The following is a 60,948-nucleotide window of genomic DNA, read 5'->3' on the forward strand; positions in this document are numbered from 1 at the left end:
CTTCAATTCCTATTTTGGTGAGAGTTTTTATCATGAATGGGTGTTGGACTTCGTCAAATGCCTTCTCTGCATCAATTGATAAGATCATGTGGTTTTTGTCTTTTGTTTTATTTATATGATTACATTAATAGTTTTTCTAATATTAAACCAACCTTGCATACCTGGTATAAATCCCACTTGGTCGTGGTGGATTATCTTTTTGATATGTTGTTGAATTCTCTTGGCTAGAATTTTGTTGAGGATTTTTACATCTATATTCATGAGGGATATAGGTCTGTAATTTTCTTTTTTTGTGGTGTCTTTACCTGGTTTTGGTATCAGGGATATAGTGGCTTCATAGAATGAGTTAGGTAGTATTCCATCATTTTCTATGCTTTGAAATACCTTTAGTGGTAGTGGTGTTAACTCTTCTCTGAAAGTTTGGTAGAACTCTGCAGTGAAGCCTTCCGGGCCAGGGCTCTTTTTTGTTGGGAGTTTTTTGATTACCTTTTCAATCTCTTTTTTTGTTATGGGTCCATTTAGTTGTTCTAATTCTGATTGTGTTAGTTTATTTAGATAGGTAGTGTTTTTCTAGGAATTCATCCATTTCTAGGTTTGCAAATTTGTTAGAGTACAATTTTTTGTAATAATCTGATATGATTCTTTTAATTTCAGTTGGGTCTGTTGTGATGTGGCCCATCTCGTTTCTTATTGGGGTTATTTGTTTCCTTTCCCGTATTTCTTTAGTCAGTCTGGCCAATGGTTTATCAATTTTGTTAATTTTTTCAAAGAACCAGCTTTTGGCTTTGTTAATTCTTTCAATTGTTTTTCTGTTCTCTAATTCATTTAGTTCAGCTCTAATTTTTATTATTTGTTTTCTTCTGGTGCCTGATGGATTCTTTTGTTGCTCGCTTTCTATTTGTTCAAGTTGTAGGGACAGTTCTCTGATTTTGGCTCTTTCTTCTTTATGTATGTGTGCATTTATGGATATAAATTGACCTCTGAACACTGCTTTTGCTGTGTCCCAGAGGTTTTGATAGGAAGTGTTTTCATTCTCGTTGCATCCTATGAATTTCTTTATTCCCTCCTTAATGTCTTCTATAACCCAGTCTTTTTTGAGCAGGGTATTGTTCAGTTTTCAAGTATTTGATTTCTTTTCCCTGATTTTTCTGTTATTGATTTCCACTTTTATTGCCTTGTGGTCTGAGAAGATGCTTTGTAATATTTTGATGTTTTGGATTCTGCAAAGGTTTGTTTTATGACCTAATATGTAGTCTATTCTAGAGAATGTTCCATGTGCACTGGAAAAAAAAAGTATACTTTGCAGCTGTTGGGTGGAGTGTTCTGTATAAGTCTATGAGGTCAAGTTGGTTGATTGTAGCAATTAGGTCTTCCATGTCTCTATTGAACTTCTTACTGGAAGTCCTATCCTTCTCCGAAAGTGGTGTGTTGAAGTCTCCTACTGTAATTGTGGAGGTGTCTATCTCACTTTTCAGTCTGTTAAAGTTTGTTTTATGTATCTTGCAGCCCTGTCATTGGGTGCATAAATATTTAATATGGTTATATCTTCCTGGTCAATTGTCCCTTTAATCATTATGTGGTGTCCTTCTTTATCCTTTGTGGTGGATTTAACTTTAAAGTCTATTTTGTCAGAAATTAATATTGCTACTCCTGCTCTTTTTTCCTTATTGTTTGCTTGATATATTTTTTTCCATCCTTTGAGTTTTAGTTTTTTTGTGTCTCTAAGTCTAAGGTGTGTCTCTTGTAGGCAGCATATAGACGGATCATGTTTCTTTATCCAGTCTGAGACTCTCTGTCTCTTTATTGGTGCCTTTAGTCCATTTACATTCAGCGTAATTATAGATAAGTATGTGTTTAGTGCTGTCATTTTGATGCCTTTTTTTGTGTGTTGTGACAATTTCATTTTTCCACTTACTTTTTTGTGCTGAGACGTTTTTCTTTGTAAATTGTGTGTTCCTCATTTTCATAGTAGTTGAATTTATGTTTGCTGAGTCATTATGTTTTTGTTGGTTTTTATTTTGAGTTATGGAATTGTTCGACCTCTTTATGGTTACCTTAATATTTACCCCTATTTTTCTAAGTAAAAACCTATCATTGTAAGTTTATATAACTTAATTTTTAATAATGGCTATGTTTAACCCAAATTCTCCTTTCTCTAAGGAGCCCTAGTGGTACAGCAGTTAAAGCACTTGGCTGCCAACCGAAGGTTTGGCAGTTCGAACTCACCAGCCGCTCCATGGGAGAAAAACCCTGGTGGTTTGCCTCCATAAAGATTTGCAGCCTTGGAAACCCTATGGAGCAGTTCTACTTTGTCCTATAGGGTTGTTATAAGTAGGAATCAATCGACGGCTGTGGGTTTGGTTTTTTGGGTATATTTAACCACTATTTCTCAAATTTCTGGAAAATTTCACAAGTGGCTCTTGAGAACCATGCTGCTGTTAGAAAATGTCTGGAATGATTCCCATGAAACTGTTAGCAGTAGCTACCTCTGGAAAATGAGGTGCAGGCTAGGGGAACTTTTCTTTTCTCCTTTAGTCCTTTTTTTTTAGTCCACTCTATACTGTTTGTTTTAATAAACGAATATGTATTACTCTCAGAATATAATTTTAAATGGTTAAGAACACTTATTGGTTAGAAAGATAGCTTATGATACCAGTTGGCAAGAAAGAGGAGGGGAGATAAAAATATATATTTGTTTTTGCATGAATATTGGAGGCTAAACGAGAAACTAATAAAAAAGGTTACTAAAGAGGGTAAAGAGGAAACCAGGTGAATGAGAATAGACTTTTCATATCATTTGCTGTTTAAACCATATAAATATATCATGTGTTCAAAAAAATTTTAATGATAAAAAACTTTTAAAAGGACAACTGCTACTTCTCCTCCCCCCGCACCCGTCCACACACACACGCACACACACACACAAACAGAAGAAAGTCTTTATTATTATTATTATGTTTTGGATAATCTGCCTCCTTTAAGGACATGCCCCATTGAAATCATAGACTTTGTCCTGGTTTCCATTAGCAAACACATGGCCAGGGTGGCTTTCAAATGACTTTGGGCATGAGTCATTTTTCAGCTATGTGGCTGTGTTAGGACTAGCCTCAGTAGGATAGGGCACAATTGTTATAAGCAAACACCAGCACTTAGGTAATGAAATTTTTTCCGGGTCAAAAATGGAAGCCGGCCAGACATCCTTGAAGCGCTTGACCTTTTTATTTCTCCCTCGTGCTACTGTGGGGAAGGGGAGTGTTTGAACAGAAGAACAGGTGACGTTTGCCAAAGGCATGCTGAAAAGCAAGCGCCTGACCCAAGTCAAACTGGAAATTCCGAAGCCACGTCTTGGTTCTCAGAGAAAGAGCAGAGGCCTTTGCCCTGTGGTGCTGCTGCAGAAAGGACCGTGCTCCGATGGTATCCTTCCAGCCGGGCTTGGTTTTCCTTCACGAAGCACACATCTACGGACCAGTAGGAACTGGAAAACGATCTCCTTGATCCTCTACCATGCCCCTCACCCAAGTCTTTGCTGTAGGCCTACAGAACTATTGACCAGCAAAGTGTCTGCCAAATTCTGGGAACTCCCCGTAAGATTCTCCTGGAGATCGAAGTGAATGTTAAAGATGCAGGCTGAACTGAATGTGAATGCAATTTACACGTAGGCGTCTGTATTTTCTTTGTGAAAATCGCTGCCACAAAAGCTATAGGGACGGGGAAAGATCAGTGGTGGTCAGGGGCTCGAGGGAGGGAGGGCTGAATCGGAGCCCAGGGCAGTGATGCCATTCTGTATGCTACTGTAACGGTGGACACATGGCATTATGCAATTGTCAAAACCCATAGGACTGTACAACATAAAGAGTGAACCCTGATGTGCACTACGGACAGTAGTTAATATTAATGCATCAGTATTGGTTCATCACTGCTAACAGATGGATCACAGGGATGCAGGATGTTAATCGGAGAAACCGTGCAGGGGGCAGAGGAGGTATAGGGGAACGCTGTACTTTCTGCTCTAAAAAAAAGTCTATTAAAAAATAATAACTGCCATAAAAAAACCAAACCAAACCCGTTGCCATCGAGTTGATTCCAACTCATAGCAACACTACAAGACAGAGTAGAACTGCCCCATGGAGTTTCCAAGGAGCGCCTGGTGGTTTTGAACTGCTGAGCTTTTGGTTAGCAGCCATAGCACTTAACCACTCCGCCACAAGGGTTTCCAATAGCTGCCATAACATGTGAGAATGTTGGTTGCAAACAGGCCCTAAGCTAACTCTGAAAGGGTGAAACGAGAGTACAAACCTACAGCACCCACATGGTGAAAGGACTTTTGAAAATGGTCCTTGTAACGCGGCCCCTCTATAATGTTGGGTCAAGTCAAGCAGAACAGGACCAGGGTTCTACATGTATAAGCTGCTTTTATTTTTAATATTGTTAACATGTAAACTTTGAGATTGCATTTTTATTTGTTTATACCTCTAAAGTGGGACACAGACAAATAAGAAGTCACATTAGAAGGGACGATAGAGTTAGAAATTTGCTTTTTTTGCTGACACCGTAAAAATAATTGCTTTAGGCAAGAATCACCAATACGTGTCAAAACTATTTGGTGACTTTCATCTTAAACACAACAAAATGTTATTTTAAAAAATTAGCCAATTAACACCCTACGAATCACAACAGAATATTGTCTGATACAGTGCTGGAAGTTGACCCCCTAGGTTGGAAGGCACTGAAAATCCACAGTGGCCACAACAATGACTCGAGCGTACCAATCAATGGTAGTGAGGATGGCGTATGTCCAGGCAGCATTTCATTCTGTTGTCCATGGGGTCGCCATGAGTGAGAGTCGACTACGCAGCAATCAACAACATTAACAGTAGTCCCTTAATAAATGTTTAATGAATTAAAAAAAAAAACTATTGGTGAAAGTTTGGTGAGGAATAGGATATTTGAGTCTCAAGGTATCTCCCCACAGGTTACTTATTAATTAAAACCAGTTACCACTGAGTCTACTCGGACTCATGGCAACCCTGTGTGTGTCAGAGTGGAACTGTGCTCCATCAGTTTTTCAATGGCTGAGCTTTTGAAAGTAGATTGCCAGGCCTTTCTTCCAAGGCACCACTGGGTGGACTTGAACCTCCAACCCTTCAGTTAGCAGCCAAGCAAATCCAAATGTAGTACAGGATATGCAGGTCCAGGCTCATCAGCACAGTCGGGGCTGGAGCTAAAGGTCAGGGAATCAGCAAGTGGGAGGAGGTGATTGAAGATATGGAGTGGGTGAGTTCACCTAGGAGGAGTGAAAAGGGAGCAGGGAATCATGGCATTCATGGGGAAAGAAAGAAGAGGCAGTCAGAGAAGTTGACTGAAGAATAGTCAGAGAAAACAGTGAAGAACTAACAATGTCACCAGAGAGGAAAAGGATTCAGAAAGTAGAGTGTGGCCTGCGTTGTCAAAAGCTACCAAGAAGCCAAATAAAAGGAGAAAAAAAAAGTGTGCATTTACTTGCGAACTAAGAAACCATCGCTGTAAAAAACAAAAAACAACCTACCGTATATTGAACACTCATAATGTACTTGTTGCTGTTGCGCGCCATCGAGTCAATTCTGACTCATAGCCACCCTACAGGACAGAGAAGAGCTGCCCCATAGGGTTTCCAAGGCTATAATCCTTACAGAAGCAGACTGCCATGTCTTTTTTCTGCAAAGCAGCTGGGGGGGTCAAACCACTGACCTTTTGGTTAGCAGCCAAGCGCTTTAACCACTGCTTAAATCCACCTATTTCCTTCAAGTCTCACAGCCATCCCAGGTGTTATGAGCACCTTCCCATCCCACCCTTTAAAAAAGAAAATTAGCTTTTTTTAATTTAATCATGGTAAATATATGTATGTGACAAACATTTGCCATTTTGACATTTTTTTACATATGACAGTTATATTCATTATGTTATTCATCGTTGTTTCCAAATTTTTCTATCACTCTTAACAGAAGCTCAGTGCCCCCTAAGCAGTGACTCACCTTTCCCCCCGCTCCAGCCCACCCCAGTAACCACTAGTAAACTGGTCTCTATGCTTTGGTCTGTTCTAGGTATTTCATATGAGTGAGATCATACAATATTCGTCCCTTTTGTGTTGGGCTTATTTCACTCCGTATAATGTTTTCGAGGCCCATTCATGTTGTTACAAGACTTCATTTCTCTTTATATTCCATTGTATGGCTAGAACACATTTGGTCTATCCATTCATCTCCACCCCCTCTTGGCAGATGAGAAAATTGAAGCTCAACCCCTCTGCAAGGTCACACAGCTAATAAGTGCTGACCAGGAACAAGTGACAAGTTTAGTGGTAACAGCATGGAAAATTGTGTCATTTTATCTGTTAGCACTCGAGATCTGGGCAAAGGAATGGAAAACATAGACTTCTGGAGTGGAGTCAGGACAAAACTTGTGAAGGAAGACTTCAGCAGGGCATGGGGACCTGAGTGTTTCAGATCCATCTTGTGATAGGTTAGGAGTCTGAGCTGGGCGGGGACAGGAAAGGACAGACGGCTGAGGAGGTAAAAGGAGAGGTGAAAAATGAGGGTTTCAGGCTGGAAGTCTTGACATGTGTGGCTCCAACTCCCACTGAGAAAAAGATTTTACATCACAAGCCAGTAAACACTCACTCACTCACTCACTCACTCACTCACTCACTCACTCACTCACTCACTCACTCACTCACATAAATAACTGAAAAAGAAGTTTAATTAAACAATACTTACCCTTACTATGTGCTCCCTGGGGGGTGCAAAGGTTAAGTGCTCAACTGCTAACAGAAACGTTGGAGGTTCACATTCACCCAGAGACACCTCGAAAGAAATGCCAGGAGATCTGTTTCCCAAAACTCAGCCACTGAAAACCCTATAGAGCATAGTTCTACTCTGACACACATGGGGTCACCATGAGTCCGGGTCAATTCCACTGCAACTGGTCTGGTTTGGTTTGGTTTGGGACCCTTACCATGTAGGGGATTCTGATCATTTCTACTCTGTTTTTTTCTAGTCATTTGTTTTGTTTTGTGTATTTGCTTTTTTTCTTCTTCTTCTTTTAGTGCTGATTAAGAACCAACTAAATTGATTCCATGACACTCCAAGGGTTCAAGACTTGTATTTTGAAAACTGTACTCTACGGTGTGGCCAGAAGTGTGGTAGCAGAGGCGTGGGGGTGTAGAGGTTAGAATTGTAGTCAGCTGTCTACTTTGGATACAACTACCTCAACCTTCTTTCCTGAGCTAAGCCTAGGACCCTCACGCTTTTTGCTTTACAGGGCCTGTGACCTGAAGCCCTAGCTCACCCTCATACCCTAATGAGGCCCTAATTGGAAGCACCTGTGGCTTTGGTCCAACCAAAGGCCTAAGAAGTTCTGAATCTAAATAGACCTCAGCTTTCAGGAGAAGAGGAGAGAGAAAAGAACTTAGAGCTCTTTCAAAGGACTATGGTCACAAGTATGGAGTCACCTCCCTTGGGGCACATGGTTCTTAATGTCTGGATTAGATTCACTCTGACCTTCAGCTGTTTCCCAAGCTGAAGAATTCTTTCTATGAAACTTCGGTTGAGGACCTAGATGGACTTACTCTTTGGTATCTGACCTTCCTGCTCGAAAAATTCATGACCTATTTCAGAAAAGAAGCCTTGATTAAAAAAAAAAAAGGTTCAAAACATGAATTGCCCAAGTGTTTGTTCTTCATGCATGTGTATATTCATGTGTCTCTGTTACAACATGGAGCCTTTAAAGAGAAAGTCAGTGGAACTGTAGAGGAATCCCTTAGGCGCGTATGTATGACGTCAAGAATTTGTGTTTGATATATGAACTCGTGGGTGCTCTCACCTTCCTAGCTCGTTACCAATACTTTTTGAAATGACAAGTTCGGGGTTATATATTACAGACCTTTCTTTAAACAATCCAGTTTATATTCTTTTTTTATTTTGTTAATTTTGTTTTGTTTTGTTTTAACTCTCCGGACTGGTTTCTCCAACTCCTTATGATAGTACATTCACTTAGTTTCCAAGATGATATTTTTCACTTGCCTTGAGGACATTTCAAATGATTGTACCAGCACAATTGTTTCCTTCGATAACCAACCATGTTATTCATCTCTGTAATCACAGTAAACTCATAACCAGTTCCAAACTGTTGATTTCCCTTCCGTTCCCTGCCCATTTGTCTCCACTCACTTACCCAAAACCAAAAACTCAAACCCATTGCCGTTGTGTCGATTCTGACTCATAGTGACCCTACAGGATAGAGTAGAACTGCCCCATAGAGTTTCCAAGGAGTGCCTGGGATTCGAACTGCCAACCTTTTTGTTAGCAGCCAAGGTCTTAACCACTCACTTAAGGCTCCTAAAAGTGTTTTCAGATCAATCTTTATATCATGGAGCATCTTTCCAATTAATATGCAAAAACTTCAATCATCCTCTCTCCACCCATGAACCTACCTGACCAGTTCACCACTTCAGCCACCACAATGCTACTTGCATTCTGATCTGTAGTGGGTTAGATGATAGCCCCCTCAAAAGATATATCCACATAAAATCCCTGGAACCTGTGAATGTTAACTTATTTGGGAAAAGGGCCTTTGCAGATGCAAGCAAGCTAAGGATCTTGAGATGAGACCATCCCAAATTATCCAAAAAAAAAAAAAAAAACCTGTCGCCATTGAGTCGATTCTGACTCATAGCGACCCTATAGGACAGAATAGAACTGCCCCGTATGGTTTGGATTCAAACTGCCAACCTTTTGGTTAGCAGCCGAAGCTCTTAATCACTATGCCACCAGGGTTTCCCCTGAATTATACAGGTGGGCTCTAAATCCAACAACAAGTGTCCTTATAAGAGAAAAGCAGAAGGAGACTTGAGAGACAGAGGAGAAGGCCATGTGAAGACGGAGGCAGAGGTTGGAGTGATGCAGCCACAAGTCGAGGAATGCCTGGGGCCACCAGAAGCTGGAAGAGACAAGGGATGAACTCTCTCCTAGAGCCCCTGGAGGGAGAGCGATCCTGTCAACACTTTGATTTCCAACTTCTGGCCTCCAGCACTGTGAGAGAACAAATTTCTGCTGTTTTAAGCCACCCAGTGTGTAGTAATTTTTTACAGCAGCAAGAGGAAACTGATGCCTATAGTATAAGGCATTGCCCACTGCAGAGATCCTACAACCAAATATAATTTTAATCATTTCAAATCTGTTAAGCCCCTGTCCACACTGATATAAAAATTGGTAGCAAATGAACCTGAAAAGTATCTATAATGTTCGGTAAGACAGCCTGTCTTACCGAAATGTGGACTAAGAAATACCGAGAAAAATAAGGTTTATTACCTTGTCATACTAGTTTAATACAACACTGACAATCTTAATCTGCTCTCTCGGTGACAAGTATGGACAGTTTCTTCTTTGCCCTACTCCATAGAACTACATTTCCAATCAGAAATAGTCTCCAAGCTGCCTCAAGTAGGCAAAACAATTTTATTTCTGATACCACCTGTCTTAGTCATCTAGTGCTGCTATAACAGAATACCACAAGTGGATGGCTTTAACAAAGAGAAATTTATTCTCTCACAATTTAGTAGGCTAGAAGTCCAAATTCAGGACATCAGCTCCAGGGGAAGGCTTTCTATTACTGCTGGCTCTGGAGGAGGGTCCTTGTCATCAATGTCCCCCTCCCTGTCCTAGTTGCTTCTCAGCCCAGGGACCTCGGGTCCAAAGGATGCACTATTCTCTCAGCTCTTGTTTCTTGGTGGCATGAGGTCCCCCTATCTCTCTGCTCACTTCTCTCTTTTATATCTCAAAAGAGATTGACCAATACACAATCTAATCTTGTAGATTAAATCCTGACTCATTAACATAACAGTCCCTAATCCTACCTCATCAACCTCATAGAGATAGGATTTACAACACAAAGGAAAATCACATCAGACGACAAAATGGTGGACAATCACACAATATTGGAAATCATGGCCTAGGCAAGTTAATACACATATTTTGGGGGAACACAGTTGAATCCATGGCATTCCATCCTCTGGCCCTCCAAAATTCATGTCCTTGCCACATATAAAACACATTCACCCCATCATATCATAGCAAAAGTCTTAATTCAACTCGAAGTCCAAAATCCAAAAATTCCTCTTCATCTGTGAAATCTAGAATGCAAGCTGTCTGCTTCCAAACTACAATGGTGGAACAAGCACAAGGAAGATATTTCCATTACAAGTGGGAGAAATTGAAGGGAAAGAAGGGGTAACAGGCACGAAGCAAGTCAGCAGAATACATTATATTAGTCCTCAAAGCTTGAAAATAGTCCTCTGTTCTCTGAGACCATTTACACAATGGCCCTGCCCTCCAGACTCTGGGTGTTGGCCACACTCCCCGGATTTTGAGCAGAGGCCTCTCAGCCCTGGGCTTCAGCTCCACCTTCCAGGCCCAGTAGAAGGACAACTCTGCTCCCTTGAATTTGGGTGGCCCCATTCTCCTAGCCCATCTGAGTGGCAACTCTACCCTTTTGACCTGACAGGCCTCATTCTTCTGCACCTTGGGCATGGCAGCCCTGCCCTCTCAACTTCGGGCAGTGGATCTGGCCCCATCCCACTGGCACTCGTGAATGGCAGGCCCACATTCTGGAACCCCTAGATGGTGAAGATCTGACTCTTTGAAACCTAGCAGACTGTGGCTCCATCCTTTGACATCCCAGAGGTGGTGGTCCTACCCTTTGAGACTGAGGCAGCTCTGCTTCCTCTGTTCCTTGTCTCTTCAGCTTCTGCTTCCTGATTCCTTGGCCTCTCAGCCCCTCGGGCCTTTTATTTCTGATACCCCCTGTCTTAGTCATCTCGTGCTGCTATAACAGAAATACCACCAGTCGATGGCTTTAACAAAGAGAAATTTGTCCTCTCGCAGTTTAGGAGGCTAGAAGTCCAAATTCAGGGCATCAGCTCCAGGGAAAGGCTTTCTCTCTCTGTCAACTCTGGGGGAAAGTCCTTGTCATCAATCTTCCCCTGGTCTAGGAGCTTCTCAGGCGCAGAGACCTCAGGCCCAAAGGACGCACTATTCTCCTGGCTCTTGTTTCTTAGTGGTATGAGGTCCCCCTGTCTCTCTGCTCACTTCTCTCTTTTATATCAAAAGAGATTGATTTAAAACACAATCTAATCTCGAAGGTTAAGTCCTGACGCAGTAACACAACAGACTCTAATCCTGTCTCATTGACATCATAGAGATAGGATTTACAACCCATAGTTCTACTCTGACCTGTAGGGTCGCCATGAGTCAGAATCGACTAGACGGCAACGGGTTTTTTTTGGGTAGGGAAATCACATCAGATGACAAAATGGTGGACGATCACGCAATACTGGGAAGCATGGCCTAGGCAAGTTGGCACACATTTTTGGGGGACACAATTCAATCTATGACACTGAGCAATTGCCTAAAGACAATTTTCAAACTTCTTAGCCAGGCAGAACAATCTAATTCTAGTTTATCAAGTAGCTCAATGTCTTAGCTGGCAAAAATAGAAGCTCAATGAACAGTTGTTGGGTAAATGAACAGATTCATAGTTCAGGCTGTTGTTATTGTTGTTAGGTACCATCAAGTCAATTCTGACTCATAGCGACCCCATGTGACAGAGTAGAAATGCCCCCATAGGATTTTCTAAGCTATAACCTTTAGGATTTTGGCTGCTAACCAAAAGGTTGGCGGTTCGAATTCACCAGGTGCTCATTGGAAACCCTATGGGGCAGTTCTATTCTGTCCCATAGGGTCACTATGAGTCGGAATCGACTCGACGGCAACAGGTTTGGTTGGGTTTTTTTTTTTTTTTTTGTTAATCTTTATGGAAGCAGATCGCCAGGTCTTTCTTCCACAGAGTCATTGGTGGGTTTGAACCGCCAAACTTTCAGTCAGCAGCTGAACACTTAATTGTTGTGCCACCAGGGCTCTTTAGGCTATTGTTTATTATTATTATTGTTTGTATTATTATTATTGTGGTTATTAGCTCACACGCATTTGCCTCTTCCATTAAACTGAGACCCGGCCTGGTCTTATTCATCTTCCTATCCCCGAACAACTAGGAAAAAGCCTGGCACACATGTGCTCAATAAATGTTTGCTGAGTAAATAAAGAATGGCTCTTTCCACACTCCAAGCAAGCCATTATTTTAGGTCAAAATAACCAGATATTATTGGACTTTTTTTTTTTGAATCTTATGAAATGTTTTAGTTTCTAGATTTGGAAAACACTATCACAAAGTCATTGTGTAACCAAGGGATATCAGCCACTTACAGAGCTCAGTGTGGTAATGAAGAAAGGCATAGTTTCCGGTGCTTTGACAATAATGTGACAGGAATAGCTCCAACTACTTTGAATAGGTCATGAATGTAACTTGTCCCTCGCCATTGAAGCTCAAAGCTGTGGAATCCTACAAAACAAACGTGACCAAGCCATCCGCCAACCAGGTGCTATACTTAGTGACATTCTCATGTGGTCAGCACTGGGTTTTTTTGGGGGAGGGGATTTCAAAATCTGAGCGACCTCTTACAGTCCAATTGGAGAGAGAAGATTGACTAAAGAGGACTAAGGATTTAGCAGTGAGACACGCTTCTCTGGAAATTTGATATCTAAATCATAAAATTCTAGAAAAAGATGGATTTGAAGAGGATATCGATTCACTGCATTCCTAGATCTTGGACATTCCTCTGAAAGGATGATCAAAAGATAACAGGCAAGAGCTCTCATGCCTGACCTCTCTATGCAGATAAAATATTTCCTTGCCATACTGAGAATCAGTTGTTTTCCATCAAAGTTAACTCACCGTTGAACTTTTGGAAGGATTCGAATATAATTTTTATAGATACATTTGGAGGAAATGGCCACACTAAAGCAAAGAGCATGCCTTAAAACATTGAAAACTGTTAGGTTCATCCTTTACCCTAAAACTAAAAAAGTTTCTTAGCATTTTTCACTCAGATTTAGATGAAAAGGGCATTGTTTAACCAATGTAAGACACATGAGGAGTCCTTAGGTGGTGCAAACGGTTGAGTACTCGGCTGCTAAACGAAAAGTTAGCAGTTCTAGCCCACCTAAAGGCAATTCAGAAGAAAGGCGTGGCCATCTACTTCCAGAAAATCAGCCATTGAAAACCCTGTGGAGCACAGTTTCACTCTGACACATGGGGTCACCAGGAGTCATAATCATCTCCATGGCAACTGGTTTAAGCCACATGATGGCAGCGACTATATCTTATTTACAACCTCATGTCTGTGGCAAATAAAATACACATGCTGAGCAAGTCAGTAGATATTGGGGGAGTGAAGTAATGGTCCAGTGATGTGGCTTAATAATAATAAAAAAAGGTAGTGGCTAAGTATTGATTCAAATCAGCAAACTCAAGAACAGTGGCAGATTACAGTTTCAAAGCTCTTTATATTTTAAAAAATTACCTTAAAATTGTGTTATCAAGCATACCATTGACATGCTCAAAGGTACTCCAAAACAAGCCTGTTAAATGAAGTCTCCATCAATTAAGGGGGAAAAGCCCTCAGTGTGAACGACACTAGCACCGACACTGACTTCGACAATGTCAATGTTAAAGCCTTAATCTGCTCCCTTAACTATGCTAGGCAGCGTTGGGCCCATAAGGAAGAGTGTGCAAATACGAACCGTAGAAGGCATGGACCTGCCCACAGAAGTCTCAGAAGCCAAGAGTAGGGATGGTACCAGCACAACAGTGTGCCTGGAGAGATATAAGGCCATACAAGTGTCCAAGGGAAAAAGAAGTAAAGTAAAAACAGGTCTTTGCAATGTGTTTCCTGCTAAGCTTACTTCATTACAAATTTGTGTCTTAAAATTATAAATTAGCCCCTTCTCATTGTATGGAAATAAAATATCGTTGAACCCCAAATTGGTGTGTTTAGTGCTCTTAGATTGCAGTGTAAACCACTCGTGGAAATGTAATCTAAAAGTGAGGAAAAAATTGGGAGGGGGCAGAGGGAAGGAATTTTTCTCATTCTCTTGAGAGGCCAGTGAAGACTATCAGGGTAAATCAAACGTGCAATGCTTTCCACATTGTTGGGCGGCTCAATTTTCAGTGTACGTTTTTGCATTAAGGAAGGCTCAGGGTATTTTCTCTTTCTTTTTTGGCTGTAATGTTACTTCCAAAATGCACTGTTCGTTGTGGTAAGCCCAAAACTGACCTCTTAGGTTTAGAAATAATACAAACTATGTTATGCTTGCATCTGGAGGTGTTAGATGCATCTTTCAGGAAAGAAGCAGATCTTCCTCCTGCATTTAAAGGGGACAATATTTAACTCTCAAGGGGGTGCGGAGAAACCAATGATCCTGAGAGATGTCAGAGGCCCGGTCCAGAGGAGAAGCTCCAACGTTGGTTAAGACTTTGCATACAGCCCCCCACCCCCAGTCTGTGAACACAGGTCCCAAAGCCTATGTTATCCTCCTGAAAGAATCAAAGAACTTTCGAATTCCATCCATTAGAAGACTGGAGAGATACAGCTGCCATGGCTGAGACCATTCGTGAGATTTATAAGTGAATTCAGCTCGGTCCCGAACGGTCCTTTGCCAGCCTCTTTTATTTCCTCTATCTGTGCTTTATTCGCCCTGATCAATTCAAAATTTGCAGAAGTCCCAGACCAGACGGTGTGAACTTAGCTATCAGTTAAGCTCCCTTGGCCTGTTTCCTCCTTGGGGGAGAGGAGAGGGTCAAAGATGCCGGGGCTAGGGTCGCTTCCATTGGAACATTTCTCTTTTTAATTGTAAACCTGATGTCCCCTTTTTATCTATAAAAAGGACCGTGGACTCCTAAATAGCAAGAGTATGGATTCCCATACTGATTCATAAATACCCCCCAGGCCTTCCCGAAAGATCCTCTCTTGGGAAGAAAAAAGAATTCTCTTCCCACACCAGATAAAAAACGTAGCCTCTCTCGACCTCCCGCCCCTTCAGATGTGCATCACTTAAGTGTGCAAAGTGTGTGATTTGGGCAGAAGCTTCTGGATTCTGTCATCCCACATTCCAAGCAGCGAAAATTCAGTCATGACTACTCGAGTTTGCAATTTTCCCCCTGCATTTTAGCTTTGCCCTTCTCAGGATGGGGGGAAAAGGTCTTCTCTTAGATAGAGCCCTGACTTGTTCTTAAGAACCACCCCTTTCCCCCAATACTCATTTTCACTCTTCAACTTAGAATACTGGATTTGTGTTAATTTCTTACAGCCTCATTTCATCTTCTTGTTGGAAACATGCTCCCAGCAAAAACCTGCCTTGAGAGTGGTTTATCTGTGTGCCTGGGGACATTTTCATTTTTGCCCACACCCTTCCTTTCAGGAGAGAAAGGAACTGCGGGGCTGGAGGGCCCCGTCTCCATCTTGCGATGGTACGGAGGACCTTGTGCTGACTGATGTCATCTGCTGTTGATCGAACAGCTCAGGCTGTGCAGCAGGGAGCACAGATCCTCCCCTTTTAGGGCAGATAAAGCGCCTGGCTGATGCGCTGCTTGATGGTCGAAACCACAGGTAAATGGTTTCCTGTGCATTTCTCAAAATAAGTGTTGAGCAAAGGAAATGAAATGAACTGGCTTCATAATGACCAACAATTTGCCCCACCCTATCCCCTGACCTTCAAAATGGGTTTTTTCATAAATCAGTTTTGGGGGATGGGGAATTTAGCTCCTGGGACATTTGCATCGTAAATTTTAGCTTTGCTGCAATGTTGGGTAAACTACCCTTCGTAAATGTCGTTCTTTGTTTCCACTTAATGAAGTCGGTACTTTCATTTTTTTTAATCTGCGCCATTTCTTACAGAACACAGGAATTCTTCAGGGTCTGTTAAGATCTACTTTTTACTTAAAAAAAAAAATGAAATGATACCTCACTCCCGGCCACCCTGCACATAAAATGGTCAAAAGAAAGAACTATTTCCAAATCATGAGGATTCAGTGACTTTAAAATCATATTCATTAATGCTAAATGCATTATTTTGTAACAGTAATTTTAAATGTTGAATCGTAATTAGAAGCCAGCTATTGGACAACGCGAAAAGCACAAGTTCCAAATTCCTTTTAAGGCAGTTGTTTAAAAAAATTCCTTTCTCACCCAACTTTTTATCTGTCAAGACTGCTTAAATTGTGTTGATGCCAGTAATTGGTGAAATAACCAAGTTCAGTATACCTGAAATAAAATGCTGTGCTGTAAAAATTGTCACCATCTTCATCTTCTTGCTCATGTGAAATAAATTCAGTGTTTATCGCAACCTCGAAGTGTGAAGAACTGCTAATATCTTGTTAGATCTTTCATACAACTTGTACTAGGAATTTAATCAGCCCAAGTAAACGTTCTGCCAGAGACAAGGTACTGCACACACCTCGGTGAAAACCATTTCTAAGCGTAAGAGAATTTACCCAGCTCCCCAGATGGTTGTCATTTACTGCTCCCCTGTAAAGACCAAGAGCCAAGCCTGCAAAGGATTCACCCGCGAATCGACTGCCCCTTCCAAACACCAAACAGTCACATCAGCCAGGTTTTAAAACTTTTTATTTGCATATTAAAAAAATTGTGCATTCCAATAATTAAAATCATTTGAACAAAAAAAATGGCACTCTGATTAAACTGCATTTTATGCCTGCAGGACACCTTGGACCAGCTTTGCTTTTACTCAACATTATTTATTCACTGTCGTCCCACCCAGCTCCTTCCTTCACCAACATGCAAGTTCTTTTCCTTCCCTGCCAGCCAGACAGGCCAATGGGAGTGGCAGGCGCGGCCTTCGTTGTCAGTAGTTCTCGATTCTTTGATGTGAAAAGGGGCAGCACAGTCATTTAAACTTGATCCAACCTCTTTGCATCTTACAAAGTTAAACAGCTAAAAGAAGGAAAATAAGAAGGCAATGCTTGTGGAATGTACAGTGCATATTGGCGGCGCCGCCTCATTACGATTCGCCCGCTTGCTTCTCCTGTTCGATCGCTGTAACCGGGGACGGAGAAAAAAAAAAAAAAAAGACAAAAAGATGGAGGCCGATTAGCATTACTCCGTAGAGCCTAGCAATAGAAAGATAGCACTTAACCTTTAAAACATCTTTTCCTATCATTAAAAACTCTCCAAGTATAATTAGGCATCCAGTAAGAAAATATTTCTATTAAGTAGAATATTTAATACAAATAGATGTTCATTTTAACAAATTACGGGTATGGCTATATTAATATATTAGTTATTCCAGGATTAAACTACCAAAGCCTTGCGTTTGCTGGCTACAAAGCCATTTCTAATTAACCTTTCCAAGCACATTCATCATCAGGCTGCCGGCTCCTCCCTGGAATTCTTCTCCCTACCCCTCCCACCGGCCACCCTGGTCCCAAGATGGGGGGGGGGGTAGGGAGGGAGCTTACTTTCTTTTGAAGGCAGTGGATTTTTCTCTTGCGTTTCTGTCTTCTTCAATTTCGACTTATCGAATTTCTCAATCTCAGCCATATCGGGTTTGTCAGACATGGTTGCAGAGGAAGCTGCAGGTACAAAAAGTCAAGGAGGAGGGTAAGCCACCCACTCTCAGCTCTCTGAGCTTTGAAGCGCACGTCCCCCCTCCAATCTCGTGCCTGAACCCCCCCCACCTCCTCCTTCCGTTTTTATTCAGGGCTAAAGAACTTCCTCTTTCTCCAGAAAAAAAAAAAAAGACCCTCCCCAATATTTCAAAACGCTGGGGGCCCAGGGGCGGAAACCGCTTTTGCAGCTACAGACCAAATTCTTTCGAAGAATGAAATGGACCGGGGTGGCTTGCTGTTTAATTGCGGCGTTTAAAAAAGAAAATCTGGCTAGCACAACTAGAGAATAGTAAAGGTACCCCAAGATAAAAAAAAAAAAAAGAGTTTAAGGGGGGTAAAAAACGGGTAACAATTCTGAAAATGCAGCCAAGGCTGCACAAAGTCTCTCCCTTGTCTCTGCCTGGTCCCTCCCCCAAGCTGCGGCCGGGTCTCGCTTTCTCGTCTGCACAAAGGCGGCAGCTGCTGCCTGCGCCTCCGACCACCGCCCTGCCCGCTTCCTCCTCCCGCGCAACAAAGCCGCCCTCGGCACACAAAGCTCTCCCACACCCAGCCAGCAATCTCCGCCGCAGGCGGGGGCACCTCGGCGGCCTTGGCACACATTCCTTCGCAAGAAGGACTGCCACTTTTCCCCTGGGCCCAGGAGCCCCGAAGCCATAGGAGGCTAGGAAAAAAATGGAGCTGTTGAAGCTCGGGGCTGGGTGGGTGTGAGCGGGAACAAAGGAACTTTCTGTGCCTGCTCAATCCCTGCCTCGGTGGCAATGAAGAATGCCTTTGAGGGGGAAGAAGGAAAGAAAGGGACCTGTTCCCTCTAGGCTGGGGGGCAAAACGCCCGTGGTTTTGAGAAAAATTGCCCAGTCCCGACCCCGTTAGCGAGCATCTGGTGGGGCTCAGCCGCGCCACACTCTCCGAGCAGCCTGCCCAGGGAGGACCCTGGGGCTGGGCTTCAAGGGTGGCTTCAGAGGGATGCAGTGGTGAAGGGCCGGGCGGCGGGAGGGGACCGCAGGCAGGGGCAGGGGCCCGGGGCTCACCGAGCGAGGCGCGAGCAAGTCGAGTCGAGTCCGAGTGTGCAGTGGCCGCCGCCGAATGCCGGGCGGGGCGCGCGGCGCTGCTATATCCGCGCTCCTATGTAAATGAGGTGATGTCACCCGCCAGCCCGCTTAACTCCTTCGCGCCTCCTCAACGGCGCCCGCGGCCCCCCAATGCACCCAAACCGCCAGAAGGGCGGAAAAGCAAGCGACCGAAAGCCCACGCCCCGACACTGCCTGATATGTGCCCCCCCTTTGATGTTTATTGTCCTGGATTTTTGCAACAGCAGCGCAGACCTGCTCTTGGGGACCGTTTCATGATCACTATGGGCTTGGGTGGGACCTAGGGGGACCGGCATTCCTTTACTGCGCCACTGCCATTGTCTGAGGCAGACATCCCGGAGCGAAGGCGCGGGGCTCCCTCGCAGCAGGGCCTCGCCCACTGCCCGCGGTGCCTGTGACTCAGCTTGCAGACCGGTGGAGGGCCATCGCCCCACCCCGGTCCTTTGTCTTCCTCACTGGCTTTCTCAATTTGGGTGGGAGGTATGCACCCTGGGTGATTAAAAAAAAAAAGTTTCATTACTGTAACATCCATATTTTTTTCAACAACATAGTTTTGTGACCACTCAAGTCAAACAACGGTAATATTTGCTGGCGTAGAGCAATTTTTTCTGCCGTTTGTAGAGCACAACGCCTCCCCCTTAGAAAAATCAGTCGAGTTGGAGCTCTACTCTAGCCTTGCTGCTTGACAATCAGGAAGTTCTCTTACTTTTCTGTTCCTTATTTTCCTAAATTTTGAAAGTGGTCGCTAAGGAGGCCTGTGTTGGATCCCAAAGACGTGAGGTTCCCTTATCCAGAAAATCTGAAGATGGTATTAAAAATTCAAACCCTGTGTACGTTTTTCAGCCCTAGGGTTTTGAAACGCTCTTGTAAATTACATCGGAAATATTCACCGCGGAAGATGTGGGTGGAGAGAGGAGCAGTTTTCAAAATGGCACCTGATTTTCTGAGTACGAGTGACCCATTTGTGCTGAAAATTAGTTGCAAATACCATGCTAGTGCTTGCGAACTGCATGTGAAGGGAAAAAGACCTGCTGGTTCTAGAAAGGCCTAGTTGGGATTATTTCTAAGGGAGTGTTCGAAATAGTCCCCCTTTTCTGTGTCCCAGGGAAGTGCTGTCTGAAACCCCCTGGTAATCATGCATTGGGAAGAGGCCTTTGTCGCACTGGGGAGTAAACTGTCATATGCAGGCTGAAACAGCACTGCCAGCAGCTTGGACTTCCCCATTTCTGCACCTCCCTGACTTCCCTCTTCCTAGGGAGAAAGGGGGGGGGTGGGCAGGGGCAGGTGACCGTCTGGTTCCCCAGTTAATGCTCTGCTGGATGGCTGCCACCCTGCTGTCCAAATGGGGACACTGGGCCTTTTCCTGCACCAGATGTCACCTCTCTGGTGCCATGTCCCCTGAGCCTGCTCTCCGCTGACACGCCTGGGAGTCCACTTCACCATCCAAACGCAGACTAGATCTTGCAGGGGGATTTTTCCGCGGGTTTCAGCTGGCAGCTGCGGTTGTTACCAACCCCATTTCTGTAGTTCCTGGGATTCCATTTCTCGGCACTCAGCTGCTGTCGAAAATTCCGTCCGACCTCCCTGATGTCTCCCCGATTACAAAGAATGCCACTACCACCTCGTGGCCTGTTTTCCCAAGGGCTGCCCTGAAGCAGGATTAGACCTTACAGAAGCAGTGTCTCCGAAGGACAGGGAAAAGCCGACATTTTTTGAATGTCTGGAGGATTTTTCTCAACTGGTAACAAGCAGCCTTCCTGCCTCTGGGTTTAGGATCTCAAAGAAATAGGACAGATGGAGAGATGGGAGGAGAAGAGAGAGAGGGAGAGAGAGGCAGCTGGCTGAAAGCAAGAGAAAAGCCTCTACCATAATTGAACTGGACTTGCCAACTGGTCAGCTGACCCAGACAGAATGAAGAGGAAAGGGTGAGACAAGATGAGAGGAAAGGAGAAAGGAGTATTCTTAAAAGTGTGTGACCTTGTCAAATTCATTCATCTTTCTGTGTCTCCATTTTCTCATCTGTAAAATGGGGTCATTGCAGTACCTATCCCACAGGGTTGTTGGGAGGGTTGAGTGCTTAGGACAGTGTGTGACACTTAGTAAACACTTCATATTGTTCTTACCATTATTACTATTAACTACTACTATTAGTATTATTTGGGATCAAAGTTTGAGAAAAAATAATGAAATGAAAAATGTTTTAGGGTTTGGAATTAATTTAAGATGTTTTTATATTATTTCTTTCTCTTATAAAATGCTGGTAGGATAAGATCGTTTATTCACTCTACAGCAAATAGAGTTTTCAATGACTGATTTTTGGGAAGCAGATTGCCAGGCTTTTCTTCCAGGGTGCCTCTGGGTGGGCTTGAACCTCCAACCTTTCAGTTAGCAGCTGATTGCATTAACCATTTGCACTACGCAGGGACTCCAGAATTACCATGTTGTTGCCTTTTGCCTCTGAGTCAATTCCGACTCATAGGGACCCCGTGTGTTACAGAGTAGAACTGCCCCATAGCTCTTTTCTTCCGTATTGCTGCTGGGTGGGTTTGAACCACCAACCTTTTGGTTACCAGCTGAGCACAGACTGCGCCACCCAGGAACCTTCAGAATTTCCATACCAAAAAAACCAAACAAACCTGTTGCTATCGAGTTGATTCCGACTCATAGTGACCCTACAGGACAGAATAGAACTGCCCCATACAGTTCCCAAGGAGCGCCTGGTGGATTCGAACTACTGGCCTTTTGGTTAGCAGTTGTAGCTCTTAACCACTGGGCCACCAGGGTTTCCAAATTACCATATTACCCAGCAGTTCCACCCCTAGGTATATATACCCAGAAGAATTGAGAACAGGAACTCAAACAGATACTTGTCATGAATGTTCACAGCAGCGTTATTCACAATAGCCATACATTGTAAACAACCTAAAGACTCATCAACGGATGAATGGATAAACAAAATGTGGTATATACGTGAAATGGAATGCTATTCAGCCATAAAAAGGAATAAGATACTGATACACGCTACAACATGGATGAACCTTGAAATCATTAGGCCAAGTGGAAAAAACAAGACACAAAAAGCCACATATTGTGTGATTCCATGTATATGAAATGTCCAGAAGAGGCAAATCCATAGAGACAGAAAGCAGTTTAGTGGTTGCCAGGAGCTGGGGGAGGGGAGAATGGGAGTGACTGCCAATGGCTACAGTGTTTCCTTTTGGGATGACGAATGTTCTGGAATTAGACAGAGGCAGTAATTTCACAACATTGTGAATGCACATGGAACTGTGTACTTCGAAATGGCTAACTTTATGTTATGTGAATTTCACCTCAATAACAATAATGCAAAAAAACAAAAACTAAAACTAAAAAAGAACTCATAGCCCCATTTCCCACGCCCCAGGGTAGGGTTATGAGGAGATGGAAGGGGAGTCAAAGGTGAAGTGAGAGTCAGGGGTTCTTAACCCTTTGTGTGCCTTGGCCTCCTTTGGCAGTGTGATGAGCCTTCTCAAAAAAAAAAAAAAACTTTTTTTTTTCTTCTCAGAATTACGGAAACGCATGAAATAAAAAACTTGGGCTCTCAAATGCAATCATTGAGGTTTACATATATCTATCAAAAGGCTTTTAGAAATTGTGATGTAGTAATATACGTGCTTCTTTATGCATGAAATTATGCAATCTATTTTTTATTAGTAGGCCTCATATCCACCATAAATTCACAATTGTGATGAACGTTTAGTCATCTGCAGAAGTGCTAATGGACATAAAAATATCTGTAATTTCTCTTGTTGACCAAATCCTAGGAACTGCTAATATCACAAAGGTTCCTTGCATACTTGAAGGAATGCTAACATTCAGTTAAAGGTTAATGAAAATAAAGATGTAATTTTCCCCCCTTTTTTTTTATGTTCATGGACTCCCTGGATTCTATCCAAAGATCTCTTGGGTGTCTGTGGACTAAGGGAGAGATCCCTTGAACTAGAGAAAGTCACCAACGAGGTTTCTCAGAGAGAAATGGAAGAGATGGAGTGGATATCAATGAACAGAATAAACCACTGAATAAGTCTGAAACTACTGAATGTGTTTGAAATTTAATTTACCCTTGAACTCTGCTTGTTCTCTGCGTGGCCTATATTCCACAGTCTATTTTATACCCGCAGCTTACCTAAAAGAGTTTACCAGCAAATTGGATGTCAGGTGCAGGGGGCGGAAGACCAGCTTATAGGTGTCACCTTACATTTTGTGGTTTAGTAATTGCTTATGTAATACAACTCATATTTATCTGGTGTTTGTGAACAAAGCATTTTCTCATCTTTTATATCATTTTGTCCTTAAAGCACCCTTATGTAAATAATAAAAGGGCTAAATGGTTGCTGTATTGTGGTGGCTTGTGTGTTGCTATGATGCTGAAAGCTATGCCACTGGTATTTCAAATACTAGCAGGGTTGCCCATGGTGGGCAGGTTTCAGCAGAGCTTCCAGACTAGGACAGACTAGGAAGAAAGGCCTGGAGGTCTACTTCCAAAAAAAAAAAGGGTTTCCTTCCAAAAATTAGCCCATGAAAACCCTGTGGATCACAACAGAGCATAGTCTGATAGAGTGCTGGAAGATGAGCCCCCTAGGTTGGAGGGCACTCAAAATCCACAGTGGTCCTAACAATGGACTTAAGCATCCCGATGACGGTGAAGGTAGTGCAGGGCCGGGCAGCATTTTGTGCTTTTGTGTACAGAGTTGCCCTGAGTCAGAGGTGAGTCCAGGGCAACTAACAACAACAGTAGCATCAATATTTTGCAGTGTGTGAAACTCAAGGCAGAAGGGTTAAGTGGCCTGCCCAGGGTGAATCAGCTGGTGAGCAGAGCCAAGGCCACAGACCAAAACTCCTCACTTTCAAGGACTTTCAAGGACCATGGGCCCCATCGTCCTTGACGCACGATTTTAGGTGCTGGAGCCCAGGGAGTCAACACCCGTCAACACCCCCAGAAGGAACATTAAGTATCAAGGATGAGAAGGCCATCACTTGCAGTGGGAATAAGAGCTACTGGGAATTGAGTTGATTGTGGGTCATTGCTTGGCACCTCCTGTGTACTTTCTACATGTCAATTAGGTGAAAGAGATCTAAATGTTATGCTAAGGAGAATTTGGAAAAACAAACTAAATTATTACCATCCTGTGTTCCAGAATCCCAAAACTGCCATGCGAGAGAGATGGGGCATGATGGTGGGTAAAAAGGAATAGAAGGAACGAAGCACTTTGTCAGGAGAGAGGTGCAATTTTTCTTTTGTTTTCAATTCCTGCAACTTTAAGGTTTCATTTCCTTTATTTACTAGGATCCATTTATTAGTTTGTAATTTGCACCATGCTTGGCGTCACCAGAATGTTTTAAACTTTTCATTGTGGGGTCATGTCAAGCTTACTGAAAAGTTACAAAAATATAATGAAGAACTCCTGTATACCCTGAACCCAGATTCACCAGTTGTTAATATTTTGCCACGTTTGCTTTGTCATGGGAGTCCCTGGACGGTGCAAACGATTAAGCGCTGGGCTACGAACTGAAAGTTTGGCTGTTTGAACCCACCCGGAGGTGCCTCAGAGGAAAGGCCTGGCAATTTGCTTCCAAAAGGTCACAGCCTTGAAAACCCTATAGAGCCATTCTACTCTGCACACCTGGTGTAGCCATGAGTCAGAATCGACTGGACGGCAACCAACAAGAACAACTGGCATAAATAATAGACAGCAGCTATCGGCTTATTTGGAGCCTTGGTGGCACAGTGGTTAAGAGTCATGGCTGCTGACCAAAATGTCGGCAGTTCGAATCCACCAGCTGCTCCTTGGAAACCCTATGGGACAGTTCTACTCTGTTCTATAGGGTCACTATGAGTTGAAATCAACTCGACAGCAACAAGTTTTATCAGCTTATTTATCACCCAAGTACTTTAGTGCTCATTTACCAGGAACAAGGGTTTTCTCCAACACAGCCACAGTGCAATTATCAGTACAGCAAATCCTACGTTGCTGCCATACTGTTTCTGGTCCAGGTTCCAATCCAGGATCATGTATTGCATTGAGTTGTCAGGTCCCATTTGTGCGTTTTAATTTAAAACTTGCTCAGCCTCTCTTGATCTTCCATGACACTAACAGTTCTGAAGAAGATAGGCCAGTTTTGGGTTTTTTTTTGTAGAATTTCCCTCAACTTGGATTTGACTGATGTTTCTTCGTGATTAGATTTGGGCTTTGCCTTTTGGGCAGGACTACTACCCAAGGGAGGCTGTGGCCTTCTCAGTAGCTCACACTAGAAGGCACGTGATGTCAGTTTGTCTCATTATTGCAGATTTCCACTTTGGTCGCTTGATTAAGGTGTTATCTGTCAGTGTCTCCCCTGAAAAGGGACTATTTTTTGATGTATGTCTATTCCCTGCATGGAGTGAGTTTTTCAGCTGTCTTCACAGAAGGCTTCTAGCTCAGCTGTGGTGGCATTAATTGTAACCTCAACAGACGTGAATTACTCCCCCTACTGTGCACAAACCCAAGTGTGATTCCAAGTGGTATTGCAGGACACAGAGAAGTAGATCGCCAGACCTTTCTTCCTAGTCTGTCTTAGTTTTGAAGCTGTCCTGAAACCTATCTACCATGGGTAACCCCGTTGGTATTTGAAATACCAGTAGCATAGCCTCCAGCATCATAGCAACATGCAAGCCACCACAGGACAGCAAACTGACAGATGGGTGGCAACAATGGAGTCAAACATACCAATGAGCGTGAAGATGATGCAGGACTAAGTAATGTTTTGTTCTGTTATACAGAAGGTCACCATGTGTAGAAGCCAACTTGATGGCAACTAACAACAACTGGTTAAGTGCTCAACTGCTAACCAAAAGCTCGGCAGTTCAAACCCGCCAGTGGCTCTGCAGGAGAAAACCCCTGGCGATGTGCTCCCGTAAAGATTACAGCCTAGGAAACTGTGGGGCAGTTCTACTCTGTCGTATAGGGTGGCCATGAGTTGTAACTGACCCGACGGCACACAACAACAGTAACAACAATAACAACATTTAAACATACATATACAGTGTAACCTGAGAAAGCTGAAAACTGTGTAAGGCAGAAACCTATCAGAGAAGGAAAACTCGGATATTTTCCGCTGAAATGAGCAATAGAAATTAGTAAGACTGCACCCTGTCAAAGGCAGAAAACTTTGCAGATCTGGGAAAACAGGCAGTTCCATCGAGTTCTGGCCCTCACAGATTTCACTGTACATATTCACATACACAAACAGAAACATATACATATAGATCTTTTTCCCCATAGCATTGTAAGTAAGAACAAAAACTAGACTCAACCTTAGTGTATATTATTAGAAGACTAGTTAAGTACACAATAGACTACCCAAACAATGGAAAACTATTCAGCCATCAGAGAAAGACTGAGGCAGATCTATTTTTAAAAAATCTATGTTGTAATTGTTATTGAGAATATACACAGCAAAACACACACCAGTTCAACAATTTCCACGTGTACAATTCATCGACATGGATTACGTTCTCACAGTGTTCCTCCCCCGTTAACATAAGCTCACTGCCCCCTAAGGTCCCTATCTAATCTTTTGAGTTGCTGTCGTCATTTTGATCCTGTGTAGATAGTTCTTACAAGAGCACAATGCTCCAGGCAGACATTTTTTACTAGTTAAGATGGACTTGTTTGGTTTTAAGAAAACTTCAGGGGATATTTTTGGTTTAAGGTTTAAAGATTCTCTCAGGGCAATAGTTTCAGGGATTCATCCAGCCTCCATGGCTGCAGAGAGTCTGGAGTCCCTGAGAATTTGAAATTCTGTTCTGCATAGAATCTTTGATCAAAATGCTTGTTCAGCAATGGTACTGAGGCAGATTATTCATGATGCTATAGAAGGATGTCCAAAATATACTCTGATGCGAAAGAAAAGACCTCATAAATATTGTATGATCCTCTCTGTGTAAAAAAAAAGTGGGTGTATAAAAACAATTTCCAGAAGGGAGTTTAAAGAACTATTAACAGAAGTTACCTCTGGGAAGGGGGATAGAGAATCCTCTAGCGTTTATACTTTCACCAGAAGCGTGTATTACTTTTATATTTCTAAATATTTTAAGTATTATTTTTCTGTTTTGTTTTACTTTTTTATATAATATTTTCTTGTGCTTTTGGTGAAAGTTTACACAACAAATTAGGTTCCCATTTAACAATTTCTATACATATTGTTCAGTGACATCAGTTACATTTTCCACAATGTTTCAGCATTCTCATTATTTCCATTCTGGTTGTTCCATTTCCATTAATCTAGCTTCCCTGCCCCCCCCCCTTTATCTTCTCATCTTTGCTTTAGGGTAAATGCTGACCGTTCGGTCTCATATGGATGATTTTTTAAAGGACCACAGCACTCATGGGTGATACTGTTTATGAGCCATTCTATCTGGGAGTTTTGTTTTACTTTATCTTTTTCTATATTAGTTTTTTATTTTCCTGCCCAAGAAACTTCACAAAACCAACACAAAGGCAGTTGAATATGCCTTTGAAGGAAATAGATTCTGACTGTGGGCTTGGGGTTTCTTTAGTAAGAAAACACCTTTGAAAGGAAGTGAAACACACAGCCAAGAAGAATGAGGGTGACTTCCTGTTTAACTGCAATTGTAGGAACTTGTGTTCTTAAAGGGGCAGAAGGACCATTACTTTCAAGTCTATGGCTATTGTAATCCTCAGTCAAAATGACGTGGACAGATCTGCAGCAGGCTGCTGTTCTAGAGCCCAACTGAAGCACCCAAGTTTGGTCAGTCAACCCACAGCAGGCCCAGTTATGAGCCATCCTTCATCAGAGCAGCTCTACTCCGGATGGTTTCCCATCAAATGTGAGCACAACATCACACTTTGGTGAATCGAATCATATTTTCAATGAAGTAGGAAAGCTGCTCCGGGAATCATATAGTGACGCCTTTTATAAGGTTAATATTCTTTTCCAGATGGGGTGTGTGTGCGTGTGGTGCGTGTGTGAGAGAGACAGTGTACGTGTGTGCGTGTGTGTGAGAGAGAGAATATGTGTGTGGAGTGTGTGTGAAAGAGAGAGGGAGATAGAATATGTGTGCGGAGTGTGTGTGTATTCTAGTACGATTCTTCTTTAAGTAGAAGCACCTTTGGCCACGATGAACCACTATAAAAATGCGCCTTTGTACAGGTGCTTTGTTTTTTCATGTTTCCATTATCTTTTGCATCTGCTAGCTCAATCTTGACTCCCGACAGCCCTGTGAGGGTGGATAGGGCAGCCGACACCCCATCTATACATGAAAAAATGAGGCCTGCGGTAAGTGACTTGCCCAAGGTCTCAGGGCAGGTAGCAAGGGCTGAGCTGGGTCCCAAGCCTGGCAGCCTGGCTTCTGGCCTGGTGCCCTGGCAGGGGAGGAGCTGTGCTTTCCTGGCATTTCATCATCCACCCTTCTGGCATTTAAGTGGAAGTAACTTTCCACTGACTTCTCCTAGGCCTCCCTCTCGGTCAAGTGCCAGTGGAGCCCCGAAGTGGGGGTTCTGAGAAGGGAGGGATCCGTGTGGGTCGTGGATGAGGGAAGTCTGGAAAAGTAGGTGAGGTTGGTGGGGGGCGGGGGAGGCAGGGATGCCATCTAGCCTCCCTATTAGCCGGCTCATAGTTAACTCTCCTTGGCTACTTTGTGTGGTTTTAGAGGCTGGGGGGTGAAAGGAGCCACACAGAGAAGGTGTGTGTATGGCGGGGAGGGGGAAATAGAGCATATTCATAGCCCCCCTTCCCTCTCATGTCTGCCAGCTGCCCAGTTCCCACACAAATGATTGGATCATCAGTTCCACGGAAGTCAGCGGAGAAGCCTCTCCCACCTACTGTACAATCATGTTAGTACTGCTGGCATTGGCAGGGATGTTGATGCCCCTGGTGAAGGGGAATTCTGTCCCCTCCAGAGTGCCAGGTAGGGACGGAAATGCATGCTGTGTTCTCTGCCCTTCCCCACCATCCTCATCACACTCCAAGGTAGACTGGCCAGACTCAGCCAACAAAAATGCAGGAGGCCTAGTTAAATGTGAATTTCAGATAAATAATGAATACCTTTTTTTTGTATATCTCACACAATATTTAGGATATACATATACTAAAAAAATGTTCTTCATTATTTATCTGAAATTTGAATTTAACTGGGCATCCTGTATCTTACCTACCCTACCCTGAGAGAGAAAATCTAGAAATCTTCACAGATTAACTGCCACTTCAGCTGCCTGTCCATCCAGCATCATCCAAACACAGACAGACACGCACACACCCCTCAGCAAGTCTCAGGCCTCTTAGTTTCCCTTCTAGAGGCTCCACCAGCCCTGGGCCCCCTGGGTCATCTGGTGGAGGAGAGAGAGAGAGAGGAAGTTTCCAAGGAGAGCAGGGTTGGGAGGCTGCTGAGAGCTCAGCCCAGTGGAAAATGTGGACGCAAACTCCGACAGCAGATGGGAGCTGCCACATACTCAACGGGCCTGTGGGGCTGGGAGCTGGGGTGCCAATCTGAGGCCTATGCTCAAGCGAGCAAACACGCAACTTCCAGGACTCACTGAGGCCTTGCTGGGCCTTCTCCCTCTAGCCCTGTATTTAGTGAGGCTCCTCCCTGTGGAGGCTGCCTTCTGCCTTCTGTCTTCTTGTGACCACACAAAGGCAGGATTCAGAGCCTGGAGCAATGGAGAGCTTGCCCCTGGGGGCGGTTCAGGCCTCACACTCTCAGCCCCTGTACTCTTTCTGTTCACATTCTGCCAGGCACTGTGCTAACAGGATGTCGTGGTACCTGCCCTCGCGGACTTGTTTGAAAATCAACTTTGTTGAGGTTTAATTTACGTAAAATAAAATGCATGCATTTTAAGGATACAGTTTGATGATTGTTGTCAAATGAGTATACACACCCACGTCGCCACCATCCCAATCAAGACAGAGAATATTTCTCCCACCCCTGAAAGCTCACAGCAGAGTGCAGTTCTCACGACCCCACACCTTGGAAAATCTTCTGTTATGACATTTGTCACAGCCGTTGCCCTTTGTGTCCCTGTCTTCTCTCCCTGTCAGGCTGAGGCTCCCCAGTGGTGGGCCTAGGTCTTACTGCTTTTCATATCTCCGCTGCATGGCCACGTGGGCCCATAAATAACGCTTATTGAATGGGTAAGAGCAATACTGTGGCAACAGAATTTGAATTCTGAATCACAGAAAGTAGAGAGATGGTTCTGAATCTGGAGAACTCTTCGAAAACAGGGACGCACATGGGCTGACTTCCGCCTCGTCTGTGGTCTTGCTCATGGCTGGTTTCAGATCTGCTTGCGGAGACCTGTCTGTTCTAAGCCCATGTGGGAATGCTTCTTTCTAGGCCTCTAGGGTAGGATGGTGCAAATGGTTAATACGCTTAGCTGCTAACTGAAAAGGTTGGAGGTTTGAATCCACCCAGAGGTGCCTTGGAAGAAAGGCCTGGTGATCTACTTCCCCAAAATCATCCATTGAAAGCCTGATGGAGCACAGTTCTATTCTGACACACATGGGGTCACCAGGAATCAGAATTGACTCGATAACAACTGGTAGTAATGGTAGGGCAGCCAGAAGTCCTGAGTCAACCTCACAACCGTGGTATCAACAGATGGTCCCTTTGATCCCCATTAGGAATGAATACCTAATAATTATGATAATTTTATGTAGATGGTTCTGATTTTAAGCGTCATTCAGAGTCATTATAGAAAATCTGGAGACCATGATAACAACTAAAAAAAAAAAAAAACACTTACGGCCTGCTTATTGCAGGTTGGGTACCAGCCTAAGTATCTCACATTCTACGCTCAGAACAAGGGAACAGGTATGATTAAAGGAACAGCTGCTATCATTACCGCCACTTTACATAAGGGAATCAGGTTCCAGAACTGATGCAAAGTCCCCTTGCTAGTCAGTGGGAGCTGAGATTTGAACCCAGGCAGTCAGGCTTGTTGTGCCCCACTCCTTGGGTTCCTGCCAAGTTTGAGAGACGGATCTGGAGAGATTTGGTAGTTATTTTTCTTTTCTTTCAGCTTTGTTTTGTTTTAATTGCATTGTTTGTTTCCTACAGCATTTATAATTATGACAATGTTGATAGTATGATATAATTATATGCCTCAGAAAATTGGAAGGAAATATTTGGGGAGAAAAAAGCCCAAATTGGGAAATGACCAAGTCGATAGCCAGTCACAACAGTTCTTCTTAGGAAGTTAAATCAATTTTTCTTTTCCTTAGAGTTTCTACTTCCTGAAAAAAGTGTATCCTGTTTACTGTGTGCTCAAAGGCAAAGTCTGTATATGACGACACTCCAAGTCAGGCCTGATGTCCCCCAAAACAAAAGACCAGGCCACCAGACATCAGAAAGTTTTCCTTTTTCCCCGATTGTCTATATCCAGATTATAGGCCAAACTTGTCATTTCCACCTGCCTTGAAGTTGTCTACTTCTCCCCTTTTTCCCTGCCTGTACTTCCAAACCCAAACCTGTTGCCATCGAGATGATTCCTACTCATAGCGACCCTATAGGACAGAGTAGAACTGCCCCATAGGGTTTCCAAGGCTGGAATCTTTACGGAAGCAGACTGCCTCATCTTCCTCCCACAGAGCAGCTGGTGGGTTCCAACTGCCAACCTTTCAGTTAGCAGCCAAGCGCTTTAACCACTGCATCACCAGCACTCCTCTCATTTTTGTGCCCTGAAGTGTTGTTGTAGCCACAAGGGCTTTTCATTCTTACGTGTATTCCTCTCCACAGCTCAACTTCCAGACTGTTATTCACAGTGTTCCCTCTGCCAGGAACGCATTGGAAGCCAGACTACTCCATTCCAAGCTCACAGAACCTTAGAAGACAGCCACTGGAGCACAGATGCAAAATAGAAAGCTCCGAGATCAGACTGCCAGTATGTATACACTAACTCTGCCCAGGGCTGGCTCATGGGCGGACAGCTTGTACAGTCGTTGCACAAGGCCCTGTACTTAGGAGGGCCCCACACTTGTTTAATCCTCTGCTGCCACCATGCTGAAATTCTTAATCATTTTTGGTCAAGGACCCCGCAAATTATGTAGCTGGGCCTGATTCTGTTACTGACCAGCTGTTTAACTGTAAAATAAGGATAGCAGTGTAGTGCTTAAAACAGGATCAGGCATATTGTAAATGGTCAGTGAAAAGGACCTATCATTATCTCCAAAGGACCGTTGGTGGCACAATGGTTAAAGTGCACAGCTGCTAACCAAAAGGTTAGTGGTCCAAACCTACCAGCCACTCCTCGGGAGAAAGATGTGGCAGTCTGCTTCTGTAAAGGTTACAGCCTTGGAAGCCTTATGGGGTTGCTATGAGTCAGAATTGACATGATGGCAACGGGTGTTTTTTTTTTCTTTCTTTTCATTGTCTCTACAGTCTCTGGGTGGGACTCAGCTGCTAACCCAGAGGTTGGAGGTTCTAGTCCACCCAGAGCCACCTCGGAAGAAAGGCCTAGTGATCTACTTCTGAAAATTCAGCCATTGAAAACCCTATGGAGTGCAGTTCTACTCAGACACATATGGGGTTGCCATGAATTGGAATTGACTAGAAGGCAACTGGTTTTATCGTTATTTCCATTTTGCACACAAGTTGATCAGCACCACACAGTTATCACATGGTAGAAACAGTGACGTCTTTTACTTCCACTTCCTGTGCAAATGTGAACTTTCCTTCATAGCCTTGGCTCTGCTTAGCTTGCAGTCAGATCTGCCTTTCGTGTATTAATTACGGGACGGCATTTTCTCTTCTTAAAGCCTGTCCAGACCTCTTGCAAGTTTCATCTCTCTCTCGTAGGCCTCTGAAAGAAGCCAAGCACAGAGCTGGCATTTCTCGCATTTAATAAATGAGGATGGAGTGAATAAGCGACTGGTCTAAGGGCCCAAATCTAATCATGGGCTTTGCTGAGACAAAGATGCCAGCATCGGACTCTGGGGCTCTGTAACCCCATACATCATGGCCGTTTCTCTTCAATCTTGAGGCAGAATCATCCTTCCTCTGCACATGCCTGCTAACTCTAACCCTTTGACTCTCCTTGGGAAAGGCAGCTTCTGTGGGCCAATTGGGAGGCAGACGATCTTGGTCATTCCAGCAGGTCCCAGACTGCACTGCGGGAAGGGGGTGGGTAGCTCATGACTCTACGGAGAACGCTTTTAATTGCCCTGCCACACTGCCAGCTCAGACTCCACGATTGCTGGTGGTGATGAGGTGCAGCATCCATTCGTTCATTCACACATTCTGAACCGAGTTATTTCGTGTTGGTTTGGGGGAAGGAACTGTGCTGGTTGAAAGTGATAGAAAGTGAAGAGTAAATATTGTTCTTGCCCGTAGGGGTGAGGGCAAAGGCTGACATATGGCTAAAAGCCAGCTACTACCAAAACTCAGAAGAGAAAACAAAGGCCTAGGAAGGGCAAGAAAAAGAAGGTTCTCCCAGGAGGTGGAATTTGAACTGAGGCTGAGGAGACTGGATTTCCAGTGCCGTTGTATTTCTTTCCTGTGGCTGCTTTAACAGTACTAAAAATGTAGCCCCTTAAACAGCACAAATGTATTATCTTACTATTCTGGAGGTAAGGAGTCCAGAATGAGTTTCAGCGGCCTAAAATTAAGGGTCGACAGGGCTACATTATTTTCTGGAGGCTCCAGGGGAGAATCCATTTTCTTGACTTTTCCAGCTTTTAGAGGCCACCCACATTCCTCAACTTGTGGCCCCTTCCTCCCTCTTCAAAGCCAACAATGTTGCCTCTCTCAGATATCCTTCCGTACTCACATCTCCCTTTAACTCTCTTTTTCTGCCTCCCTTCTCCACTTTTAAAGACCCTTGTGATGACATTCGCAAACCCTGGTGGCATAGTGGTTGAGAGCTATGGCTGTTAACCAAAAGGTCGGCAGTTTGAATCCACCAGGTGCCCCTTGGAAACTCTATGGGGCAGTTCTACTCTGTCCTATAGGGTCGCTATGAGTTGGAATCGACTCAACAGCAACAGGTTTGGGTTTTTTTTTTTTGGTTTGGTGATTACATTCAGCACGCTGGGATGATCCCGGATAATCTTCCTATTTTCAGGTCAGCTGATTAGCAACCTTAATTCCCACCTGCAACCTAAATTCCCTTTTGCCATATAACATAACATATTCACAGGTTCTGGGGATTAGGACACAGATATTTTTGTAGGGCTACGATTTTGCCTACCATACTCATTTTATCAATTACTTGTTACGTGGCCTTGGGCAATTTGCTTTAACCCCTCTGAGTCTGAGGCTTCTCATCTGTAAAATATAGAAATAATACCCACTCTGTCCATCTCAATGTTGATCTGAGAGTTTAATAAAATATTGCTGTTGTCGTGGGCCATCCAGTCGATTCCAACTCATAGCAAGCCCATGCGACAGAGTAGGACTATCCCATAAGGTTTCCTAGGCTGTAATCTTTACGGGAGCAGATCACCAGGTCTTTGCCAGGTCTTTTCTCCCGTGGAGGTGAGGGTGGGTTTGAATTGCCAACCGTTTGGTTAGCAGCCGAGCGCTTAACCATTAGAACATCCAGGCTCCTTTTAATAAGATAATAGTGCATGTGAAAATGCTCTAAAAATGGTAATGCCCTATGTGAATGTAATTGTTCCTATTAGGAGGAAGGGAAGGGGATATAATCCTTTGTGTCTACTACCTTCTAGGTGAGTACATTATGGTTGATTTCAGATGGTGCACATCTCTTCTCAACTCCTCACTCAGTGACGTCACATTGGTATCTCAATATCAGCCATGGTGGGAGTGTGTACACCATGGAAATCGGCAAACACTACAAATCGCAGACCCCTGCTCCCCCCACCCCCCACCATTTGTTAAGCAGTTACCAGGACACCAGAGGCTTATCCCACTGACTTAAGCAAATGACCTAAAATGGTTATTATTACCTCATAGTAGACATGAGCAGTAAAGCTCAGAGACAGTGGTTTGCCTGCTCATAACTACGGGGCTGGCAGAGGGAGCAGGAACCAATTTTAAGGTATGGCAGGGAGGGCACGGGGTGCCCTGGGCGGCGCTTGAGAAGGGGTGCTAATGAGCAGATTCTATTGGCCATTGACATTTTCATGGCCAGCTGTGAGAGATCATTGAGCAATTTAACACTAACTGCCGTAGGCACTATTTCCCGCTGGTGGTGGGGCCAGCTTGTCTCACTCCAAAGCTTTGATCTTTCCACTCATACCTTCAAAACCATTCTGTTGTTGGGTGCCATTGAATTAATTCCGACTCATAGCAACCCTATGTGACAGATTAGAACTGCCCCATAGAGTTTCCTAGGCTGTCATTTTTCAGGAGCAGATTATCAAGTCTTTCTTCCTCAGAGCTGCAGGTAAGTTCGAACCACCGACCTTTTGGTTAGTGGGTGAGCGCTTAACCATTACACCACCAGGGCTCCTTCACAACCATTCTACACTCCTCCAACTTCGCCTACCCTTGAGAGAGGTATGTTTAGTCTAACCCGCCCAGAGAGTTACAGGCCTTAACAGCACGTGCAAAACTCTGGTCACCACGTCCACGGTGACGGACAGCCATTTTAGGGCTACAGAAATGAGGTTCTGTGTGACTTAGCCAGGTCACTGCCTGCATTGGCATTAATCTCTAAACAGAAACCAAAGCAGTTGCCGTCGAGTCACTTCTGACTCAAGGCAACCCTGTGTGTGTCATCACAGAACTGTGTCCCATAGAGTTTTCAATGGCTGAGTTTCTGGAATTAGATCACCAGGCCTTTCTTCCAGTCACCTCTGGGTGGACTCAAACAGCCGACTTTTCTATTAACAGCCGAGCGCATTAATGGTTTGTACTACCCAGGGACCCCAACCTCTCAAAAGACTTGACCTAAGTTGTGTTTGAAACGATCCCCTCCAGACTTTAGGCAGCATTGTGACATCAGCGAATTCCCCTGTCAACTGCAGAAGTTTCAAGAGATCTGATGCAGACAAATTGCCAGGTCACTCAAAAAGTGGAAATGTCACACGGCTTACATTTAGACAACCTGGAAGTGTTTGAAGGTCAGCAAATACAAGCGCTTCATTCAGGAGTATATAAAGTAAATAGCAGGCTAGCAGCATTGACCTTTGGGGATACAGAGAGAAAAAACTGGCTTGGCTTTATGCTCAATTTTAATCAGGTTCCTAATACTCTCACCCATGCTAATTTTTCTTATTTAAATTTGGTTTTTCATTTCAGTGTACTCAAGGCATAAGGAATCTAAACTTATTAGTGGGTGGGAGGGTTTAATGAACATAGGAGCAAACACTGCCTATCTTTCTAACCATGGCTCTCAGCCTTGGCTGCACATTTGGAATCATCTGGAACTTTTAACAACTCCAGCTGCCCAGGTTGCACCCGGACCCATTAATCAGAACCTGTGGGTTAATCAGAACCTCAGTGTGTGCTGAAGCTCCCCTGTCATTCCACTGTGCAGCCAGGAGAACCACTGCTTGATTTCCCCCTTTTACTCCTGCTCTGCATTTCTATTTCTCTGGTTTTCTGCAATATTAAGAGTCTGTTTGGTAAAAGCATCATATCAAGTTACAACTGGAGGCCCAGGCTCTGCTGAAAGTGAGAGGCCTCAGGGCCTTTCCTGGAGGGTGTTTCAGGCCTAAAGAATCCCCACGCCTAGAAAACCAGTTCTCCCAGCCTAGTGTGACACCATCAGGAGCCAATTAAAAAAAAAAAAAAAAAAACTTGAGGTTACTGTTAACATGTGAATTGATTAAACCTAGAAATCGCTGGCGAGCCCAGTCCCTAGTTCCAGCCTTTACCAGCCTTCTCAGTTTCAACACATTTGCTCAGCAGCTGTTGGTGTATTGGCCAGGAGGGGAATTTGAGTCCAAGGTTAGGTGAGATGCCAGGTTCAGCATAAACAATGAAGATTCTTTGTGTAAAATGGGAGTTTAAAATGGAAGCCTAAGGACCCTAGACAGACTGCTGCTGCCACCTATTGGCAGAGACTCGTGGAACAGCGTTGCAGGCCCCCTGGTGGTGAATCTGAGCTGGACAGATCCCAGGCTGTTTCTCACTAATGATGCTGTAGGCAGAAAGGTGGCCCCCTTAAATACATCAGCACGGGGTGATGAGAAGGAGCTACACTCATCAAGTAGTTTACCTCAAAGTCCAAAGTCTTTGGATTTGGTTCGTGTGAATCTTAAATGAGCCTTCATTTCCGAATGGTTCATGTATTGACAGAAAATTATAATCCTGTGTTCAGATGAGTGCCAGCTTGAAGCTTCTGGCCATCGGAGTCAGGGAAGGTTTGCAAAGCTGTCTTGATAAGTCAGAGGAGTAGGAAGACCACAAGAAACAGACCTGTTGCAGTTTATGAGCCATTTGACAGGTCTTTGCCCAAACCATATCCCCCCATCAGGCCTGGTATATTGCTCAACAGACATTGTTAGAAATGTATTCATTTTATTGTAAGATATTACCATTAGCAAACCAATCATGGAAACCTCTGGAAAGGTTCTTATATACATCATTTATAGAGTAAACATAGTTATCGGATCACTTTCCAAAATATTATCCCACAAGCATATTTCATGGCACTAAGGGAACCCTAGTGGTTAAGAGCTACGTCTGCTAACCAAAAGGTCAGCAGTTCGAATCTACCAGGCGCTCCTTGGGGACTCTATGGGGATAGTTCTACTCTGTCCTATAGGGTTGCTATGAGTCAGAATTGACTCAAGGGTGACAGGTTTTGGTTTTTTGTGCACACTGCATCTTACTGATGAGGAGGATTTGGGTGTGAGTCATCATGGTCCCTGCCTTCAAGGAGCTTACAATCATGTTGGTGAGGGAGATGAAACTCCTAACTCTGACCGAGACAGAACAGGTAAGTGCCATGACACAGGAACAAAGTCCCGTGAAATATGGAGTGGAAACCATTGATTTTGAGTGTAGTACTTAGGTGATGGAAACTCTGGTGGCGTAGGGGTTAAGTGCTATGGCTGCTAACCAAAGGATTGGCAGTTCCAATCTGCCAGGCGCTCCTTGGAAACTCTATGGGGGCGGTTCTACTCTGTCCTATAGGGTCGCTATGAGTCGGAATCGACTCGATGGCACTGGGTTTGGTTTTTTTTTTTTACTTAGGTGATGCTTAGATCCGAGGTTTTCACAGCGGGGTACCTGGACCGAATTTTTTTTTTATTCTGGTTTAACTGAAAGTTTACGAATCAAGTCAGACTCTCATACAAAAATTTATAAGCACCTTGCTATATACTCCTAATTGCTCTCCCCCTAATGAGACAGCACAATCCTTCCCTCCTCCATTTCTTTTCGAGTCCATTTGGCCAGCTTCTGACCCTCTCTACCCTCTCATCTCCCCTTCAGGCAGGAGATGCCAACACAGCCCAGACCGATTTTTAACAAGCCCTCCAGGTGATGTACCCCGAAGTTTGAGAACCACTGCTTCAAAGAGAAGATTAGGAGGAATAGAACAAAGACTGGAAGGATAAATGTTACTGTCATTGGGTGCCATGGAGTTTATTTCAACTCATAGCAACCCCGTGTGACAAAGTAGAACTGCCCCGTAGGGTTTTCTTGGCTGTAATCTTTATGGGAGCAGATTGCCAGGTCTTTCTCCTGCAGAGCCACTGGGTGCGTTTGTACTGCCCACATTTTGGTTAGTAGCCAAGGGCTTTACTGTTGTGCCACCAGGTCTTCTTGAAAGGACAAATAGGGTTTTTATAGTTAAGGGATGGTGTTGTTGTTGTTAGGTGCCATTGGGTCACTTTCAACTCATAGCGACCCTATGTACCACAGAAGGAAACACTGCCTGGTCCTGCGCCATCCTTACAATCGTTGTTATGCCTGAGTGCACTGTTGCAGCCACTGTGTCAATCCATCTCGTTGGGGGTCTTCCTCTTTTCCGCTGACCCTGTACTTTACCAAGCATGCTGTCCTTCTCCAGGGAATAATCCCTCCTGACAACATGTCCACAGTACGTAAGACACAGTCTCGCCATCCTTGCTTCTGAAGAGCAGTCTGGTTGTACTTCGTCCATAGCTTATTTCCCCACCACCTCCATCATCTACTCTCTTTCCTGGACTGAGACAATCATGGCCTCTCATTTCAGTCATCAAATGTTTTCCCTGGACTGAGGTGATCAAGGACCTGCCATCTCTGTTACCTACTATTTTCCCTAGACTGAAGCTATCATGGCTGCCATCTGAGTCATAGGCTATCTCCCCTGAGCTGATGAGATCATGGTGCCCTATCTCAGTCATAGGCTATTTTCTCTGGACTGAGGCATCATGCTTATTCATCTCAGTTTTGTTTCCCCTAAACTGAAGGCTCAGGCCTGTCATCTCGGTGTTTGGCTGTTTTCCCTACACTGAGGCAATCACTGCTACAATGTCGGTCATCAATTGTTTTCCCTGAACTGAAACGATCATGGTGCCCTATCGCAGTCATTGACTCCTTTCCCTGAACTGAGGCCATCACGGCTGCCATCTCCATTATCAACTGCTTTCCTTGGACTGGAGGAATCATGACACCCATCTAGGCCATCCACTGTTTTTCCGGGACTGAGGTATCAGAACACCCATCTCGGTTATCGGTTGTTTTCCCTGTACTGAAGCGAGCCGGCCTGGCATCTGTCATGGGCAGTTTTCCTTGGACTGAGGCAATCACTTCCCCCCATTTTGGATATCGAATATTTTCCCTGGACTGTGGCAATGTCGGTCATCAGCTGTTTTCTTTGGACCTAGGTGATCAAGCCTGCCATCTCAGTCATGGACTGTTTTCCCAGAACTGAGACAATCATGGACCACCATCTCCATTATCCAGTGTTGTCCCTAGACTGAGGCACACAGCTGCCATCTCGGCCATAGACTGTTTTCCCTGGCTTGTGGGTGGGACCTGTGCTTTACCTCTAAAAATAAAATATGGCCAAAGGAATGGGCTATCACTCCCATGATTATATTATAAAACCTTGTGATTTCCATCTTGGTAGCAGACAACTCTCTTTTGCTGGCTTTTCTGAAACAAACTGACATGTGGGAGAGGCCCACATGGCAAGGAGCTGAGAGAAGCCGTTAGCCAGTAGCCCAAGATGAACTGAATCCTGACAGCAACCACAGGAGTATGACCTTGGAAATGGATCCTTCTCCAGGAGATGCCTGCGGCCCTGGCCGACACCCAGATTGCAGTCTGTGAGAGGATCCAAAGCAGAGCACCCAGCTAAGCCAAGCCTGGACTCCTGACCTACAGAAACTATGAGCTGATAAGTTCGTGTTGTTTTAAACCACCAAGTTTGGTGGGGGGCAATTTGTCATACGGCAATAGATCATGAGACAGAAGAGTAGTTGCTTTGCATTTTTATTATGTTGTTGAACTCTGACTTAACATCAGGTAGCATTACTTAATGGAATCCACGTATAAATTGTTATACCGTGAATCATTTTCAGTTAAGACCACGTTTTTCAGACTTTGCCAGAACAAGCCTTCCGCCTTGGGGTTGTCAGGCCACTGGAGGATGGAGCTCTTGCAGATCCGCTGCCGCAGCCTGAGATACTGAGAGTGCTGTAGCACTGGCTCCAGCAGAATGAAGATGATCACATCCATGTTCTCTTCCATCAGCCTCTGCAGGGCCAAATAGAAAGCTGTCTTAAAGCTCCAGTTCTTGGCATATTTTTTGGTTAAAACAAAGATGGTTTTTTTGCTTTGGTTGATGCTCTGCATGAGGTTATCGATGATGGCTAATCCTGGGTCCCAATCCCTCTCCTCCAAGCAAAGGAGAACATTTTTGTCTTCACTCTCCTCTAGGTGGTAGCGCAGCTCATTTATCACCCAGTCTGTGACAGAGGCATCTTTGGTATCATAAGAAATGTAGGCATCGTAGAAAGTTTGAGATGTGGAAAGAGACCTGTACCCTTTTATCTTCGCTAAACACACATGGTAGATAAACCAAACATCCCAGTAAAACAAATGGTGAGCCAGGGCAATCAACATCACCATGGTGGTGACAAAGAATGTGAAGAAAAATAATATTGCTGCAATGGCATCTGAAACACAAGTTGTGAGCTCTAGACTTACAATGCACTTCCCTCTTTGATCTCCAGGACTGGTACAAATGACATCTGTCAGCCTAGGAATTGAGACATTCAGATTTTCATCCATCCATCTTCGAAAATCTCCAATGTCACACGTGCAGTCAAAAGGGTTTCCTCCTAATTCCAAAATGGCTAGATTGGTGGCTGTCTTAGTTTGAAGCGTAGATTTGTTGATCATCTTGAGTAGGTTGGAACTTAAATCGAGGTGGGCCAGGCTTCTGGCTTCAGAAAAGAAACCAGAGGGCAGGTGGGAGATCCTGTTCTGCCTCAGCAGCAGCGTCTGAAGAGAAGACGTAAATGCTGACAGGCTATTCGTTAAGGTGGATAGCTTGTTTCTACTTAAGTCAAGCAGGCGGAGGTGAGGAAAGTGCTGGAGTAATGTCCAGTTAAAGAAATTTAACACATTATTGTTTATGTATAGTTCTCTGAGACTGTGGGGCAAGTTACGGAATGCTTCATTCGGGATGCGCCGAAGGTTATTAAAGGATAAATCGAGCCGCGTCAGGTTCCTGAGAAATGTGAAGAGATGCCAGTACCTGTCATCTTCATAGTTCCACAAGAGATCAAGGCGGTTTCCACTGAAAACTAATTCTTCCAGGGACATGCTCGTTAGATTATACTCCGTTAAAGTGTAAATGCTGTTGTGGCTCAAGTTTAAAACTTTTAGCTGGGTTAAATTTGTAATAAATCCCAGACGGTGTGTTACCCCAGCTATTCTGAAATAGTGTGCGTTATAGCTGAGATCTAGGACTTCTAGCTCAACCAATTCGGTGAGAGCTTTGTCATCATCAAAGTCTAATCTATTGCTCGTCAAATCCAAATATTTGATATGGGGCACAGCCGAAAACTCAGTTCCATGTAACACTTGGCCGTTGCCATTTGAAGACAGATTTAAACAGGCGATGTCATCGAATGCTTCGAACTGCTTTTGCCCAATAAAGAAAATACTGTTCAAGCTTAAATCTAAGGCTTTGCCATAAGCGCTACATTGTGGCTTTACTAATGGATTGCTGCTATGATAAAAATTCGAATGTGGGTCAAATTCAGTATATGCTGAACGTGGTTGAAGGATATGACTTTGGGAAGATGAACGGTTTGTATCATCTTGCCTCATGTCACTTACCAAGGGTGAGATTCTATTTTCTGACAAATAAATGATACTCAGGTTGGGGAAATGTTGGAAAATGGTAAAATCGATTTGTTTAATGAAGTTAATGCCCAGGTTGATAGCCCTTAAGTTGCGGAGCCCTAGGAGAGGGCGGAATTCTTCTTTTCTAAGTTCCTGGAACACATAACCTCTTAAATGCAATACCTGGAGAGACTCAAGCTTCGAGAAGTTTTTGGAAAGATTTATATATTGTGGATATTCCGTCCTTGCATAGTTGAAAGATAAGTCAAGTATTTCTAAAGATGGCAGGTACGTTAAAAATGCCCCAGAGGCTATCTCATACAGTAAGTAGTTGAATTCAAGGTACAGCACCTTTAGTCTAGTCATGTTGTAAAACCAGGTTGCAGGAATCTTCTGGAGGGAAGTGCTGGAGAGGTTTAGGTAGCGAAGTTGGGTCAGGGTTTGAAAAGCAAGGGGATGGATCTGAATTGAAGAGTTGCCCTCACAAGGTTTACATGGAAACGGTGCATTGAAACACCTCGGACAGTTACCGCTTAAATCAAGTATTGTTAAATTTTTCAATTCCTTGAAATCTTCTTGACGGATGATTTGGATGTTGGTGTTGCTAAGATAAAGTTCGGTTAGGGAGCTAGGCAGTTTGGGTGGCACGTGGGAAAGATCATTGAACGATAGTGAGAGTACCTTCAAATTTGTAAGCTTCTCAAACGTTCCACTTTCTATGTCAAAAAGTTTTTTACAATCATGGCCAAAATAGCAGTTCCAGCCTAAATAAAGCCTTTCCAAGTTCATTAGTCCCGAAGCGTTCTTTTTAGTTACCACAGTGATATTGTTCTGGATTAGACTAAGTTCTTTCAAAGACTCTGGCAAAGCAGCAGGTATTTGGTATAACTGGTTGTCTTCAAGCAGTAACTCCCTTAGGTTTTTTAGGTTCAGGAATGCCCCATCCGTAATATTCATGGCGTTATTATTCATTGCATTGTGATTTAGATTTATTTTCATAAGGTTTTGCAGCCCTTGAAATGATTCGTTTGTTATGTGCTTGATGAAATTATTAGACAGGTCTAGTTCTGTCACATACCTGCCCACTGTCTGGGGGACTTCTTGCAGTTGGCGGTTGTTACACTCTGCGATAACAGAGCCATTCTGCTTTCTCTCATCGCACGGATAGCTTCTAGAATAATTGGCTTCAGCAAAGAACTCCCAGGAAGCAGCGATAAGCAGGAAAAGGCAAATGAGAAGCGAAGACTGGGGAATCATGTTTTCCTACGGAAAATACAAAAACGGAAACGCGCTATTAGCACAGCAACATTCGTCAGGCATTTCATGCTGAAATGAACAGTGCTTTGCCCCACGTTGTATGAGTTTTGAAGGGTAAACTCTCTTAACAATGAAATCAATTACATCAGATTAGGTTTAGAAGTTACAAAATAATTAGGTTCAGAATGATTTTAATTCTTCAATGTGTTCAGCTTCTCGGTGTTACAAGAAGTTGAAGATGAAGCCATCTGAGATTATGATGCAGAGAAGACCTGGGAAGCTTTTGAAGAGCTGTTCACCAAGATGCCCCACCACCGGACCGAGTCTGATGCTGAACCTCTGCTATGGCTCATGCTGCGTCTGTAGTTGTTTCTTTGCTGACATTGCAAACTTCTGTAGGGAAGACATGATGTGTTACATTTTTATGCAACCTCTATAACACTCAGTAGGATCTCACTTTCTGTGACTGTTTTTTGATAAATAGAGGGCTGAATGTATTACTTTTGGCAACTATGCGACAACAACAGATTAATGTGATGGCTTTGATCAAGGGTTGTGGTCAAGGGATCTCTCAAAATCTTCTTTCACTGGGTAGAGAGACCAACTTCTATTAAACTAGATTTTTCATTACATTAAAGCCCAACTCACACCTTTGTTGTGAGATAAAGAAGGTAACTGCCTTCTTTTTTAAATTCTCCTTTCTGAAAGAAGGTCTTGCTTTACCTGGTGCAGTAGGCAGAATTTTAAGATGTCCCCCGTGACCTTTACTCCTGGTACCGCTCCTGGGATTATGTTACACTCTATGGCAAAAGGAAGGTTTTCTGAACGGGCCTAATCTAATCATACGAGCATTTTAAAAGCAGAGAGTTTTCTCTGGATGGTGGCAGAAGGGCAAGTCAGACGGACTGGAAGCATGAGAACGCGCTATTGCTGGCTTGAAGATGGGGGCGGGAGGGAACACACATAACAAGGAACCCAGAAGCTGAAAGCAGCCTCCTGTGACAGCCAGCACAGAAATGAGGACATCATTCCTCCAACTGCAAAGAACTGAAATTGACTGACAACCTGAATAAACTTGGAAGTGGATTTTTCCCCTGAGCCTGCAGATAAGAACCCAGCCCAGCCTACACCTTGATTTTGTCCTTGTGAGACCTTGAGCAGAGAACTCAGGAGAGCCCACCCATACATCTAACCTGCAGAAATGTAAACTAATAAATGAGTGAAAACTAATATACCTAGAAAATATATGTTATGATTCACGGCTTGAAAAATGTGAAGCTGTTGCAGAAGCCACCATGGGTCTCCAGATTTAACGCCTCCACTGGGAGACACAGGTGCACCAAGTAAGTAACGAAGCTCAAGAACACAAGGAACTTTGGGGACTGGCCTCTGTGATATCCAAGTCTGAACACTGCTAGATTTGAAGGTCATTTCCTGACTCTTCCTTGCCTTTTCCTAGTTAGTGGGGTGGTCTGGGGAGTCTATTTGATTGTTGTTGTCATCGGGGTGGTTCCAACTCACAGCGACCCTATATACAACAGAACAAAACACTGCCCGGTCCTGTGCCATCCTCACAATCACTGCTATGTTTGAGCCTATTGTTACAGCCACTGTGTAACCCATCTTGTTGAGGGTCTTCCTCTTTTTTGCTGACCCTCTACTTTACCAACCATGATGTCCTTCTCCAGGGACTGGTCCCTCCTGATAACGTGTCCAAAATATGTGAGATAAAGTCTCGCCACCCTTGCTTCTAAGGAGCATTCTGGCTGTGCTTCTTCCAAGACGGATCTGTTTGTTCTTCTGGCAGTCCATGGTATATTCAATATTCTTCACCAACATCACAATCCAAAGGCATCAATTCTTCTTCATACTTCCTTATTCATTGTCCAGCTTTTGCATGCATACAAGGTGATTGAAAACACCATGGCTTGGGTCAAGCGTACCTTAGTCTTCAAGGTGACATCTTTGTTTTTTAACACTTTAAAGAGGTCTCTTGCAGCAGATTTGCCCAACGCAATGCGTAGTTTGATTTCTTGATTATGCTTAGTTTATTAGTTCACAGTGTAGTGGGTAAAACAGACATTAGTCAAACACAATAGCAGTACGAGAGTTCAGCTGTGATAAGAATAGGTACATAGTGCTGTAAGAACCTAAAATAGAGAGATTTGACCTATTCATGGAGACTGGGGGAGACTTCCCTGAACAAGTGAGACTTGAGCTGTACGATCCTAAGGTTAAGGAGGCATGTACAAGGCACAAACGGATCAAAGGAGTGCCCAGGTAAAAGGAACAGCATATGCAAAGGCCCTGAGTGTATTCTTGTGAGTTTCCCATGCTGTCCCTTCTGAAAAATCATGGGAGGAATCAAAAGGGGCTGGGTGTAGGCCTGAGATAAGGCACATCAAGTTTCAAATGCTCAAAGCTTGTTGAAGCCTTCATAGTAGGGCAAAGGGGACTTGAAGGGCGCATAAGAGGTCCTCAGTACAGAAATATTGCTGGGGTCATTGGTATCTATCTCCATGTCAATATATCAAATGGACATTTTTCAGTCCTTGTATTAATGAGCACATAAATGAAAGAGACTAAAAGAAAATGAAGGAAGTAAATAAAGAGGAGTGTGGGTTTGTCTTTATCTGAGAAGCAATGCAAGCCTTTGAAGGTCTAAGCAGGGTGGGACCATGCTCAAATTGATTGTGGTCACTGGTGAGAAGGCACAGGAGTCCAGGGATGAAATGATAGTAGCTTGAACTAGGTTGGTGGCAATGGAGATTGAGAGAAATGGATTCAAGAGATACTTCGGAGTAGAACTGAAAGACATAGCAATGAGTGGAAAATGAGGGAAGAGGCATCGTGAAGGAGAGGAAGATGTTCAGGATGACTTCCAGGTTCCTGGTCTGTGCAACTGTTTGGATGAAAGTGCCATCCACTGAGAAAGAAGATTGGTTTGGTTTTTTGTTTGTTTTGGAGGGAGGGAGTAGATATTATGAATTTAATTTTGCACGCTGAATTTGTATTGAGTTTGTGATGTTCAAGTAGAGATGTCCAGTAGACAGTTGCATATATGAGTGTGAGGCTCAGAAAAGTGTTCTGAGATAGAAGAATAAACTTACCAGTCGTGGTAATTAAAGTCATGGGTGTAAATGAGATCACCTGAGGGAGTATAAGACAAAAAAAAGATGAGACAGTTGAGACCTGGTATTGATGAACATCAAAATGTAATGGGTGTGATGATAAGACTGAAATGGAGACAAGAGATTGGCCAGAGAGGCAGGTAAGAAACCAGGAGAGGGTGATGTTAAAGATGTATTAAAAACTAAAAGCATAATGTAATATATGATGAGAACTCAGACTTAATATACCGGGAATAATTGGTAATGTACTAAGTTCACATATTAAATTACATACTTACGTCAGAAGCAAACCCCAACTATATGCATTATACATCTAAAACAGAGTATATCAGAAATGTCAAGAATAAAAGGGCAGGAAGAAAAATAGAAACAAAACAGAAAATAGATTTTGAAATCTAAGTATCATGCAAGAATAAATTTAGGACAAAACAGCATTAAACAAAATAAAGAACATTTTATACTGATAAAGGACACCATCCAGAGTACTGATCTAACAGTTATGAATATCCATGCACCAAACAATATAGCAGCAACATTAAAATATATATATATATATAAAAGCAATCCTGAGACGCATTCGTAGTAGGAGATTCTAATTCACTTGTCTCAGTTCACGTCATATTTTTATGTACCAAAAAAAAAAAAGATATAAAGGACCAAAACACAAAAATAAAAAGGTAGATATAACCGGCACGCACCAAACTCTGTATTCTAAACAGAGAGGTTGCACCTTCTTTTCATGTGCCTACGGAACATCGACAAAATTGGGTCAAAAATTGATGGTCAAAGAGGAAAACAGAAAACAAAATTTTAGCATATCTAGAAAGCAATGATAAAGAATAAAAAAAATTATGAGATCACTTTGTTCAATTCTGTGCAAATAAATTTGAGAAATTAGATGAGATAAACAATTTTCTAGGTAAATATAAACTGATCCCAGAAAAGACAGAAAATTTACACAGACCAGTTATCAGAGAACAAATAGAAAAAGTTCTCAAAGAGTTACTCTCCAAACAAGCACCAGGCCCAGGTGTTTCAAAGATGAATTCTACCAGTTTGACTCCCATGCTATTTAAACTGTTACATGTCATAGGAAAAAAAAGAGAAATTTTCTTGTGTGTGTGTGTGTTTTTAATGGAACAGGCTAAAATTCCTACCAAAAAAAAAAAAAAAGATAGCACAGGAAAAAAATTACAGATAAATTATACTCATAAATATCACTGTAAAAATACCTAAGTGAATATTCAACAGCACATTGAGATAATAAAATATGACCAAGGAGGTTTGTGTGTGTGGCAGGGGGAAAAGAAAGAAGTTAGGGATGGTTTAATACATCTGTTCATATAATTCATATATTCTGCATCTTAGTAGATCAAAAAGGAGAAATAATATCATTGCCATAGATGCTGAAGAGATATTTGATAAAAACAACATACCATTCTTGACAAAAACACATACTAATATAGAAATGGAAACCCTGGTGGCGTAGTGGTTGAGAGCTATGGCTGCTAACCAAAAGGTCTGCAGTTCGAATCCACCAGGTGCTCCTTTGAAACTTTATGGGGGCAGTTCTACTCTGTTCTGTAGGGTCTCTATGAGTCAGAATTGACTCGACAGCAATGGGTTTGGGTTTTTTGGGGGTTTAATATAGGAATAGATGGATATTTCCTTGAGACTTAAGAAATAAGCACATGTCGGCATTCAATGGGCAGCCTCTAAAAGCATTCCCATTAAGATCAGGAGCTAGACGCTATTATTTTTCATTGCTCTGAAGTAACTAGGCAACGCAATTAGACAATAAGTGCATGAAGGATGATATAAAGATCCCCATTATTTGCAGATGATTTAGGTGCTTACCCAAGAAAATTGCCTGGAGAAACTATTCTAAATAATCAAAGAATTTAGTATGGTGATTAGGTATAAAATTAATATATAGTCTTAGTGTACACCAGCAAGCACTTGTTAGAACATAAAACAGAAGTGATCCATTCACAAAGGAACAATAATGAGCAGGACTTACCCTATCAGATACTAGCATTCCCCCAACTACAATTATTCAAACACGTGGTACCAGCACATGAATGATGGAGAAATCCCTGAAACTGAACAGAGTGTCTAGAAATAGATCCAAATGCACAGGGAAATGAGGAAACGATGAAGGGAGCATATCAATAAATAATATTGGGGCGGCTGGGTCTCCACTTGAGAAAAAAAAGTGGGTGTGTGTCTCCCATTTTATTTCAAGGCAATTTCGGTTATAGAAACGAAGTATCTTTTTAGCGTGATCTATCCTCAGTTTTTTTTTCCTTTTTTTTATCCTCAAAAGCCAAAAAGCAAAGACTAACCAATCCAACCACACACAAATAAAAATCCTGCCTCACAACAAAACGAATACCATAAACATGGTGTAAAAAAAAAAAAAATTTTTTATGGTGTTATGTGAAAAAACAAATTAGGAGAAAATATTTGCTGTTCATATCACAGACAAAGGGGTAATATATTTAATATGTAAAGACTTTTTATGCATAAATGAGAAAACAACCCAATGGAAAAATAGAGAAAAAAAGATATGAACAGATAGTTCACAGAAAAAGGAAACACAAATAGCTCTTAAACATAGGAAAAGATACTCAATTCTTTCAAAAAATTACACTGACAGAGCATTTTTCATGGGTTCTATTATATATATATATTTTTTATTATATAGGTATGGAGCCCTGGTGGCACAGTGGTTAAGTGTTCGGCTATTAACCAAAAGGTCAGCAGTTCGAATCCACCGTCTGCTCCTGGGAAGCCCTATGGGGCAGTTCTACTCTGTCCTATAGGATCGCTTATAGGGCTGCTATGAGTCAGAATCCACCCAGTGGTAATGGGTTTAGCTTTTGATGAATTGTATAGGTAAGGATGTGGGAAAACAGGTACTCTCATATTTGGCTGTAGGAGTCTAAATTAGCACGACTTCTAAGATGGAGAGCCATCTGTAATATCTATCAAAATTGAAAACGTATACTTAGGCTCAGCAATTTAAATTCTATAAGTAGACTGTAAAGATATACCCTCACATACACAAATGAGTACTCTATACAAAGATGTTCAATGCAGGGCCGTTAATAATAGCAAAAGATTGGAAATAAGCTAGATGCCTATTAATAGTGGTCTGCTTAAACAAAGTGTGTTACGTTCATACAACAGAACACTATTCAGCCATTAAAAAGAACAAAGCAGTTAGTTCTACAGTCATTCATGCCTTTAACAAATATTTATTGAGCATCTACTTTATTTCAAGAACTGTTTCGAGCTGGTGATACAGCAATGAACAAAACATATTAAAATCCCTGCCCATTTGGGGTTTACATTAAAAGATAGTATGGTAAAAAAAAAAAAAAGTAGATGGCAGAAAATAAAGATGGCAAAGATAAAGACAGGAAGGGGGATGGGAATGTAGAATGCCCCTCAACTGGATCGGTCTGCTGGTTTTCTCACAGTTAGACTGTGGTTCTGGGTTTTTGGGAGCAAGACCACAGAGGTCTTCTCATCAGGTCACATGAAGGGCACCACATGCTATCGACATGACTTTTGCTGTTGATGTGGGCCTTGACCACCTCGGTGAAGTAGTGTTTGTTCTATTACAGTTTTTTTAAATAAATTAATAAAAATTAGTTTTTAAAAAGGCCCATGGAGAGCACATGGCAGAGTGAGGCCAGATCCCAGACTCTCCTTCGTGTGCTTAGGGGAGACATCTTTAGGTGGTTACTTGGGCTAGTCCAGAGGGCAGGGGCCATTCTCAGCAGCCTCACTAGCCTCAAATTAAGGCTCTCAACATCTAATTTCAAAGTCTCAGACAAAACAGAGTGACAGAGGGAAAAGCCTCCAGGGGCCACTACAGACCAGGAGAGGAGCCCTTTAAGACTCACTCTGTTCTTTCAGGGTGAAAATGGCCTCTCAGAGGGGTTGAGGAATCTTAAGAGTAAATGCTGGGTCAAGAAAAAGATCAGAATATTCTGCAGAGGATTTCTGAGTGCAGAGCTTGAGGTCTTTAACTCCATGAGGTGAGAACATGAGTTGACAAGTTCCAAATGGTATGGGCAGGAAGAGTGTGAGGTGCTAAACCGGTAGCTAATGAAGTTGAGAAGAAAACCCTGAATGTTCAGGCTTTTACAGAGGCTGAATGGATTGCTAAAGCCTGTCATTTCCTAGGACAACTGACTGAAGTCTGGGTGGTGGCATCCACATTCAACCGGATCTCTGAAAAGAGAGCAGAAGAGCCCAAGGGCCTCACAAGGGGACAGCCACCAGGCAAGGCCTTCGTGACCACATCCACACTCTCTGTGGCCAAGAACTCAAGAGGCAGAGGCTTTATTGCGACATCACCAATGAACTGCCGCCACCCGGCCCGTCAATCTGCCAGGGGCAACCCTGGGAGACCCAGACGCCCCCAGACTTCTAACAACACGACTGCTCCCAGCCAGCCCTCCCGCCCACTCCCTGCCCCCCGGAGCCCTGTGCCACCAACTCCAGTTCCACCAGAAGTCATGTCAGGTCGTAGGGTTGTGATCAGAAACATTGACATGTCGGAAGAGATGCAGCAAGACGCGGTGGCCTGTGCTTCACAGGCACTAGACAGATACAGCATAGAAAAAGATATTGCCACTTACATCAAGATGGAGTTCGACGAGAAATATGGCCCTTTCTGGCACTGCGTCGTGGGCAGAAACTTCGGTAGTTATGTCACACACGAAAGCAACCATTTCATCTACTTCTATCTGAACCAACTTGCCATTCTCCTTTTTAAATCCGGCTAAACCGTAGACTCTCTGCATGGCCAGACTCCCAGCCGAAAATAAGAACTGAGGCCTAACTTCCAAACACCAGAAACTACCATCTTCTGGCCTTGTTGAGGGGACTCCCACATCTCACAACCTTGACTGTGTTGCTCTGTACGGGGGCGTTTTCTGTACTCTTGGGTCGTAGTTAGTAGTTAGTAAAACAATCAGCATCACAGCTTGTTTGTGTTTATTTTCTAGCCCATACTTTTCCCCTGCCTCGTGTTTTTTCTTTCCACAAAATCTTTTCCTTTAAAAAAAAAATAGTAAATCTGTTTGAAACGTGTGTGGCGTGTGTTAAAAATAAGGAAGGGAGGGAGAATGGGAGGAAGGAAGGAAGAGGGGAGGGAAGGCGGGAGGGAGGGTGAGGGGAGGAGGGAGGGAGGAAGAAAAGGGGAGGGAGGGAGGAAGGGAACTGAGGGAGGGAGGAAGGAAAGGGGAGGGAGGAATGAAGGAAGGAAGGGAGGGAAGAAAGAAAGAAAGAAAGGGAGAGGGAGGGAAGAAAGAAGGGGGAAGGGAGGGACCAAGAGGAAAAGAAATGGCAGCTCTCCAAATAGAGAATCCATGAGAGAGAGAGAGAGGACTCTTCTTTTGGTTAAAACTGACTCTGTTTTGAAGGCTCGTGGAAGTGATAGTAAAGGAGTAGAAGAACTCTACAAAGTCAAAGAGGGCGTAGGGGTAGGTAACAGCAGGCAAAGATTGTCAACAAAATTCGGGAGAATGGAAAGCAGATAGGTGAACAGTAGGAGGGATAGCAGAGCAGAGAAGGCTGAAGCCCGAGGTTCAGACAGAGAAAAGTGAATTTACATCACAGAACCCTGGCAAGACTCAGAAATTGGCAGCATCAGGCACCTTGGAAGGTGACATGCCAGGTGGAGCTGGACAGGGGGTTGGTTGAGAGTCTACAGAAGAAGTCAGAACCCCCTCCCATCCCTTCCCCGAGACTTACTCTCTTCAAAGGTTGAATCCAAGAGCCTTGGGCTCAGGGCTCCAGGCACAAAGGAAGGCTTGGGGCAAACTGCCAAAGACAAAACAGGAGGGTTAAAGAAAGTTACGTGACCCATCCTCTCCCCTCCCTCGGCTCTGGGAACTCTGAAATCCATCCACTTATGAACATCCCAGCCCAGCTCCCCAGGCAGGAGACTGGAGAATCTCTTTCTGGAAAAAATGACTGGCACAGTAGCAGGGCCAGGACTACAGCGAGGTGAGTGAGGCAATCACCTGGCACGCAACACGTAAGGGGGCACCAAAAAACTCCGTCATCAAGATGAATGATATTTTAATGACATACTTTAAAAAATCAAAATTAATACCAACATTCCATGATGAACGAAACATCAAGGTTTCAAATAAAGGCAGCATCTGACCTTGCGCTTGTATGACCCAGCCTCCCTTGCTTCATCCTCACTCAGCCAATAAAAGTTTATTTATGAAAACAGGCAACTGGCCCATGGATCATAGTTTGCTGATATGCTTTTGTGAAATATCACATTTAAAATACCATTACTCCTTTTTGGTGCCCTCTTAAATTTTGCACTGGAGGAGATCGCCTCACTCTCCTCACCCTCGTCCCAACCCTGCACCATAAGAAAGCTCTTTAGATGACATTGGGACACACTCTAACCAACAAGCTGACTCAACCCCACTCCTCCTGTGATGAGACTCATCAGTTGGCAAGCTCTGTCCACTGCAATTGGAGCTTATGAGTCGGAATTGACTTAATGGCGACTGGCTTTTTTTTTTTTTAATCGGCTCTTTGGTGCCCCACTCTTAAATAGGGAATAACAGCCATCTCCAGGTACCCGAGGACTTCATCCAACATGAAAGAGAGATCGAAGCAGGCCTGCAGAAAGCAATAACCAGAGGAACAGCAATGGGCAGAATCAGGCCTTCTGGCTCCCAGGACAGTGGTTTATGGTTTCTTTTCTTAATCCAGGTCTCATCTTGTGCAGGTCTTCAAACCCATCTCCGCGATTCTGAAATCCTGAAGGGTTTGGTTTCGTTTTGTCTTTGGTAACTTCTTTAGCAGCAAAACCTGGTCTGAACTGACCCAAGGGTGTTCTGACATCTATTTACCTCAGACCTGTTGGACGTGTTTCATAATATATGGTATATGTAGCATATTATCTTGCTAAAATACAACTTCTGAACTCTGACACCATTCTGGCCCACAGGTTTCAGATAAGGGATCGTGGAGCGATACTTTTATCTCCTTCACTGGGGACTGCTACGGGTGAATTATGTCCCCCCAAAATATGTGTTGCAAATCCCTGGTGGCATAGTGGTTAAGAGTTTGTCTGCTAACCACAAGGTTGGCAGTTCAAACCTACCAGCTGCTCCTTGGAAACCCTAGGAGGCAGTTCTATTCTGTTCCATAGGGTAACTGTGAGTTGGAACTGACTCAACCTCACCTAACAACAACAACAACAAGAGCTGAGGGGGAAAATGATAAAAAAGCATTATGAGTCAACTCCAGCTCATAATGACCCCATGAGTGTCAGAGTAGAACTGTGCTCCATAGGGTTTTCGGAATTATATTGCCAGGCCTTTCTTTGAGGAGCTTCTGGGTGGACTCAAACCCCCAATCCTTTGGTTAGCAGCCGAGTGCTTAACCAGTTGCACCACCCAAGGACTCCATAAGAGCTGAGAGCAGCTAAATAGAGTTGCTCACTGGCACCCACTGCAGGGACAAGTTGGAGCTGCCGGTGTTTAATAGGAAAATTCATAAAATTCATAACAGACATTTTACTGTGATTTTAAGGTTTTTCTTATCCACGAAACCAAATATTAACCATAAAAAGCTTGACCCAAATTGCAAATGCCTGCCAGAAGCTACTGTATAGCAATGTAATTTGTCTTATCCTGCTAGAAAGAGATACTCATTGAACCATTACTTCCTAATTTAAATCTCATAAACAGTCTCTTGGCTGCAGGTGGGTGGAGGGCCAAATTTCTAGCAGCCAGGCCTGAAGTAACCTGATATCAGTGGATCTCAGCAGAAAGCGGAGGGCAGGGTTCAATCACATTAAGATGAGCCAAGGGTTGATCTACATTTCGCCCTCCTCTTCTCTTTATAAGCCCCATGGTACCTAGCTTCTTCCAGCCATTGGCTTTTTCTGGAATCCAAATGGCCTCCCTACATGCATATAGCCCTAGTGGCATAGTGGTTTTAAGAGCTGGGCTGCCAAGTCAAAGGTTGGCAGTCCAAATCCACCAGGCGCTCCTCAGAAACCCTATGGGGCGGTTCTGCTCTGTCCAATAGGGTTGCTATGAGTCAGAATCAACTCGATGGCAATGGATTTAATATGCATATAGAATAACTGCTCAGAATAAACCTCGTGTACAAATTCCAGTGAGTTGTGATTACTTTGAACACTGACAAAAGTCCTTTTGCCTGGACATGCCCATGAGCTCACTGCACGGAAAACCTGGTAACGATGACCGGATCTGCGCAATCCAGAGCTTTCACGGGGTGTTGCCTGGGAGCACCCAGAAAAAACAAAACCAGAACCTATTTCTTTTATGAAAGCATATGAATCACGAAACAAAGAAATTTACTTAACTTCCCCCCTCTCCACCAAATACAGCTATTGCTAGCTGCCAAGGAAGTGGTTCCACAACTGTTTTCCTATTTTCCGTGCAAAATCAGTTCTTTGGATGGGCCCAGGACACAGGAGAAGACAATTCTGCCCTCTGGGTTGTCCCGGAGCCAAGTAAAAACCCAGCCTCATAGTGACCCTATAAGACAGAGTAGAATTGCCCCATAGGGTTTCCAAGAAGCGACTGGTGGATTCGAACTGCTGACCTTTTGGTTAGCAATCATAGTCCTTAACTACTGTGCCACCACCAGGGCTTCAGGAACCCAGTAGCACAATGAAAACAACCCCTCTCAGGCCTCACTCTCGTCTGACTCTCACATTGGATCCCAATGGGCACCAAAGACATGCTTGATAAGGATCAATGCCATTTTGAAGAGCAGCTCAGGAGAGCTGCCTTAGCTGAGGACACCCTGGGAAGTCAGGGAAGTGAGGGACCACCCCCAGAGTGCAGCCCACCATGGGGTGATGGCTGCAGGCAGGGTAGCAACTGGGTGTGATGAGTGCAAAGGAAGCAGCACCTCCAGGTGATGCTTAAATCAATCCTGCGCAGGCTCTCTTACACAACCTCACACCAGGTGGAAGGTGGTCTGCGAGGGGCTGAAAGCTGCCTGCCTGGAATAAATGCCTTTTTATCTTTGCCCACCCTCTTCCTAGACCGTGGAGTCCCTGATTGGTGCAAACAGTAACACCCTCGGCTGCTATCCAAAAGGTTGGGGTTCAGGTCCACCCAGAGGCAACTTGGAATAAAGGCCTGGCAATCTACTTCCAAAAAATCAGTCATTAAAAACCCTATGGAGTGCAGTTCTACTCTGACGCACGTGGGGTCCCCAGGAGTCGAAGTCCACTTGACAGCAACTGGGTTTTTTCCCCCTTGGCTTCAAGTAGCTATTTTTCATGATGCTTCCTTGTTCTCCCTCTTTAAAGGTATCATCCCTGAAGGTCAGCCGGATGTCCTTTTGAGGAGGTGTGATTTGCCTCAGGCCTGCAGGCTGGGTCCTGCTGATGTCCCCAACATTAAAGTGACAAGAGAACATATTGATTATAAAATTTGATTTATCCTTGCCCCCAGTTGAACCGATTAGCTGTTTGGGCATAAATGTGGAATTAACCAGAACTGATGTTTTACCAAGCCGGCAATATTTCTCATTTTAAATAGATGCATTTGCAGTTGATGGCATTTACAAGTGATATATTACAAAAGCAAATTAATTAAGAAATGGAGAGTTGTGTAAATAGGATTTGTCACCTTAGGTGAAATGTACAATTAATACTAGGCACTTTCTTTTTTCCATTCCAAATCTGATTGGCTTCTTAACGGCTTTGGAAGACGAAAGAAGATACTGCCAGGCCAAATGCACATATCAGTGAAAACACAGATCCTGATTTCATAGAAAGTATGAAAAAATATGCAATTTGGATTCCAGCAAATGTGGTAGGGAGCATCTGTTGAGAGTTTTACTAGGAGGCTAACACTGGGGCAAGTGCTTTTCAGGCATTTTTCACATTTAATCCTCATAAAATCCAATGCAATGGGTGCTACCATAAACCCATTTTACAGATGTGGAACCTGAGGCTCAGAGAGGCTAGTTTGCCCAATGCCACTCAGCCGGTAGGTGGCAGAGTTGACACTGCGCCTAGATCTATCTGAGTAGTTAAGGCATTGGGAGAGCTGGATTGGAACCAGGGTGCTAGCCGGCAGTGATCTGGTTTCAATTATCAGCAGAGATACTACAGCCACACCTGGAACATCTAGGACTCAGATGCTAGTAGTGGACTCTCCATCTTGCCCTTCTGCACTAACCAGGCTATCACAGAAAATGAGATTCTGTGTCATCCCATTGAACAACTGGAAATCTAAAGAGCCAACACAGCCTGTTTGCTATTGCCAACCCAGGACTACGGGTTATGCATTTAAATTGACTATGTCTCTATGACCCTGGGCAGTCATAAATTGGGGCTACTAGTTAAAACTAAGGAGCCCTGGTGGCATAGTGGTTAAGAGCTCGGCTGCTAACTGAAAGGTGAGTGGTTCGAATCCACCAGTGGGGGAAAGATGTAGCAGTCTGCTTCTGTAACGATTTACAGCCTTGGAAACCTTAGGGTGCAGTTCTACTCTGTCCTACAGGGTCGCTGTGAGTGGGAATCGACTCGATGGCAATGGGTTTAGTTAAAACTAACCCCTCACCTCAATTTAATAACTAAGTTGAACTCAAAAGACATTTCATTAGAATAATGTTCCCATTAATGGACCCTGGAAGTGATACTAAGAGACACTCACAAATAATATCCACTGAGTGTCAAAGACACGGTAATGGCATTCTCTCCCATGAGACACCCTGATACTCTAAGTCTGGGATTTTCCTCGCTCTCATGAGCTCTGTGCAGTTTTTAGGATTGTTATATGAAAGGATGAGAAGCAGTGATTGAAGGGAGGAGAATGAACGTCACCAACCACACTTACCCTTTTCCACAGCCTCAGCTTCTCGGGTAAAGCATACTTCGAGCTTTTATTTTGCTTTCTGAAATCAAATCAAGGGTGTCTTAATTATCCAGTGCTGCTGTAACAGAACACCACAAGTGGGTGGCTTTAATAAACAGAAATTTATTTTCCCACCGTTTAGGAGGCTATTGTTGTTGTTGGGTGCCGCTGAGTCGCTGCCAACTCATAGCGACCCCACGTACAACAGAGCAAAAGTCCTGCACCATCCTCAACAATCGTTATATTTGACCTCATTGTTGCAGCCACTGTGTCAGTCCATCTCGTTGACGGTCTTCCTCTTTTTTGCTGATCCTCTACTTTACCGGGAAACCCTGGTGGCATAGTGGTTATAGTGATTAAGAGATCAGCTGCTAACCAAAAGGTTGGCAGTTCAAATCTACCAGCCTCGCTCCTTGGAAACCCTGTGGGGGCAGTTCTACTCTGTCCTATAGAGTTGCTATGAGTCGGAATCGACTCAAATGGCATGAGGTTTTTTTTTTCTACTTTATCAAGCACCATGTCTTTCTCCAGGGACATTAATTCTTCTTCAGTCTTCCTTATTCATTGTCCGCTTTGCATGTATATGAAAAAAAAAATGAAAATAGCATGGCTTGGATCAGGCTCACCTTAGTCCTCAAAGTGACACCTTTGCTTTTTCACAGTTTAAAGAGGCTAGAAGCCTGAAATCAGGGTGCTGGCTCTAGGAGAAGGCTTCCTTCTCTCTGACGGCTCTGGAGGAAGGTCCTTGTCTCTTTGAGCTTCTGCTCCTAGACGATCTCCACGTGGCTTAGCATCTCTCTTTCCCCTTCTCTGCTCACTCACATGCTTGTTTAATCTTTTATATCTCAAAAGAGATTGACTCAAAACATACCCTACACTAATCCTTTCCATTAACATAATAAAGACAACGCATTCCCAGATGGCATTATAACCTCACAGACATAGAGGTTATGATTTACGACACATATTTTGGGGGGACACAATTCAATCCATAACAAAGGGACTAATGAATAAGCTTCAGGTCTCCCTAGAGCCTCCCCAACCCCAAATAAAGGACTGGGTTCTTTAATGAAAGAACGGAAAAGTTCCTCTGTTGCTCTATAGCACTGATTCTCAGCTTTGGGTACACGTCGGACACATCTGGGGATTTTTAAAGCTACCAATACCCAAGCCCACCCCCAGATATTCTAATTTCATCAGTCTAGGGTTCAGCCTGAGCAGCAGGACTTTTTAAAGGTCCCCTGTGATTCTCATATGTAGCCAAGCTGAGAACCTCGGCTCTGAGGCCAGGAGTCTCCTTGGTCCTTGGCCTCCACCTGCCACCAATGGGTGGAAAACCAAACCCATTGCCGTCGAGTTGATTCCGACTCCTAGCGACCCTACAGGACAGAGTAGAACTGCCCCATAGGGTTTCCGAGGAGGGGCTGGTGGATTTGAACTGCCGACCTTTGGGTTAGCAGCCGTAGCTCTTAACCACTGCACCACCAGGGCTCCAATGGGAGAGAGGTGGGGCGTATTTCCAAGTTTGGTTTGATTTCATTGCTATTCTATTTCCCCCTCTCTTATAATGCAGTTATATTGGCTAACACAGCAATTTACAAATATCAAGTAGATTAAAGACACAATTCCATCTGCATCACTAGGCCAATTGGCCCAATTCTATGTGGGCCCTTGCAGTCATTCTGTAAAGTATCAAAAAATTTGAGTGCAGAATTAACTTACCTTCGAGATCTATAATGGACGTTAAATGGATGTAGAAATTTAACTTCAAGAATATACATGCAATGGTTGTAAAACAATGACAGCATGATCTTTAGAATATAGATAAGTTACGTTTTGGATAAGAGTCTCTTGAGATCAGATTTTTCAAGCAATGAATTTCCTAGAAAATATATCACTTAAAAATAATTGTAAAGTTTATCAACCTGACAGTTCTTTTTTGATTTTTTTTTTTTGTGTGGTGAAATGCATATAACAAAACATTTGCCATTTCAACCATTTTTACATGTACAATTTAGTGACATTAATTACATTCACCATGCTGGGCAACCGTCACCGTTATCTATTTCTAATTTTTCACCACCTTGAACAGAAATTCTGCACCCCTTAACCAATACCCCTCTTCCCCTCTCTCACCGGCCCCTGGTAACCACTGATAGACTTTGATTTCTATGCATTTGCTGACTCTAATCTGACAGTTCTTGACAATAACAAAAACTGCTGTATCTAGGCACTAGAGAACAGTAGTTACAGAAAAAAAAATTTAATAGTAACATGTTATTTAAAAACTCTGAGCAAGAAAAGTAACAATTAATATTGATCTTTAACCTTTCAATTATATATTAGGCTCCAGCTTCCCCTAGACACTGGCAACTGACCCACATATGAGAAGAGAGAGTCTGCCCTTTTACTGTCTCCAGCAGGGCCAGAAAGTAACATTCCAGTGTGTCTCAGATGGCTGCTCACATTCCATTCTAATTTGGAATTTTCTTGTTTTCCTGTTCAGATTAATAGAAGTACTACTGCATTTGATTTTCAAAATGCCCTACCTAATTAGTTTGTCTGTTACCTGTCTATCAGTTTGTTGTACTGTGGGGGCTTGCATGTTGCTGTGATACTGGAAGCTATGCCAGTGGTATTTCAAATACCAGTAGGGTCACCCATGGTGGACAGGTTTCAGCAGAGCTTCCAGACTAAGACAGACAAGGAAGAAAGGCCCAGCCATCTACTTCTGAAAATCAGCCAATGAAAAGCCTATGGATCACAACAGAATATTGTTCTACAAGATGGCTTAGGACCTGGCATTGTTTCATTCGGTTGTACCTGGGATCTCCAGGAGTTGGAGCCAACTTGAGGGCAACTAACCACAACGACAATTTGTTTGTATTAATGTGCACACAAATCAAGGAGCAGCCCAGCCCAAGCCACTTTATCCACATTTAGAATTATTTCAATACGTAACCTTTTTATACTTATTTTCCCACTCATTACTTTCTTTGTTAGCACCATTTGCCACCAAGCCATATTTCTGTGTGAGAACTCATGATTTGTTGTAAAGCTTTGTTAAAACAATGGAAGTGGCTTACCGTTTTTCTGCTGATGTCCTTTCTACTCTCGGACTGCAAAGCCTGCAGCGCTGTAGGGTTGGTACCCTCTAGGCAGGAGGTGCAGGCAAAGAAAAGAAACTGCTAACTTCCTAAAATTAGAGCTTTACCCTCAGCAGAGCCTATCACGTGGTTTGCAGAAGTTTACACGGGAAGAAGGGAACTCGTGATTTCTTAACTGTTGCTAAATCATTTGTTGACTGAGCTTTAGAATTTCAAAACTGAAATGGGAGGGGGGTGTGAGGTTATTTATAAAGGGTTAAGTATAACCTAGGCCAGATATATGCAGTGTGTCTTTGTGTAGGTGTGTGCTGGTTGGGGGGGATGTCTGATAGGATACCAAAATGTTAGCACCAGTTAGCTCTGGAGAGTGGGACTGGGGGAAAGTGAGGGAGAAAAATGAGCTTTTCCTTTTCCTAAAAAAGCTTTAGTGTCCTTTTTTTTTTTTTTATCGTACTTTAGGTGAAGGTTTACAGAGCCAACTAGTTTCTCATTAAACAATTTATGGCCAAACCCACAACATAGCAACACTCTCCCCTTCTCGACCTTGGGTTCCCCATTACCAGCTTTCCTGTCCCCTCCTGCCTTCTCATTCTTGCCCCTGGGCTGCCGTGCCCGTTTAGTCTTCTTCTTCTGTTTTTTTTTTTTTAATGAACCTGTCTGAAGGGTGAAGCTTTGGCT

The 60,948-nt window shown here is 43.5% G+C and overlaps 3 protein-coding genes across 5 annotated transcripts; 1 reads left to right on the forward strand and 2 right to left on the reverse strand.

Annotated features, from left to right (window-relative positions):
* Positions 1–16,535: 16,535 nt before the first annotated feature.
* Positions 16,536–18,675, reverse strand: TMSB4X (thymosin beta 4 X-linked). Its single transcript, XM_049872121.1, has 3 exons — positions 18,582–18,675; positions 17,404–17,517; positions 16,536–16,981 (listed from the first exon to the last, which is right to left on the reverse strand). The coding sequence occupies exons 2-3, from the start codon at positions 17,501–17,503 to the stop codon at positions 16,947–16,949; spliced, it is 135 nt and encodes a 44-aa protein (XP_049728078.1). The 5' UTR covers positions 17,504–17,517; positions 18,582–18,675; the 3' UTR covers positions 16,536–16,946.
* Positions 18,676–39,995: 21,320 nt separating this feature from the next.
* On the reverse strand, positions 39,996–60,352 carry TLR8 (toll like receptor 8). Of its 3 annotated transcripts, XM_049872118.1 has the most exons (5): positions 60,250–60,352; positions 57,146–57,203; positions 52,035–52,103; positions 46,242–46,281; positions 39,996–43,137 (listed from the first exon to the last, which is right to left on the reverse strand). In XM_049872118.1, the coding sequence occupies exon 5, from the start codon at positions 43,129–43,131 to the stop codon at positions 40,051–40,053; it is 3,081 nt and encodes a 1,026-aa protein (XP_049728075.1). In that variant the 5' UTR covers positions 43,132–43,137; positions 46,242–46,281; positions 52,035–52,103; positions 57,146–57,203; positions 60,250–60,352; the 3' UTR covers positions 39,996–40,050. The 3 variants fall into 3 exon arrangements, with proteins under 3 accessions (XP_049728075.1, XP_049728074.1, XP_049728076.1); XM_049872117.1 differs by lacking the exon at positions 46,242–46,281; XM_049872119.1 differs by lacking the exons at positions 46,242–46,281; positions 57,146–57,203 and having other exon boundaries at positions 60,250–60,348.
* LOC126069132 (dynein light chain 1, cytoplasmic-like) lies at positions 50,718–51,065 on the forward strand. Its single transcript, XM_049872120.1, has one exon. The coding sequence runs from the start codon at positions 50,795–50,797 to the stop codon at positions 51,062–51,064; it is 270 nt and encodes an 89-aa protein (XP_049728077.1). The 5' UTR covers positions 50,718–50,794; the 3' UTR covers position 51,065.
* Positions 60,353–60,948: the final 596 nt, after the last annotated feature.

This window comes from Elephas maximus, chromosome X, assembly GCF_024166365.1.
Source record: "Elephas maximus indicus isolate mEleMax1 chromosome X, mEleMax1 primary haplotype, whole genome shotgun sequence".
NCBI classification, from domain to species: Eukaryota; Metazoa; Chordata; class Mammalia; order Proboscidea; family Elephantidae; genus Elephas; species Elephas maximus.

Coding starts and splice junctions, on each gene's coding strand:
- LOC126069132 (XM_049872120.1), top strand. CDS start 50,795: ATGTCAGGTCGTAGGGTTGTGATCAGAAACATTGACATGTCGGAAGAG.
- TMSB4X (XM_049872121.1), bottom strand. CDS start 17,503: ATGTCTGACAAACCCGATATGGCTGAGATTGAGAAATTCGATAAGTCG. Junction 16,982..17,403: donor TCCACTGCCTTCAAAAGAAA/GTAAGCTCCCTC, acceptor CCCCGGTTACAG/CGATCGAACAGGAGAAGCAA.
- TLR8 (XM_049872117.1), bottom strand. CDS start 43,131: ATGATTCCCCAGTCTTCGCTTCTCATTTGCCTTTTCCTGCTTATCGCT.